Below are 72,089 nucleotides of genomic sequence, written 5' to 3'. Positions count from 1 at the left end.
GATGTTGCCACATTCAGTGCGATCTAAGATGGCCTCTGGTGTGGGAGTTGGATTTGGGTCAAAAGTGGAGCCTTGTGGCCCCAAAATGATAGAAAAAGCATTACACGGGAATTTAGAAGAGTTGAGTTTGTCCTGGTTTTTTAAGGGTCTGTCTTGGAAATGGAACTCAGGTTTTGATTTCACACCCTTTGCTCTCTGTCACACCTTTATTTCTTCTGTTTTTTTATGTTCTGATCTTTGTATAGTTTGTATATGAAATCCAATAGGCAACTACCAAGTATTGAGGGGTTTCCACCTAGAGTAAGCAGGAGAGCCCAATAGAGTGTACAATTTTCCTGGGGCAGATGGGTTTGGGTCAGTGCCGATTCAGAATATGTATTTCTTGCCCTGGCTTGGGTGGCTCAGTGGATTGAGTGCTGGCCTGTGAATCAAAGGGTCACTGGTTCAATTCCTAGTCAGGGCACATGCCCGGGTTGTGGGCCAGGTCCCCAGTTGGGGGCGTGCAAGAGGCAACCAAACATTGGGGTTTCTCTCTCTCACTTTCTCTCTCCCTTCCCCTTCTCTAAAAATACATAAATTAATAAATAAATTTTTTTTAAAGAAGCGGTTTCTGAAGCAGTTTCATCGCTAAGAGTAGCCTAGTTTGGCTTCAGAGAAGCTGGACTAACGTGACATTTGTTACCAGACTGCTTTCACGCCAGGGGTTGGCCCTGCTGGTGCATTCTGGGAAATTTCCTGTGTCAGGTGGCCTCCAGGTTCTCCACTCGCCCAGGAAAAATTTTAAGAACTAGTCGGAGTGAGAACGAAGCAAGTGTTTCAGGCAGAGAAAAAGAAAGAGGCTGGGGTACAGGCAGTGCTGTGGAAGTAGGAAAAAGTAAACATTGGCTAACTCAAGAGTGAGCAGCGCGTGTGGCCAATTAGTTCCTGGGACTTTATGTGTTTCCAAGGGGGAGTTCTCTCTAAGCTTTGTGGCACCAAATTCTGACTCTGCTGTCTGGTTGGGAGGGCAGTCTTGTTCCTAACATGGTATGTTCCAGAAGTGTCATGGTGATTGTCCCCCTTGGCCGCCCTCCTACTTGTCGTGTCAATTTTCATTATATGATGGTATAATGAGCTTTGGGGTTGTTCTCTGGTTGGTTTTCCTCCATCTTGGATTAGTCTGGATCTAACTAGTTTTTGTTATCTACCTCCCAGACCATGGTGATTTACACTATCTGCTCTTAGGCATCTTCAGTTGGGGAGGGGAGGGTCTTGTGACTTATTAGTGGCTGTTAATTGCTCAGCTGTTCCGTTTGTTCAACCACGTGTCTCAGTTTCCTCACTCTGATATAGAGAGATCTGGTCAGATCACTGGGGACAAAGAGGGAAGGGTTGGAGGAGGTTGCCCAAGGCAATGGGCAACAACCTGAGACAGAATTGGCTGAGAAGCTGAAAGCCTCCAGAGTACATGGAGTTATGGGTAAGAAGATTTGAAATAAGAGAAGTGTTCTCAGGCTCTCATTCAGGCACTGGTGGGTGCTGGTGCTCCTCTTGCTCTCTCTCCCCCCCTCCCTACTCTACCCCCCTCTGGCCCCCTCTCCTCCCCTCTCCAACTCTCCCCCCTTCCCCTTCTCTCTTTCTTCTCTCTTCCTTCTCTCTCCCCCTTATCTCTCCCCTCCCCCGCTCCTCCCTCTCTCCTCCCTCTGCTTTCCCTCCCTTCCTCTCCCTTCCCCCATCTCTCCCCCCTTATGTCTCCCTCCCCCTCGGTCTCCCTTCCCTCTCTACTCTACTCCCCCCCCTTCTCTCTCTCAGACTCTCTTCCTCAAGGATGCCTGCAGGATTATGCTGCAGCTGCCTGTGTTTACCAATGGACAGTATTTTGAATGGGAAGGAACTCCGGATGCAGCCTAGAATTGGGCTGGACTGCCAGAGGGTGGCAGGTTTATTCTTTGGGTGTTCTAGAGGGAACAGACTCTGAGACAGAAGCCTGCCATTCTTCCAAAATTGTGTAGTTCTTGTATTTTATGTTGTTTTAGTTTGTAAACTCACCCTACAGAAATAAGATAATTAAAATTAATAAGGGGAATGATAGGAGAACTCAGATGTTGAAGAGTTTAGCCTTAATTGATAGGCCTAAGTGACTAATGAACGTGAAAAGCTGTTATTTAAAAACTGTGAAGCTTTTGAATAAAGACTCCTTTCCTTTATCACCCAACCTTTCCTCTGGAATTTTGCCTAGGTGGTGACAGCATGTAGTGGGGACTCAATTGCTGTTCTGCAACAATTTGATTTCCCAGGGAATTTTCCTAGTTTCTTACTAACCTGCCTCCTAGTCTAGAGGGGAAGAGAAAGGAAAACACGTTATAATAAACAGTATGATTGGCTGGGAAGGCATTCTGGGTTGAATTGCACCCCCCTAAAAGATATGTTCAACTCCTGACCCTGGGACCTGTGAAATGTGATTTTCTGTGAAAATAAGGGTGTTTGCAGATGCAATCTAGAAAAAATGAGGTCATACTGGATTAGGGTGGGCCCACTCCAATGACTAGGGTTCATATAAAGGGAGTGAATTGTAGACACACACACACAGAGAATACCATGTGATAATGAAAGCAGAAGTTAGACCGGTGCATCTACCAGCCAAAGAGGCCAAGGGTTGCCAGCAACTATTAAAAACTAGGAAGAATAAGGAAAGATTCTCCTCCAGAGCCTGGCTGCCACCTTGATTTAGGCCTTCTGGCCTCCTTGTTGTCTGTCCAGTTTGTAGTATTTGTTACAGCTACTCTAGTTAAGTAAGACAGAGGTTTAGAAGTAGGATGAAAAAGTCCATGGAAGAATTGAATGAAACGGTTCAGAACTGTGGAAGAATGATGCTTTGTGTTGTGTTGACATTTGAATTTCTCAGACACCTTTTTTTTGGTCTAGTTTTATTGATATATAATTTACATATAGCATTGTAAATTTAAAGTGTAAAGTGTGATAATTTGATATATGTATATATTGCAAAATGATTACCCCAGTAAAGTTAACTAACATCCATCAGTTCACATAGTTACCATTTTGTGTGTGTGTGTGTGTTCAAAACTTTTAAGATTTACTCTCTTAATGACTTTCAAGTATACGATACGGTATTGTTAACTACAGTCACCGTGTGGTACATTAGGTTCCTAAGCTTGATTCATCTATAACTGGAATTTTGTACCCTTTGGCCACCTTTACTCATTTCCCCAGCCCTCTCTCACCTACCCCAGGTACATTTCTTTATTAAAATGCATTTTGCAACGATACAGAAAGAAAACACTTAGGTCAGGGATCTAAGATTTTCTGATAGCATGAAATCTTTCTTCTCAACAACTGTCTAATAAACATAGAAAGAGGATTTTTATCTACAAAAACAATAATTTTAATATTATCATTTAAACAGTTTTAAAATATTTAATAAAAAGCGTCATCATCTGCCTTATTTCTGCTCTACCCATAATCTCCACTCTTCAGAGGAAGCCATTTTCAATTCATTCTTAATGGTATTTTCACACTATAACATAAGATGCAGTAATGTTATTTCTTGACTTAGGAGATTTAGGTATCATTTATTGACCCTCTACTGTGGGAAAGGAGGCATTAGCCCTAGGAGCTCTTCTACTTTCTTACTCCACACGTCTTCTTTCTCAATTCCCAATAATATTGTTTAGTTTCTAGATTCTTTGTTGGAGGTATAGATCTCTCAATACATTCATACACATACAAGTCAATAAGAATAAAATGACTCAGTAGGAATAAAAACAAAGGTCATGAAAAGTCATTTCACAGAAAAGAAATATGAATGTGAAAATATTTATGAAAAGATGTTAAATCTTATTCATAGTTATATAAATGCAAATTAAAACTGAATATACCTTTTTAACTTCTCAGATAAGCAAAATTCTAAAAGTTTTACAATACATTCTGTTAGCAAAGCTGTGGGGAAAAAGTCACTTTAATACATTGTTGCTGTGATTCAAAAATGTTAGAATTCCTATGTCGGGCAATTTGGCAATACCTTTCAAAATTATAACTGCATTTGTTTTCTCACCTGAAACCTACTTGTGAGAGTTTATCCTAGAGATATACATATATGATGTGAGAAAAAAAAATGTATCACATTATAGAATATTAAAAGGACCTGTAAAAACTGATAAAAATAGTTATATATATGGCTGAGGGTGGTCATGTTACAGGGTGGAAGGAGGCCATCTCCAAAGTCACCAAAGCCTGTGGTTTTGGGAATGCAGGAGGAAGACAGTGTAGCCTTTGGGGTACTTTGCATATCTATGGCTGGTAGCTAGTTTCTTAGCAAAAAGCTATGGCTACACTGAAGCCCATGGGGATGGGAGGGGCTTTGACCACAGAATGGTGATGAAAAAGCTTATGGGGCCTGAGTGAGATTCTGTGAGTAGCCATGACTCATCATCATACTGACTGTGTCACAGGCCACAATCAGGGATTTAAAAATAAGGTGGCATTCATTTTTATGCAGGAGAGCCACGTGGTTTGCAAGGAGGTAGGGTGCAGAGCTATGCGGTTTTGAAAGGAAAGGAGCCAGAAAGAAAGGAGCCAAGCAGAATGAGAGGTGGTGGTGATTTCATGCGTGGGGCCATGTGGTTTGAAAAGACTGCAGAGGCACCGCACCAGCACGCCATGAGGGCTGGTGTGTGGGAAGACAGCCATGATGTAGCAGTGAGGCAGCTCTGTGGAAGAGCCGGTTCCCTATGGGAGAGGGCCATACAGCCTAGGCAAGTAAGAAAGCAGGCACGCTGCTGCTTGGGTCGTGCCAGCTCCAGCTGACTCGGAAACTACCAAGGACTCCGCCTTGCAGACCCGGGCTCTCTCAGGATTCTTGGAACTTGGGACATGTGGAGAGGACTCTCTTAGGACTTGTGCCTTTCTGGGACTTTACCATGATCCAGTGCAACATGGCACATGCTTTCCTGAACTATTCTATGGAGGCTGATGACATTGTACCCCAGATCCTGAAGGAGACAGCTGACAGATAAGGGATGGGGAACTTCTGGGCATGTTTTTGGCTTCTACCCTTTTGGGGAGCAAGGGAAGTGCTGGTTCCCATGGGAGAACAGGGCTCTGAGCTGAAGTGCTCACAGCCCTCCGAACCCCTCCCCCATGTTGGAATACTGTAGATAAAGTCCTGTTTTTCTCAGCACTAATGGTTGGGTCCTATACCAAGACACCACGTGAACAACCCCCCTTTTGCTTGGTAAGAGTCAGGGTGGATGGAGACATGAGTGAGAATGAGGTGCTCTCCTATGCTTTTTGCCTTTTCAGGTTTAGGAATCAAGCTATTTGACTATAGTCATAGACTGCATAGTGATACTTTGGTCAATGATGAACCACATATATGATGGTAGTATACCATATAGCCTAGGTATGCAGTAGGCTGTACCATCAAGGTTTGTATAAGTACATTCTGTGATTATCACACTATGACAAAATTGCCTGACGATGCATTTCTCAAACATGCCCCTGTTAAGTGGCACAACTATATTATCTTAGTGAAGTTTCTGGGTGAGCAGAGGCAAATATGTATTTGAAGGGATTCAAAACAGGCCTCTCCAGCACATGACACATAGGCATGAGGATTATTTTGAGCTAAATGCAATCAAGAGCCTGTGGGCTCAAAACTTTTACCTCTCCCCAAAATCATTCAAATTGAGGGTCTTGTACATAATAATGAATTTATATGACCTACCTGTATGACAGGGCACACATCTAATTACTGAGCGTTTACTCTTCTTATCATCCTGTGACTTACCTGCCTTCCCTCTGAAGCCCCAGGCCCCTATCTCCTAATTTGGATAAAGATGGCATATGTACCTTATTTTACCTTTCTATTTTTGAACCTCTCATGTATGTGTGGTTCCCATACATATGAAATTACATTTGTTTTTCTGCTGTTCATTTGTCTCAAGTTGATCTGATGATTAGACCAGCCAAAAGAACCTTTGCAGGGAAAAGAAAAGCCCCCCCCCCCAATATATTCAATTCACATGTTCAGCTGCAAACATTTTTGTGCTACCTAGTGTCAAAGAAAAATTTATTCATGATACTTGTGTTAAAAGATAAACTAAGGTTAATGTTTATTTTATTTTGTTATTTTATGTTATATTATGTTATGTTATGTTATGTTATTATCCTCACCTGAAGACATGCTTACTGATTTTAGAGAAAGGGGAAGGGATAGAGAGAAACATTGATGCAAAAGAGAAACATTGATTGGTTGCCTCTTGAATGCGCCCCAACTAGGGACTGAACCTGCAGCCTAGGCATGTGCCCTGACCAGTAATCAAACCCGCAGCCTTTTGGTTTAAAGGATGATGCTCCAACCAACTGAGCCATACTGGCTAGGGCAGGCTAATTAATTTTTTAAGAGTTGATCTGAACAAAAATCTGTTAGAATCAGGCAGCACCGAAACTGAAGTTGTTGGGAGTTCTACTGTCGGAATCTAGGGGGAAAACTTTTATAGGGAAGTTATGGAAGCAAAGAATGAAAATTATCTGATTGACTAAAGCTTAAGTATTTGCTTACTTGGAAAAGCCTAGTTGGCTGTGATTAGTTGTCCTTAGGATTTGATTTCTTAACATTGAGGCATTTTAGGATAAGTTCTGGTTTTCTTACATAGGCTACTAAGGAATTAAAGGCACTTCAGTCTAATGGTCTCATTGTTTAATTAATTTAACACCTGTTAAAGACAATAAGACATTATCTTCAGGACTATCCCAATAGGTATAGGGATTATAGTAATGGGGTTTTGCAGTAAAAGCGAGAGATTGGGCTCAGGTTTAAATATAAGGGGAAAACAATGGGCATGTTTAGCTGAGAAGCAGAATGGGTGGGGTTGAGGGTGTCAGTGGATAGAAAATTATAAGAGGCAGCAGGGTAATTTTTCACTAAACTGACCTAACAGGATTCTAACTAAAATTGTGCAACATAAAGATGGACATAGAAGTCCAAGGTCAACAGATGTAGTTGAGCAGAAGGCTCAGAGGAACCTCACTAAAGTTTGGTCAAGGAAAGAATCTGTTATTAGTTCTGAAACTGAACCCAACTCCCTGTGCTGCTGCAATGAAAGCCAAACCCGGGAGACAGGTGCTGGTGAGAAGGAAAGTGATTTATTCGAGTGCCGGCATCCTGAGGAGATAGGGCCACTCCTGTCCTGAAAAAATCATCTTTCCATTGCTGGTCAAACTAACAATTTTTATAGGGAGTTGGTGGAAATTCCGGAGGGGGAAACTTCCCAGGGGGAGTGCAGACATGCAGTTTCTCTTGAGAGAGGGAAGCGAGAGTACAGGGAGGAGGTTGAAGGGGGGTTGTACAGCTCCTGCTCAGGTTTACTTACTTCATTCCAATGTTGTCTTTCAATCTGCTTCAGTCAGACATCTGTGGTTTTACTGCTGGCATTAGCGTTCCTCCCTTCCATGGACACCTATGGTTTATTGCCAGTGTGAAAGTTTCTCACAACTGCAACCAGAACTTGGCCAGAGGTGAAAGCACAGGGTTGATTATATACTTTGATTTGTTACAGAATACATTACTTTGATTAATAGCTGGGAGATAGTAAACCATGGTTAAAACTTAATGTTTTAGTGTAGGCAGAGGCATTTTTGTTTTTATCCTCACTGGAGGATGTTTATTGATTTGAGAGAAAGGGGGGAGGGAGGGTCAGGAGGGGGGAGAGAGAGAAAGAGAGAGAGAACACTGATGAGAGAGAGAAACATTGATTGGTTGCCTCCCATACATGCCCTGACCTGGGATCCAACCCTCAACCTAAGTATGTGCCCTGACAGGGAATCAAACCTGCAACCTTTTGGTGTATGGGATGACACTCCAACCAACCGAGCCACCTGGCCAGGGCACAGGCAGAGAGTAGTGGAATGGGATTAAAGGGGGGTTGTGAAGGAGGAAGGAGAGGGAGAGCAGAACAAAGAGATCAGGGGGATGGGTTGTGGAGGCTGGCAGTGCCCTTACTGGTCCCGATATGGGTCTTTATGGTTAGCCTCTTTGAGTTGACCATCTGGTTTTTGTCAGCCAAGCAGGATTTCTAGGTAAGGCTATTTTTTCAGTGTACACAGAAACTGAACCTGTTAATTCTAGTAAAATTTGCTTAGAAAATAAACTTTTAACATGTAAACTCTAGTTTTGAGAAAAAAATAAAATTAGAATAACAAGCGAGGCTTAATATTTACTAAGATTAATATGGGTAGCTTTATATAAGTATAGTGTATTCATTCCTTGTTACAGTTGTTTCTTTCCTTTTTTAAATTGGTTATCACCAGAAGGTAAACAATCTTTAGCCAACCGTTTTTCATTTGTACTGAGAAAGATAATGGCCAGCTCAGCATTTTGGATTTCATCAAACTTTTTATTAACTATGACTGTAACTTACATTTCTATTCTTGCAGTTTGATGAAATCAAAGTTAACACCTCTGATTTCCACAGAACTCTGTCATTATCTGGTGTTCCATGAAGCTTAAAGCTCTTCTTTTATAATGTGTTTGATGGTGGTGGGTGAGGGAAGCAGGTAAATGAGGCTCTGGTATTAGGTGCGAGATGAAGGGGCTAAGAAACCTCATAAATTCTTCAACAGAAACCTGCAGGCTGAGTCTCTGCTGCCTTTGTGTCTGGAATTTAAAACTATTCCCAAGGTATACATGAGCCTTGCTCTCTGTTCACAGTCCCCGCCCTCACTACATGGTGATCGCTCACAATCCATTATCTGTTTTTTTTTGATAGAAACAATTTTTTTGGTGTTATAACTTAGATTTTGCTTCTGCCTCATTTGTTCTGATTTCTTTGGTAATGTCTTTTTTCCTTTGATCTTTATCATCCTTTTTACCTGTTTTATTTCAGCTGCTGTGTGTTTTGTCATATTAGTTCTCTTATGAAAATCTATTCTGATTTAAGAAAGGAAAGCAATGCTTCACCTCACTAAGAATAAACTGCATGTATTTTATTTTAAAGTGTTTGTGCTTTATGAATGAACTCAGAGGTGGGGGTTGTGTGAAATTTTCACAGGAGTCTTTGCTAGTTTGCTCTCCTATTGTTTGTAATATAGGGTTATTTTTGTTTGCAATACTAGGCTAATTTTTTTGTCTTATGTTTTTATTTGTTTATTTTGTTGAAATTATCTGGATTTTTTTTTTTTTTTTTTTGGTTTTAAGGCTGGTGACTTAAAATCTGTTTAACCATGGAAAGAGCAGAGACAACATTAGAATAAACTCGGCATTGAAAATTTGCTTTGCATTGAAAATTTGCTTTTGGGTTTCCATGCACTTTGGAGGTCTCCTTTCTCTCACACAAGGGCCTCCCCAGTGTCTTCTGTGGAGCAGTAACCATTCAGTATTTCTTAGATCCCTTTGTAGATGCAAATGATCAGTCCAAATCAGCTAAGCAAAGAAAAAAGACCTCTCCAAATCTAATCTGAGAAGAAAATCTCCATTCAGGGAACAAAGGAAGAATAGACCAGAGGCTTATTTACCTTTCATTGCTTCAGGGAGGAGGAAGCCAGCAAGTATACAGATGCAAAAAAAAAAAAAAAAAAAAAAAGAAAAGAAAAAGAAAAGAAAAAAAAAGAAAGGCTTAAGGGCTGGAAATTCTTTAGTCTACTTTTCTTTCTTCTTCTTTTGAAAATGAGATAGACAGACCTGCCCAGAGGCAAAGGAGCTAAGAGTTTCTAAAACTGGGCCAACGGCAATGTGATGGTAGAATTATAAATGCCTTTGTAACTGATGAAGGTCAAAGGGATGGTAATATATAGACTCTGGTGAGGAGTCCTGTGGGAATGCAACCTAAGAGTGCTTGGTTTGGGAAGATGAGTAGTAACTTTCCCTTTTGGCAGCATTAGAAGATTCTGATCAAACGTAGAGCAGGATTCTTTTCCAATATCTCACGTCCTCTTGAGAGTTCAAGAGTATATTCATTGGAGATTGCTGTTCATAAGACAAAGAAAACATGACTTCCTCTAGTGATCTCCAAGCCCTAACCAGATGTCCTTCTTAAAGGTGATAGTCTTATGTTCTGTAATGATGGAAATACTTGTGTTCCCTTAAGTTGGACTGGGAAATATAAAACAGAATATCCCCAAGAAATAACCATAAAAAAATGAAAGTCTGTGATTAGATTGTTTTACATTTACTATAAAATGCTTCAGCATAGATAGTGAGGTATAATGTATGTGAGTTAGTTTTATTCTCTTCTCAAAAGTAGCTACTTGACATTTGAAGAACTCTAATTGGAAAACATTTGAAATTCTCAATACAGAAGCCAAATTTCAGCCAAATTTATATTTTATATACATCAGGGATTTTGTAAATTAATAGCATAATGAGGTTAGAAATAATTTTTCATTTGGTGTGTCAACACACTGACCATCCAAACCTGTAATAATTTTTAGGAGTTTATTTGAGCTGAACTGATGATAATTTCTAGGCAGCAAAATCTCAATGGATTGAGAAATGCTCCATGGTAGTGCAGTTTTTCACCTTATTTTATACATTATAATTAAAGGAGGAGGTGTAAAGGGTTATATGAAATTCACTGGTGATAGATTAGGGATGCAGGAGAAAGCAAAGTGGGGAAATATCTGGGACTGGATAAAAAGGTAAAACAAGTAGAGACATACTTCTTTTACCTTGGTGGGTAAATGAGAGTTAACAGTCAGCAATCAACCCAATAATAACAACAATAAGGCAGTTCATGTTCTCTGCTTTGGGGCAGTAACTGTGCCCAGAGGAATCAGGAAAAAAGAAGGAAATTACCCTGACATCCCAAAGATATGTTATTATAGATGCAATAGGATAATAGCAGTGAAACTAGAAAAGTCAGTGTTCATGCTGCCTGTCACTACCAGAACCAATAAGTAGAGACAAGGATTGAATCTTTATGGGCATTTTATTCAAATGCCTGTGATTGGAGAAGATGGTGGGTTATCTGCCCTAAAATCTACTTTAATATCTCATCTTAGGCCGACCTTTTTATAAGAAGAAAAGGGTAGGTAAAGGGTTTGGAAAAAGGTTAATCAGATAAGAGTTGCAATCTGATGGTGATTTTCTTAATACTTCTTTATCTGCTGATAAATAATTTCTTATCTGCATCAGGGATGTTCCTTCCCTGAAACACGATGGCTCAGATACCATCTCAATCACTTGCAGACTCCCTGGGGCACAAAGGTTTAATTGCTTGTCTACCTCAGGAGTCATATATTCCAGTTGTTGGAATAACAGCTCTCCATATATGTTAATCACTTAAGGCTATCAACTATAACTACAGCTAAGATCTTTAACTCTTGAGTTCCCCTATCAGACAGGCTCAGTTAAGGTGAAGGTTGACTTTGTCAGGGAAGATACAGGTGTAGGACATGACTACCCCCCATGACTCGGGTTTACTTTAGGTCTCTGAGTTTATAAGTCTACCATGGAGGCCTCCTCTTTTTTTGTCTACAGGCGAAATGAGTTTCAATTTATGTGGATTGGATAAAAATGTTTCTAGGGTACTCTTGCCTTTGCATAAATGGGATTAAAAAGAAACCTAACCAGCCTAATCGTTTATACACTTTGTGTTATCTCTCCGTACTAGGGAAATGAAACTGTGTCTAGGTTGATGATGGAGGACTTTGTACCGTGACTGTGACTTGAGAGTTAGTTCATGCTTATCCCAAAGTTGGAACACTGTTCTCCCTGTCTCTAATGCCTGTAGGGTGCTGTTGCAACACCTTAAGGCCAGAGAGTTAAATTTTCATTAAGCTTCCTAAAGAGGTCATGACATTTAGTGAAGGCTGATAATGAAATATTTATACATATGATATAATGACCTCAGAATGAGGTCTAAGACTTGTTTTCATTATAAATATACCATCTGGAAGTGAGGTCCCAGTAGTTATCACCTTGTAACTGAATAAAAGAGTTCGTTCACCTGGTGCTGCAGCTGACCAATTACACTGACAACACCAGGGTGTAGTGAAAGAAAGTGGCATTTTTTTTTTTGCTGTGTTTCACAGTGGAGAACAGGCAGCTGATGCTGGAAAAATCCAAACTTCTCAATGGTTTACAGACAAGGAGTTTTGTAGAGCAAAAATCATGAGTAATTATGAGTAAGGGGTTCAGGGCTGTGGGCTGTGTTTATGGGTCAGTTCTTAATGTGTGCTTCAACAATCTGATTTATTCTGCTCCTGGTTACATCCTGTCTGTGTCTATGTTACTATGGCCAGGTGGTCTCAAGCAGAAAAAGAGGTTTGTAAGACATCTTGGGATTGTGAGTCAGTGATGTTATTTTAAGAGCGGAAAGAAGACAGCTATACATTTCATGCTGAACAGGCTACATTCTTCTATTATTGTTACAGAACTCAGCCTATGCTGTTGTGGAACAGCGGTGGGGTGCTTTTGCCTGCTGCCATGAATTGTGACTCCCAATACAGAACTTTGGTGGAAAAAGAAAGGGGGTGTATTTAAAAGTTTTACAGATTCAGAATAACGGTGGGTTCTTACCACTATGTAAAACACCCCAAAACACTTAGTACAACCTTCCCCTGCCAAACCAGGCCAGGTTCAGAACATGCCAGTCAGAGGTACTGTCTTTCAGAAAAGCAGAAGTCCATGGCTCAGTATTCCTGGTCACAGTTCAGCATTTCAGACATCTCCCACTGATCCATGTTTGGTTAGGCAGGTCCCCGCAATTCCAGCCTCATCGGCCATGCCGTCATGTTCTTCAGGCAGGTATCCCAGTGGGTCTTCTCTTTCTTAACCCAGACCTCATGGTGGACTCTCTCTCCAAACCATGTGGCTTTCCCCTTATACACCAGACCTCCTAGCCAACTCCTGTCTACCCCTTTTCAGACCATGTGGCTTCTCTTCACATCCTCATGGCTCTCCCTAATTTTAAATGCTGACCCAGAGCACCATGCCTCATTGTTATGAAAAGTATCTTAAGTCTATCACCTGCCCCTTTACCTGGGTGTTGCATAAGTTCCCTTCAGGAAAGGCTCCTATCACCTCGTCATTGTTATGAAAATGATCTTAAGCCTCTCATCTGTCCTTTTGCCCCGGGCTGCAGCACAGCTATTATCTAGCCACCAGACTATCATATAGATATGCAAAGTACCTTAAAAGCTGTGTTATCTCCTTTCCCCATCCCCAAAAGCTTGAGCTGTGGGGACTTTGGGGACTCCTCCCAAACTCTGTTACATTATCTTAAGCAGAACATACCTTCTGAAACTTGCTTTATAAACAGGCTTACAGGCTGCAGAACCTAAGTACATTCCAGTGTAGCTATGACTCTTAAGGAAGGCTAATTTAATAATTTTAACTAACAGCTAGGTTCTAATATATCTAGTCTGTTATGATTTTCTGTCAGCTTCAATCTGCCTCTAGTTATTGAAACCATGAATATCCATCAAAAGGCAGCTAATAACTGCATGATCAAATTGGCCTTGGTACATTTGAAAGAGCATTGCAGCTCCTTCCTTATGTCATTCATGGTCTTTGGCCAGAAATGCATGCAATACCAGATAAATATCTACAATGCCAACCCTGGCTGGTCTGGCTCAGTGGATTGAGCGTCGGCCTGCGAGCTAAGTGTCGCTGGTTCGATCTTCCAGTCAGGGCACATCAGAGAAGGAAAACTCTGATTCCAAAAAACCTCCGCTGCCTTGCGGCATACCTCTTCAGGGGCAAGGCTAAGGGAGTAAACCCCGACAGAAAATCTGGAGCCGGAGTCCCTAAGGCGGTTTGACGTTGTAGTCAACACCGGCAACTCCTACGGTGCACCTGAAGCCAAGCTGTATTGACTCCGTCTTTCCCTTGGATCCTTCAGCTGCGAAGAGAGGGGGGGTCTGCTGCATGGGCAACAGCAGACCCTCCATATCACCCTGCCCAGGCTCTGTAGCTTCATCGCAAGATGTCGATTCAACACGGGAGGAGACAGATACCGCGTCACTCCCGAGTCGGACTGCACAGCCATTCTCGGCGGTGCAGATAGACTCTTAAGAAGCTACACCATCGTCTCTCGAGATGGACAGCTGCCGACATCTACAATGCCAATATAATAAATATCTAAACCTATAGTGGATTTTTTATAACAGTGTATTTGAAGCAAACTGATGGCAATTTCCAGGAAGCAAAATCTCAAATGCTTTGGCAAAATGACAGTTTTTTTAGTTTCTTTCATGCATTTGAAATTAGGGAGAGAATGTAAGGAAGATTATATGAAGTTAGGGGGAAGCAAGGCAGGGATTGGAGTACAGAAAAGTTAACGAACTTATGTGCTTTCTTGAGGGCAGTCACTCTTCCAAGGGGTCTGATAGAGAGGCATTTCAAAGGTGTGTTAACCTAGATGCACCAAAACAATAAACCAGGCTTGCTTAAGGCAAAGATAAACATTTTACTTAAGAAGTTATAGGCCTGAGGCTTGACTACTCACCATGTCCTGCCCAGTTAGGAATTTATGATCAGATCACCCTGTGAGGTTACTTTTGGTTGAATTTCTTACAGTGCTCCCTTTCATCCATAATTTCTTCTCTTGGTCATAAATCAATCTGAAGGATGCATTGATGACCAAGCTTTTGGTTGGTTAATGTGGTCTCACAGCACTAGGAAGGCTTAGCTTGGCAAATTCATGAAGATATTTTAAAAATTCTAGAAATATAGCTTATAGATGTGAAAATCAACTATTAATATGGCTCTATTTTTGTTACCCAGGTAAAATATGAATATTATATTTAATATCAATAACTCAAAAAACATGTCTATTCTACTTAAACCAACAAACTTTAACTTTTATTTACCAAAGATGAATCTTAGATCATGTGAACTTCAAAAGCAATTGGTTTAGTTTTTATATTTCTGAGAAGTTTAGAATACCTAATCCTTACCAGCACTTGCCTTCAAATCAATTAAATGTTTTAAATTAATTTTAACAATAACATTGAGAGGTAGAAATTATCTCACATATACAACATACATATATGGACCCATACAGACAGACACAAACAGAGACCTTTTATCCATGAGAAAAACTCAGTAGTTCATAAAAGAACAGTTGGAACCTAAATTCTTTTTTGGAGTCATCTTTAATTTATATCCTTGACAAGTCAAGTCCCAAATTTCTTTCCTCCTCTTATAATAAGGACAGCTGTTTTTAATATCTGAAAGAATTGGATTGTCACCTAAACAACATCATATGTTGATCCATTTATCTGTATCCTCTTTTTGAAGCTTTGGGAGACCAATTAAATATGCTTTAATTAATTCTGGTTAATTTTCTAGGGGGCTTTTTCTAATTGTGCACACAAAAGATTAATTTAGAAGTATTAGAGGATCCTCATTTCGGCCATCTTCCCACAGGAGTATTAATTGATCTCTCTAAGGTTCATTTGCCCTGACAGACAGATAGGTCAAAAAAGTTACCTCTGATAATCTCATGTTATGGGCAAGAGAGGGAAGCAGAAGTTTCTCTTGAGCTGCCAAGGTCTCCACTGCCTTTAGCTTAAAATAATCCACATTATCACAGAGACACATTTTGGTGTGACTTGTTCTGAATTTCTACAGGTGTCGAAAGTTATATGCATATTTTTTTATCGCCTGGGGGTCAGCACCTCTAAACGCTTTGTTGTTTAAGGGTCAACTGTATGCCACCCTGAACTAAGGAAAGGGACAGGTATTAAGGGCTGCGGAGCGATGCAGTTCCCAGAAAGGTGAGAGGAGGGAACATGGTAAATAAAAATAACCCTGTCATTCAGGTAAGTCTCTCAGGTTAAAAAACAAACAAACAAACAACAACAACAACAAAAAAAAACCCAAAGTAAACTTATCTCTGGTAGTAGCTCTCTTCTTGGTACAAGTACTCTTTCAAATAGAAACTTTCTTTATAAATGTAGATTTCCCCTACACATGGGGAAATTTGTACTTTCTTTTAGGCAATTAAGCGGGAGTCTGATGGTTTTGTTTGCCTTCAGCTCAAGATAATCAACATATCAAAGTGGCATATTTTGGGGAGAACTGTTTTGAACCTTTTCAATAGTAATAATAGCCTTTTCCTTATTACAAACTTAACTCCACCTCTCAGCATATTAAGAAATGCATGTTACATATATTAAAGAAATAGATATCGGCACTTGAAAAATTATAGAGGAAACTGATATGTTAATAATCCGGGGGGCAGGGAAGCCTTCTGAAGTATGACACGAAACCCAGAATCAAAAAAAGGAAAGATTGAGAGATTTAATTAGATAAAAGCAAAACACTGAGAGAGGACAAAAGATATCAGGAAAAAAGTTGTTAAAAAGTAACAATCCAAGCAGAAAATATTTGCAACATGTAAAAAAGTCAGAAAACAATTGCTTCCCATTGCACTAATTAAATTATGACAGAGATAATGGTCCTTCGTCACTTAGAGGGTGTGTTTCTCTGTCATCTATCTCAATATCTTAATTTTTCCTCACTTAATGATATAATTTGAATACATTTCCATGTTCTTTAGTATGCTTCTAGAATGTAATTGTTGTAGCCCCACAGATTTCCACTGGGCTGAACGGCCTATGTAAGTTGCAGTTATTAATTAAATCTGCATTGCTTTGGAGGAAGTATGCTGAACATTTTCTCAGCGACCCTCCTCCATCCTCCCTCCAGGCTGTGACACCAGCTCCTTGAAACCAGCCTTGGACAGGTATTTATGAAGTGGGGCCAGATTGTGATCCTGTGTGGTGTACTGGTGTCTTCTGAGCCAGTACTGCCTGCCTCTCTTGGTTCAGTTTTGTCAAAACCTCTCTTCTTCCTAAGCAGAAGATGGAAAAATATACCATAATATGAAACCAGTAAATGTGTGAAAACTCCACGACTAGTTTTCTCAAATAAGCAGCTTCCACAATAAATATGTATAGATATTTTCATAAAATAACAGGAAACCGAGTTTGACATCTAATCAAATGTAATAAATCACCTCTTCTGATACCCTTAAGTAATACTTTAATTCACAGAGAACACCAGATAAAAATCATCTTAAGGAGTAGTTTCTTATTTGTAGATTTTGAAAAAGTTTGGTTTTTATTAAAGCAAATATATTAAAATTTATTTAACAATTAAAATGAATTAAATTATTTTGTTTGGGAAGTTCACCATCTCAAATAATTTATTTTTCAAATAAAATGTTAAAACTTTTGCATTTGTAACATGTTAATTGAAAAACAATGAGGTAGCTTTAATAAAATTAAAATGCATTCTAAAATATAATATTTCAACATTTTCATAAGTTTATGACATAATTCTGATTAAAGAGTAGAAAACACAATGTGGAAAGAAAAATTCATTTGAAGTCTTACAACTGTTAATATTTATTCTATTCCTTCAGTCATTTTCTCAGCAGAGGTTCCTCTTGTTTATCCTGTGTGATTATTACATTACATATTCCATGTGAATCCTTTACTTTTCATGTGATATAAAATAATGCATTTTAACAGAATTTTAATACTGTAAGAAGGATTGCTCATCTAAAGAATGTACATTTAAGACATGGCCCCACTAACAAATAGAAATAACGCAGTGCTAAAGTAGATGTGTTTGTGAGTGAGCCCGTGTTCAGAACAAAACCTTCTTTGAACTTAAGGAAGGCATTTGGATAACATTACTCATTACAGCTCTCTTCCCCATGGCAAAGAGAATGACTTTTGGCAGCTCAGTTTGTAATATACTGCCAGTCACCAGAGGCAATGCCTGACAATTTACTTAAAAAATCTCATTGCTTTGCACTCAGAAAAGGAAAGGGATACTTCCCAATTTATAAATATTTGGTTTATTATTGCATGGCAGACAAAACAAATTTTGTGAGGAGGAGATCCTGTTTATGTCAAATATATTCCTCTAGTACGTTGGCAAACAGGCATGTCTGGCTACAGCTCAGTGGTAGTTACAGCCGACAGCCCATAGGTCCAGGCAGCTCTCATTGTACCTATGCCTGATTCATGGGGCATTTACATTTGCTCTTAACCTTGGAGAGGAGTCACTCACTCCATCATGCAGTTCCCTTCAGTGAAGTCTAGCTTCCCCAGAGAAAGCCTGCAGTGGAAGGCGTGGCCTTCTCAAATAGCAGTGCAAAGACTGCTTGACGTAGATACCATCAATAATACACAGAAAATAAAATTAATGCCATGACCCAAAGAGTTCATCTTCCTGTGGCACAGGAATTCCCTTCCCAGAAGTAGAAACCCTGACTCTATGAGGAATGAAAAGTACACCATTTCAAAGCAAAATTCACAGTGTGCACAAAGCACTGCTTTGGATAAAAGATGGCAGCTGCAGAGAGGGATGGTAGCTGGTTGCCATGGTTACTAAGGCTCTGATTCAGCCACCATATGCCACCTGGTGTTCTCAGCCTGAAAAAGCAGGTCTGTGGTGCCCTGGATTGGGGATGGAGTTATGGACATAGTTCTTCGGGGGAACAGTACTGGTCTTCATGTGATGCAGTATTTACCTGATTTATCTGGGGACAGAAAGATTATGGAGCTACAGCCTTATCACTTATGGCAGGGATTCAGGTGGGGAAAGGAAATAGACATGCCCCTCCCCCCTTTAAAAATCATTCTTTTTTCTCTCATGGAAACACCGCTGTATGGACATTCATCTCAAAGATCATTCTTTATCTTGTTTTCAGGGCAAATTTGCTACCCAAATATGTTAGGTCATACAATATTGCAATAGCAACAAACTCAAAGTATTGGCTACAATGACTGCAGAATATTAGATTATACCAATTCTTAGACATCCAGAATCTTTAGTGCCCTTATCTCCTTTTAAAAGTGCTACATGGCAAATAATAGCAGTATGACTTTATTTTAATGCTGAATTGTGTCCAAATTTAAATATATATTACAAATCTGTAATATTTTTTACACTGCTCCACAACAGAAGATAGAGATCCTGGGCACTTGTCTTGGGATTCCTTGAGAATGTTCATAGTCATTTGGCTGTTGTCATTATGCAGAAGTAAGTAAATACACAGCATACCATATAATGATAATATCCTTACATTAAGTTTAGGGACTTGATATTTGATTTTTATATTAATGAAAAAGACACCAAAGAGGTTTAGATATTGACAGTGATTCAACTTTGAAATAAAACCTTCATACTATCTTTCTCTCTAGTTTTGAGAGAGATTAAAAAAGTGATGACTTATTTCATACTAATGATTTTGGCATTTGATAATATATATGTTATTTTGCTATTGTTTTTACCAGTGTTACGGAAATAATTAACCATTATAAAGAAATAAGATGATTAAAATATAAGAAAAATCATTGTTACTCTTTACAACTATTCCTTTATGTGTCCAGGAATTTTAATCCTGTGCAATTAAAAAAATTTTTGATCTAGAAATTTCTATAATATAGACTGGGGAAAAGGAGGTTTACAGTTGTATGTTAAACACGGAGGTTAATCTCCTATTATTATTAATTATTCATCATTTTCCATATAAACAACTATAAACCTACTTTTGCCCCACCCTGTATTTAGTATTTTTAATTTTGAGGTTCTCTAAAACAGCTTTATTGTCCTAATTAATTGACTTTGTAATAAGTAAATATTACAAATTTGAATTTGTAAACTGCATTATGTCAATTGGAAATAGCTTTTATTTCCCTTACATATTCTCACCTACGCAAGGCACGAAAGGAAACTCAACAGCTTCCACATGAGGTGCCTGCAACGCGTCCTGCATGTCACCTGGCAGGATAAGGTCCCCAACACCGAGGTGCTGAAGCGAGCCAATATGAGCAGTTTGCATGCAGTTCTTAGCGAGAGACGCCTCAGGTGGCTCGGCCATGTCAAAAGAATGGATGCAGGCCGTATCCCCAAAGACCTCCTCTACGGCGAGCTAGCAGGAGGCCAGAGGATGACAGGGCGCCCAAAACTGCGGTTCAAAGACATCTGCAAAAAGGACATGACACAATGCTCGATCAATCTCAACACATGGGAAGTTCAAGCAGACGACCGCCTAGCCTGGAGGCTCGCGGTCAGACAAGGTACGTCACGCGCAGAGGGTGCGCGCAACGAGGAGGCGGTCCAGAAAAGATCGAGGCGGAAGCAGCGTCAACAGCAGCAACAACGGCCACCTGCCTTCACCTGTACCAAGTGCGGCAGGGATTGTCACTCCCGAGTCGGACTGCACAGCCATTCTCGGCGGTGCAGATAGACTCTCAAGAAGCTACGCCATCGTCTCTTGAGACGGACGGCTGCCGACGACGACATATTCTCAAATGCAATTTTTTTGCAAAATGGCTTCTGCTGCTAAAAATAAGTCTGAGGATCACTAGATAATGTCAGGGTGCCAGTCAAATACCTTCTGGAAAAGAATAGACCTAGTCTCAGTGGAAAGATCAATTGAGGGACTTTCAGGTAAGTTAGCCTCCTTTCTGATCCAGGTAGAAGTGCCAGTAGATTTAGTCACTACCAAAAGAAACTCCATTAGCAGTCACTCCCTATTTTCATGAATCTCCCAACCTTAGGCAACCATTAATGTACTTTCTGTTTTCGTGGATTTGCCTATTTGCATATTTTATATAAATGGAATCATATAATAGATGGTCTTTTGTGACTAGCTTCTAAACATAATGTTTTCAAGTTTGGTCCACGTTGTAGCATGAATCAGTACCTTATTCATTTTTATGGAGGAATAATATCCTATTGTATGGATATAGCAGACGAAGTACCATTCATTTGTTGGTGGACACTGAGGTTGTGTGATGGTCAGTTGTGTGAGCTTTCTCTGAGGTAGAAGAAATTCAGCCTGGGATTGCAGAATTAGTTCCTGCCAGGGAGCCCCAGGTGTCCTTCCTATGGCCCCACCTATGATACTTCTACTTTCCAAGCCAGCCTCACAATCAATTGTCGGCAGCCGTCCGTCTCGAGAGACGATGGTGTAGCTTCTTAAGAGTCTATCTGCACCGCCGAGAATGGCTGTGCAGTCCGACTCGGGAGTGACAGGGTATCTGTCTCCTCCCGTGTTGAATCGACATCTTGCGATGACGCTGGAGTGTCCTCTCCAGTGAAGCTGAAGCTACAGAGCCTGGGCAGGGTGATATGGAGGGTCTGCTGTTGCCCATGCAGCAGACCCCCCCTCTCTTCGCAGCTGAAGGGTCCAAGGGAAAGACGGAGTCAATACAGCTTGGCTTCAGGTGCGCCGCAGGAGTTGCCGGTGTTGACTACAACGTCAAACTGCCTTAGGGACTCTGGCTCCGGATTTTCTGTCGGGGTTTACTCCCTTAGCCTTTCCCCTGAAGAGGTATGCCGCAAGGCAGCGGAGGTTTTTTGGAGTCAGAGTTTTCCTTCTCTGATGTGCCCTGACTGGAAGATCGAACCAGCGACACTTAGCTCGCAGGCCGACGCTCAATCCACTGAGCCAAACCAGCCAATCAATAAGCCAATTCTTAGTAATAAATATCATTGTAAACATCCATACATACTTACATATATACATCTGTACATACATACATACATACGTACTGGTTCTATTTCTCTGGTAGAATTCTTAACACAAATTCCTCTACTTTCTGGCTACAATAATGGTTGTTATGAGCATTTATATGTGAGTTTTTTGTAAATACATGTTTTCATTACTCTTGTGAATATACCTAGGAATAGAATTACTGGATCATATAGTAAGTCTATGTTTAATATTATTTTAAAGATTTTATTTACTTTGGGGAGGGAAAAATAGAGGGGGAGAAACCTCAGTGTTTGAGAGATACATGGATCTGTTGTCTCTCGCATGCCCCCAGCTGGAGACCTGGCCTGCAACCCAGGCATGTGCCCTGACTGGGAATCAAACTGGTGTCCTTTGGGTTCACATTCCAGTGCTCAGTCCACTGAGCCACACCAGCCAGGGTTATGCTTAATATTTTGAGAAGCTGCTAAACTGTTTCCAAAATAGCTACACCTCTTTTATTCCCTAGTGGGGATACGAATCAGTGGTTACGAATCAGTGCCCCATTCTGGGATTGATTTGCATTTCACTGATGACTAACAGACGTTGAGTATCTTTTCATGTGCTTATTGGCCATTTGTATATGTTCTTTGGAGAAATGCCTATTCAGATTATTTGCCCATTTTTGAAAAATTGGATCTTTTGTCTTTTTATGATTAACTTGTCATAGTTCTTTATATGTTCTAGATAAGAGTCCCTTTTTAGATATAGAGTTTGTAAATTTTTTCTTCCATTCTGTAGGTTATCTTTTCACTTTCTTGACAGTGTCCTGTAAAGCACAGAGTTTTTATTGTGACAATGTCTAGTTTATCAACATTTCCTTTCACTGCTTGTGCTTTAGACTTCATGTCTCCCAAACCATTGCCTTTCCCGATGGCCTGCACTTACCTGGCCAGTCTCCACAATCCAAGCCAGCTCCCTGATACAACATAGCACAAGATTGATGTGTATGTTTTCCTCTGAGTGTTTAATAATTTTAGCTCTTATGTTTAGGTCTTTGATACATGTTTATTTAATTTTTTAAATTTAATTTTTATATATGATGTGAGGTAGAGGTCCAGCTTCATTCTTTTGCGTGTGGTTAGTTAGCTGCCTTGGCACTATTTTCTGAGCAGAGTTTTTGCTCCATTGAATTGTCTTCATATCTTGTAGAAAATCGACAGGCCATAGATGTGCGGATTTTTTTTTTCTGGACTCTCATTTCTATCTCATTGATATACATGGCTATCTTTTTGTTGGAACACATTCTGTTGATTACTGTAGTTTTGTAGTAAGTTTTGAAATCAGGAATTGTGAGTCCTCCAGTTTTGTTCTTTTTTTCAAGATTATTTTGGCTATTCTGGGTCTCTTGCATTTTCGTATGAATTTTAGAACCAGCTTGTCCATTTCTTCAAAGAAGATGAAATAAAAGTTTCAAACAGAGGTTTACCGAAGCTCCATGGATTTGAGTTTTTCTTACTTGGTTTAGCACAGTTCCCCAACAGCATGGTCCACATTTCAGCTACTATAGTATGCTAACTGTGATTAGTTGCATAAAGTACAGACTTAACTGCTAGTTATTCAGTTCCCAAATCACTACTTAGGTAGCAGATGTTCATCAAAATCAGTGATCATTTTCAACTCCAGTCCCTGATTGGTCACCAGTCACTGCACATCTGTTTTTCCCGTCACTCGCCGATGGCAAAGCATGTAGTTGAGTTGCTTCCTCCCCTCCCAGTGATCAACCCCCATGACATTTTATGAAACTGAATAATTAAAATAGAGCATTGGCCAGCAAAACAGAACATGGTGATGCTAGAAATGAAGTTGGAGTCAAACACGAATGGAGTTTTAAAGGAGATCGCTGACCACGGGAATATCGACACCACTTGAGAGCCTCTGGATATGCAGCACCAAGACCAGATTATCAGCATAAACAAGGACAGTGGTTGTGAGGAAAAGAGTGATGTTCTAGAGGAAGTGACCAAAAAATCACACTAAAGGAACTCCAGGTATTTCATGACATCGAAACCATAAAGGATAAAATGTTGGTATATGATCCAGACTTAGAAATCAACACGACAATTCTCCAGAAGTTGTTTGCTCTGTATCGTAGTTTAGGTAAGAAAAAAAGCAAAAAGTGTTCAAGCTACTCTTCATAAGTTTTCTGCAAAGAAATAAAACACTTTAGTCCTCAATTTCAGTTTTCAAAGTTTAAAATTAAAGCATAGCAAATAAATATTCTATTTTTAATTTTACTATACATTTATCAGGAAGAGTAAGAACACTTTGTTTTAACAAAAATTTTAAATGTTACAATTGTAATTTTTTCTGTTAATTATTAAGGTTCCTTTGCAGTTTCAGCTTGCATGGTCCTTTTTTAAAGTTCCATGCTAACAAGCAAAGGGATGATTACCTAGTTGATCTAATATTGCTTATTGGTATAAATTTATGGCCATTTATCTTATTTTAAATAATTTAATATTATTAATGCCTTTTTACATTAAACTTTAAGCTTCTGTGTTGTGTCTGGCCTTGTGCCTGGTCCATAGAAGTTGCTTAATTTTATATATAGCTGATTTATTTTATATATACATAATTTTTCTGAATACCTCATTATTGTTGCAGCCACTCAGTGATTTACAAGCTGAGAGACCCCAACCCAGCTCCTTCCCATAGCCCCTACCTCCCCTTCTATATCATTGTGACTTGTTTATAACTCTTGTGAAGTTATGTCTTATAGGATGTCTAGACTTTTGCAGAGATAATTGGTTTACAGAGAATTTGACCCTGACTGAAGAGCTGCAGCTGCTGCAACCGGAGATAACTTTATGGCCCTGAAAAGTTTTGTCCCTGTTATGATGCTCCTGCAGCACTGTCCTGCCCCCCCACCCACCCCCACCCCCCCTTCCCAAGGCTGCTTCCCGCCAAGAAGAAGCAAAGCCCCTATATAAACCCTGCCCAAAACCCCTTTTGTGGTCGGTGCCATTTTGGAGACTTGGTCTTGGCCCAACTGCCGGCAATAAAACCCTTCTTGCTTGTTCTATACACTGCCTCAGAGTGTTCAGTCTCACATGTGAGGCCACAACATTATGTTTACATTTACTTCTGAATATAAATTTTACCTTATATATTGCTGAAATGAATTCTTTAAAATTTTTCAATTTTTAAGCATTGGAAACATTCTGCTCGTGTGTGTGAATCTAAATTCCCTTTTTTTCTTGCTTACTCTAAAAGGAAAACAATTACCAATCATCTATCTCCTGAAAATTGAAAATTCAAGATATCCAAATTGTTCAAAAACCAGTATAAAAATATATTTTTTATAATAACATCTTAGAAATGGAAATTTAAAAAAAATTTATAGTAGCAACAAATTATAAATTACCCAAGAATCAATTAAACAAGAATGGTGGAACACTTATCTGAGGAACACTGTACAATTTTACTGGAGGATATAAACTAAAACGTGAACACAGAGACACACCATGTTTCTGGGTGGGAAAATTTAATACAATAAACTTGTCAATGTTTCCCAAAATAATATATACATTTTATGCAATTCCAAACATAATTCCAATGAAGCAGTTGAGGAGATCTTGAAAAGTTTCTATATTTATCCAAAGGGGAAAAAAAGCGATAATTACCAAGATATTGTTGAAAAAGAATAATAGTGAGGGAGGGCCTAACAGATACTAAAATATGTTAAAGAGCAACACTAATTAATAGTTTTGGTCAAGGAATAAACAGAAAGGTCAGAGGAATAAAAGAGAACCCAGAAATAGACTCATGTACACATGGGAGTTAAGTGTATGATAACTGAGCATTTAAAATCCGTAAGGGAAAGGATGGCTTCTTGTATAAATTGCATCAGAACACCTTGATTTTCATTAAAAATGTAAAGTTAAGACCATATTGCATAGCGAATGAAAAAGTGTTTTCAGATGAATTAAAGACTTAAATGTAAAAACAGAACAACTAGAACTGATTAGAAAAATAAAGGTAATTTATGTAATTTTAGAATAGGGTAAAAAAATCAGACTATCTATAGGAAAATATTGACATTCAACTCTATCACATTTTACTTTACCTATGTTTTTCTTAGCTGGACTTATGTACGGGGCTGAGTTAACCATACGCCTAAGTTTCTGGCACTAATATTATTAGCTTGCATGAGGCTTTTGTTTTACATGTGAACATATGTATTTATCTATTGTCACTTACCCCTTTGATCTTTTCACTCCCCTACATATGTAAGTAACCATTCTAATATTTTAAATGCATATTCTTTTGTTTGTGTTGCTTTAAAATGAGTAATGTTGTTCAGAAGGCATGTCTCTAATTATGTAAATTGTATCATGTTATAGAGCGTATTTCACTTCTTTTTTTAAATTTTAGAGTTTCTATATATTTTTATGACTTAAAACTTAAAAATGTATTTTAAAATTATAGTTGGCATACAATATTATCTTAGTTTTCATTTCATTTCTTATTTTATTTTTTCCCTCACCATGATTTAAAAGATCCATATTGCTATGCTTATAATTAGCCTGTTGCTTCTTCTGGCTGTATTTTACTCAGCCTCTTCACTGCCTCGGTACCCAGATTGCTTCTCTCTCTCTCTCTCTCTCTCTTTAAATTTTATTTATTTATTTTTAGAGAAAGGGAAAGGGAAGGAGAAAGAGAGGGAGAGAAACATCAATGTGTAGTTGCCTCTCATAATCCCCCAACTGGGGACCTGGCCCACAACCCAGGCATGTGCCCTGACTGGGAATCAAACCGGTGACCCTTTGGGTCTTAGGCCAGAGCTCAGTCCACTGGGCCACACCAGCCAGGGGCCAGTTTGATTCTAGCACTGAGCTACAACAAGCAATGCTTCTGTGAATAGCCTTGTGCATACAATCTTACGGATGTAGGTGGGCATTTCTTTGGGATAAATCCTCAGATATGGACTAGCAGGACCAGAGGGCTGCAGAGATTTAATTGGGACAACTGTTATATTGCTATCTAGAATGACTGTACTGGTAAAATACACTTCTATCAGCAGTTCATTAAGGCCAAAATCCCCTAATTTTTCTAATTTAACAGGTGCTAAGGGATGTCATTTAAAAAAATTTTAAAGGGAGTTTTTCATAGATAGCATATAATTGGGTCATATATGTATCAAGTCCGACAATCTCTACCTTTTATTTTGAATTCTGGAACAAATTACATTAGTCATAATTATAAATTTGATTGAGTTTGGTTCTACCATCTTGTTTTTAGCTTTCTAGTCCATCTGTTTTTTGATCCTTTAATCTTCTTTCCTGCCTTCTTTTAGATTAACTAAATATTTTTAAGGTTCCCGGCATTTCCACAGTTGCCTTATTAGCTCAATTTTAAAAAAATGTTGTTCTAGCTAGAGCTTCCCTGATGCATGTTTAACTTTAAACAGGCTATTGTCAATTGACTTCATGTTCAACAGAAAAGCTTTATTACAATGTGCTTCATTTCCCACTGGACAGTTATGTAGCCACAGGTAGTTTGTTACGTAAATTCCTCCCATGTCACCTTGCACTGATAAACACCTCACGTTTTCTCCAGTGATTTTCCTTTGTCTTTCCCAGTAGAGCGGTGATGATGAACACTTTGTAAATGTATGTCCTCCTTTTAGGCAAATAGAGCTTTTCTTGTACTTGTTTCTTCTCAGTTGCCTTCCACTCAAAAGAATCCTTATGCCAAAGTGGCATGTTTTGAGATGGCAAATTCTGTTTCCCTCAGTCATAATGCACTAGTCCTTATGCAGCCAAGGGTCTTCTTTAATACTATGTTCTCCTCTCTCCTCCTTCTATTGTTACTTCTTCTCCCCCTCCCCCATGCCTTAGGTTTATCCTGGAATTAAGTGCCAGCATCCCTTTGATTTTCTTGTTTTAATCTTGTCTTTTGTGTGGTTCTTTGAAGTTATTGCAGGCTGTGATTTGTTTCTCAATCCCATTTCAATATTGCAGTTCCTGTCCTCTTCCAGAATAGTGTTCACTTTGATTAGAAAGAAGCAGTGTCTCAAATTGTTAGTTACAAAATAGTCACAGGGATGTTTTAAAGTACAGCACAGGGGATAGAGTCAATAATATGGCAGTAACTATGTGTGGTGCCAGGTGGGTACTAGACTTACCGGGGGAATTACTTTGTAAATTACATGTGTCTAACCACAATGTCTAACAACTGAAACCAACACAAAATATTATTGAATGTCAACTGTAATTGAAAAATTAATTTTTTTTTTAAAGAAAGAAGTGGTTTCATCCAGAACAGACGTGGCTCTGGCAGCCTCTCAAGACTTGAGTGTATGCAGGAGGGAAGAGCCCTGGTGGAATGTGTGGGTCATTGAAACCTCTAATTTTTTTTCTCTCAGTTTTTTGACTCTAAGTTTGAAGTGCGTCTAAAGTTGCTATTCTCTTTGCAACAGTTGTTTCCTGTGAGTACTTTGGGCTACCTTATTTTACTCTAATTTCTTCGTCAATCCATTTTGGGCTCACAAATGCACACTTTCTTTATTCTAGAGGTACTACGGTCTATTCAATTGGTTCTCTGTTTAGTTATTTCAAGAAATTTGGGGGTCGGAAGGAAAGTAGATGACCATCTTAATCTAATCTCTCAGATTGCTTCTGTCTTTCAATAGCAGTCTGTCATTATTTTCTCTTGACTTAAACTGAAGAAATAATTGATTATTTCTGTTTCCCGCATTAACTCATTTTCTCTGGGACTCATTTGCCTGTGTGCTTTAAGTTGAAATACTGACAGAATGATACCCATCATTAGTTTAATGACCTGAGAAAGGATAAAATGCATTTAAAAACATAGATCAATTCCATGGAATGGGAGGTTTACTTTAAGCACTCTAAAAATGAGCCTCAATGGGTTAGTTTTCAGTTATGCGCAACAAACTGAAATTATGCCATTAGGAATAGGCATATTTTAACATTTTCAAGAACGACTCTTGTGTTAGCAGGGTTTCTCCTCCTCAGTGCTAGTGACACGTTGGCCCACATAACTCTTTGTTGGGGGGGCTGTCCAATGTAGAATGTTTAGCAGCCTCCCCGGCCTCCACCTAGCAAATGTCGGTGTCACCTTCCTCCACTTCCCACTAGTGACGACAACCAAAAATGTCTCCAGACACTGCCAAGTGTGTCCTGGAGGAGAGTGGGACAAAAGTACCCCAGCTAAGAGCCACTGTTAGGGAGGCAAAGAGGAAAAATTGAGACAACTGTAATAGCGTGAACAATAAAATATATCTTTTAAAAAAGAACCACTGTTAAAAGAAAGAACCACTCACCGAAAATAGCTTTTCTAATATTAGATGATAAAATGTAACAGAATTGTATGTCTATTATAGCCAACTCAATACTTTACAATAGAATGTATCTTGTCACAGTCCCATGAAATATTAAAAACATTGATGCTATCTGAGTTCAGCATGGTTAAGAGTAGAATATAAAAGCTAGGGGGAAAAAAGCTCTATCACTAGAAATTAAAATAAGATGGGAATTTCAGTAAACAACTATTAACCAAAGAATAAAGCAAAACTCAAATTGAGACTGTCTGAAAAACAACAAAATTAAATTATAAAATTTTAACTAAAACAGTGCTCAAAAGAAAAATTAATGTATTCAATGTTTATATTGTAAAACAAGAAAGAAAAATAAAACAAACCACCAAACAAACAAAAATCAATGACATAGGCATCCAATCTAAAAAGTTAGTTGTTGAAAAAACAAAGAAAAATAGACAAGAAATCAGTAAAAGGAAACAAGATACTAATTAATTAGGAAACAGAAAAACAGCAGAACCAATCAATGAATTTTCTTTTCCTTTGGGAAATTTGCTCTAAGTGAAATTCAGAAACAATAAAATGACTTTATAAGCTACTAATTAATTAACAGGCAAAACAACAGATAGACATACAAAAATTAGAATAAAAAGAGGGAAAAGCCACATGTTTTGGAAAATCAAAGGAATCAAAAGAGTTCAAGCATGTAAGAGCACTCAGGGATTTTTATTTTGTTTACTGATCTGTCCCTACTGTCTGGGATAGAGCCTAGCAGAGTGGCACACACAACAAGTTAGTTGACTAAGTGAACAAATGTATATACTTTTGCTATACTATACAACATTGATCAATTTCAAGAAGATAAATTTGAAAAATTGATCTTAGATGAGATAGAAGGTGTACAGGCTCCCTACTGACAGAGATGAAATTCTCAGGTAAATTCCACCAACACTTTAGGTGGATAATTTAAATTAAATTACATTTGTTCTAGAGCGGAGAGAGTGAGAGAAAAGCTGTCTCTCCCTTTTTAATAATAGAATGAGCACAATTTGATAATAGAAACTAATGAAAGAGTCTACATAAAGAAAATGACAGAATAGTCTTATATATAAATATCAATAAAAAATGAGTAGAGCATTATCAAATCACAGTACAGTTTTTAAAAAGTATGTGCAATTGTTTCTATGAGCTCCTGGTAAGGCTGCCCCGCCCCTGACCTCCATGTGGCCCTCAGCAGGACCTAAAAGTGAGGTCTACCCAGCCCCTAGTCTCCTGGCAACTTTATATCTCCCTGACAACCTCCACATGCTCCTAAAGATTCCACATAGCTCTACATGGCCTTTGAAGGAAGTTTCAATAGCCAAATCGAAGGGGGATCCTACATAGGTCCATGTATTTGCTACTCCCTGCTAACATACTCTGCATCTCAGCTCTCAAACTGGCTAAAAGACCAGTGCCTAGAAGGAGCTTATGATTAAAAGTGGCCATCTATTCTTTTCTACCCCCAGTGCCAGCCAAGAGAAGTGAGAACGCAGGGATTTGGTACCTGCAGGTAAAAACGTGAAGTCTATAGAGTTCAGATTCAGAGAGAGTTCATATTGAAGGACCAGAGCTCCACAAAACATCCAGTTAGCTAGCCAGTCTATAAGAATCAGAGATTAAAGTCACCAGCAGAAGCCTGAAATGGTTAGGGAGTTCCAGAGAAATACCAAGTGTGGGAAATATGATTTTGTTCAACTTTATTAATTCCCAAAACTGTGGTCATAATAAAGTGTGTGCATCTCAGAAAGCTGAAGGCTACAGACACGGGACCCTTGTTTATGCCCCTCTCATGGCCTCTCGCTGCCCTCAGTGTCATTACCTATGGAACACCGAGCCCAAGGGAGGTCCTCTGGGAGAACAGTCAGGGTGGGCAGATGTAGAAACTCTGCGGCCTGGGACAGGAAGTCCTTGCGTTTTTATGGACCCGTGAGCAAGATATGTTTTGACCTCCTTTCCTTTTCTAGTCAGGTTACGTCACTATTGATGTATCTTACTCCAATAGCAGATCAGAGGCATCTGGTTAGACAGCACATTGATTTGGGTTAATAAACATCTCTGGGATCACAGAAGTCCCCAGGAGGGTCAGAATGATTGGTCATCCGTGCCCGAGCTCAACAAAGCCCTGAGCAAGTCAAACCATTTTTAAAAAATAATCATTTATTTATTTGCTTGTTTTTATTTATTTTTAGAGAGACGGGAAAGGAGACAGAGAAGGAGAGAAACATCACTGTGTGGTTGCCTCTCATGCGCCCCCAAATGGGGACCTGGTGTGCAACCTAGTCATGTGCCCTGACTGGGAATCAAACCAGTGACACTTGGCTCGCAGGCTGACGCTCAATCCGCTGAGCCACAGCAACCAGGGCTAAAGTCAGGCCATTTTTATCTTTGACGTCAACCAGAAAGGCTGGAAATCTTGACAGAGGGCTAGTATGTCAGTCTGCTCAGGCTGTGGTAACAAGGTGCCACACAGCGGGTGCTCACAGGACAGGAATTTATTATCTCATGATTCTGGAGGCCAGATCCGAGATCAGGGGGTCTGCCACAGGCTGGTTCCTTCTGAGGGCTGTGAGGGAGAATTTGGTCTACGACTCCTCCCAAGCTCCTGGGCGTTTGCTGTAAATCTTTGAGGTTCCTTTTCTTGTAAAAGTGTCACCCTGACCTCTACCTCTGTCTGCATGTGGCATTCTTCCTGTGTCAGTGCCGGGGTTCAAGTTTCCTCTTCTTACAAGGATACCAGTCGTATTGGATCAGGGCCACCCTAATGATCTCATCTTAACTAATTACACCTGCAATGACCTTATTTCCAAGTAAGGTCACCTTCTGGGGTACTGAGGGCTAAGAGTTCAATGTATACATTTTGGGAATATGATTCACTGCCAAATACATGCGAAGCTTGAGAGGATTGAGAGGGGAGAGAGAACTGACGTGCAGAAGCTCATATCAGACTGTCACTCTTTCCTGACCTTCCTGTTTTCTGTCCCCAACATCTCTGTTATGACTAAGAGAGGATTCCCCCGTCTGACCTTTAGAAAGAGATATTCTCCCCCCTGACAAATGGTGATGCTCATTTTCCAATGCTTGTTTTAAAAAACGGTTTAATAGGTGTGGTCCCTCCTCCACACCCACCCCCTCAATATACTTTGAAGGGTTTGACAACAGGGATCAGAACGCAAGTTCCTGCTCTTCATTTTCATTTCTGCTCTCCTTTTCGTTCCTTCTCTTCCTGGTGCTCAGTGTGTAGTAGGCACTTGATCAAAGGGATTTCAATTGAATCGAACTCAGATAACCAGCTCTGCCCCTCCCCACCCTCCAATCCAGTAACAAAACGGAGATCAACGTGGTGGAGCAAATCTCACAGTTTATTATTATTTTTTGAATAGAACATTTTCCAGAGGACAGCATTATAAGTATTAATATTGGGATCAGTGGAAGCAATTAGCAGAGATCAATGTTTCTAAGTGATAATTTCTCAGCAGTGTATATTTTCAGATAATTGAAGATTATCTGTTTGGACAAACATAATTTTTTTTCCACTAAGACATTTTTTTAAAAGATTTTATTTATTTATTTTTAGAGAGAGGGGAAGAGAGAGAGAAAGAGAGGAAGAGAAACATCACTGTGTGGTTGTCTCTCCCATGCCCCCAGCTGGCGACCTGGCTCTGAACCCAGGCGTGTGCCCTGACTGGGAATCGAACCGGTGACCCTATGGTTCCCCTGAGCTACACCAGCCAGAGCTGGACAAACATAATTTTTGAAGACCTCTCTTGCCCTGTGAAAGTGACCTAATGTGAATGAATAAAATACATTGCTGTAGGTGAATTGAAAATAGGTATATCTCTATTGCAAAATTCCAATAATCTTCTTACTCACTTAAAAAAATTACATACAGTAAAATTACCAGTGTTCTTTTTAACTTGCTGTCTTGAAACTTACATACTTATCTCAAAAACACTTTTAAAGTCTCAAGTATAATAATTTTATAAAGTTTCTTTTTTCAATTTTTTCCCTCTTCTTAAATGCCTCCTTTTAAAATAGTCATCTTTAGGCCATCTCACAATACAGGGTTTTATTTGTGTACTTTGATAGTCTCATGCCATTTTGCATAATGGTGGTCGTATGATGTGGGGGGGAAAGAGTAACAGGCAGTGTGAGTATGGGTCACCAGTTATGAGAGGCTCAGGCCCTTTCAAGCATACAAGAGAGAACTAGCAGTTATCCATCCCGACAGCTGGGTAAAAACGAATTAAACAACATTGGATGGAAACAACCATTACGGCTTTGTTGACCAGCAAACCATTATTTCAACAGATTTAGACATTGTTTTTCAACATAGCTAAGTTAAAGTTTTATATTACATGGAAGTTAAACCCATCACCGCTTCATCTGCAGGGAAGCACCATCCAAAGGTCCTGGCACACACGGGAGGGAAAAATCCGTTCAGGAGCCCTCTGAAGTCAGTATTCATCATTAAATGGGTATTCGGGATGATCACTCCACCTGCCACACCAAAGGGAAAAACTTCACTCCAAAGTCGCACAGCTGGATGTGTTACTAGCATCCTCTGACAATTTCACTGACCACTCCCTTGCTCTCCTAATCATTCCCTCTGTTTCTTAAGCACCCTCTTCCCAGTTTTCAGGCAGCACCTTTGCCGAAGCCCTAGACAGTGCTTGGGTTAAGTGTGTGTGTTTGGGGCGTGGTGGTGAGGGGCTGGCTGCCTCTATGCCAACATTTGCTCAGAGCACAACCACAGGAGGTGAGTGATGCCCACCATATTCCAAGTCCTTCCTCGCCTCTGCTCCCGTGATCCTCCGGTCTACCCTCCAGGCCAATGAACCACGGAGGTGGTCCTCTTCACTGCTCTGTCACCAGTCAGGGGCCCCTCTTCTCTTCATGGTCTTTCCTTGCCCTTCTCACCAGACTCCCTAAGAGTGGATCGTTTGAGATCTAGAAAGGTGATGGCCAGCAATGTAAGTTTCTGCTATAATGATGGCATTGATGATGATGAACCTACCTCTTAAATAGCATTGGTGGAATAGTCTTTAAAAGGACTGGAGTGTGCGTGTGTGTATTATTTTAAAGGACCTGTAATTGAATCTGGCAACCGTTGAAGGAGCGTAAGGAATTTTACTTGTGGAAAGTCTAATAGGTGGAGCTAAAAGCTTCAAATCTTATAGGCAAATATTCATCTAAAACTAGTTTCTTGGCTCCTGACCTGGTGCTCTTTCTACTACACTCTGTCCCAGGAATTGCTTTTTGTTGCTAACTTTGCTCTGGTTTGTGCATCACTTTGATTTTTTAGGAAGAAATACATATGGTGTTTGAATAATTGTGCCGCTATTATATTAATTTGTATTGTATTATATGTACACTATGATCAAACTCTCCTCGAAGTTGTTAACCTGCCATGCCGTAACCTGTCATGAGGTGTCAGATGAATACCAGAAATCTTCTTTTAAATAAAAACATAGATTTGCAGCAAGTTCCTAAAATGGATATAATTTACCCAGACCTACTTAATATGCAGATATGCTGCCCAGTGGCCTTTAGCCTTGTACTTCTGTGGACATAAGCCCAGGTTCATAAGAACCCTCTTGGTTGACACTTGATAGCCCAACACCACTGAGTGGTACCTGATTGATGATCCCCAGAACTCACATGAGCAGTGGGACAAGGCGGACATTTTTATCCAAGGCTTCCACGCTCTTCATTTCTTCTTCAGTGAGAGAAAAGTCAAAGACCTGAAATAACGGAAATAAAAGACAGACATTTATAATTATAGAAAATAGGCCATGCTTGGGATCAGGGAGTGGAGCCAGCAGTCGGAAAACTTCAGAGGTCTATGAACATCTCTGCAAAGTCTAAGGAGAGCTGGGCTAGTGCTGGGGGCCACCCCACCAGTGGGCTGCAGGAATGTCCTTCTGCGCTTTGTCTCTGAGACAGTTCTGTTGGGGACATCTTGTAAGAAACTCCCAATGCCATGAAACAATGTTAGCTGAAGCCATGTGAAATTCCAAGAATAAAGAATTCTTATTATTTCTGGATAAGATGCTGAACTTTTGATTCAGGACTAGAGCCTTTGTACACTTAAAAAATAACCCCTGGTCTCTACATTTGCTTCTGTACTTTTACTTAAAAATAAAAAAGATTTTATTTATTTATTTTTAGAGAGAGGGGAAGGGAGAAAGAAAGAGATGGAGAGAAACATCAATGTGTGGTTGCCTCTTGCACACCACCAACCAGGGACCTGGCCCACAACCCAGGCCTGTGCCCTGACTGGGAATCAAACCAGCAACCCTTTGGTTTGCAGGCCGGCGCTCTATCCACTGAGCCACATCAGCCAGTGCTACTTTTGTATCTTTAAAAAAACTCTAATTTGCTTTATTTTGTCCTCCTAGTCATTTCTCTCATCATTTTTAATGTCTCTTTTTCTAGCTTTTCTTATTACATTTTTAATGTTTTATTTTTCTTTTAGGCAGTACACTTTACACTCTGGTTTTTATTATTGTCTTTTATTAACATTTTTATATTTTATTTTAGCTTATTTATGTTTTTAACACTTGGTTTATCTGTTTATAATTTATCTTCTCTTATTTTATCTATCACTTAAATTTTATTTTACTACATTTAACCATTTAACATCTTTTATGTAAGTAATACATGTAACTAATATATGTTATCCATGAAATAAACAGTGAAAGTTGTCATGACCTCAGCCCTATTCCCCATCCTGAATATTCTTTCCAAACATTCAACATGTAGTAAGAGAAACATGCACTAATTGTATTATATCTTTATTATTCTGCAACTTTCTTTCATTTACAGAATATGTCTTGGTGATTTTTCCTGTCAAAATACATAGACTGACTTGATCCGTTGTTTACCACTGTATCTGCAGTATAGATGTGGCATGATTTACTTGATCATTCTACCATAGATTGTTCCCAAGTGCTTCCCCTCTCTCACCCCAGAGAACCCTTTCTTTGATTATTTATTATCCAAGTATTGGAGTTTATGGGATTGTGTAAGAAACCAAAAGTTTGCATAACCTAAAAACAGTCAGGAATGAACCAATCACATATAAAGTGAATTCTTCCTGAAACTTCCTTTTTGCTTTTCGCCCATTCTTTGCTGTGTGTGCGGGGTCTTCACACTTATGTTCCCTTAAGTAGGTATTGATTTTAGGCTTTTGTTCGGTGACCTGCTTTACTGCAATACACACTTTATTGCAATGGTCTGGAATGATACACGCAATATTTCCAAAGTATGCCTGCAATATAGAAGTAGCAGAGCCATCCCCAAAGTACTATGAATTGTCTCACATGCAGCTAAAATTAAATCCGGATACGAGCAGAGTGAATCAGGGTGCTGGTATAAAATAAAATATGAAGGCGTTACAAGTTTATTATTAATCTAAACAGAAAATTCTCTGAATTAAAAAAAAAAAATACCCTCCTTGTTACATTTCCAGAAGCAGGTGTCTTACCTGAAAGTTCTCTTTGATCCTTTCAGGGTCAGAGCTTTTAGGAATGACAACGACCCCTCGCTGGATGTTGAAACGCAAAGCAACTTGAGCTGCTGTCTTATTGTACTTTTTCCCCAATGAGTTTAGAAGCGCATCCTTTAACAATGGTGGGCAAGATATATTCACCCTTAAAAAAACAAAAAATGAAACAAAACATGCATTATATTTAGCTTGATCAATGAGAACCAATGGTTTATCAGTTCTCCTCCTCCTCTGTCTTCCCATTCACCTGGTAACCTACCCAGGTGTTTCAGATCATTGTAACAAATTTTTCTGGTTGCAGATTCCTCAACAAAGAGTTGCTCTTAGTGGGGGAAGATTTTGCAAAAAAGGCAAATTTATACATCTTCCTTTTTCAGAAAGTAAGTGATATTTTTTTTTTTGATGTGTCTTACACAGAGAATTGGCTTAAAAGCAGACTTAGCTGAGAAGGCAGGAAGACTGGCGTGGAATACATAGAGGCACAAGTCTTGGAATCATCTTAGGGTAGAAAAATTTCTACTTTGGTCTGTGGAATGTATCGCAGTAAAAGTGTCACCATTGAATACAGAGATCAAAAAATTCTAAAATTTCAGAATGTGGCCATAGAGACTCTGTCAAATAATACCTAAACTATCATGTATGGAGCATTTCTATGTTTTAGGCACTGTTAGGTAATTTCATACATATAGTATAATCAATTCTTACAACATCTAAGGGAGGAAGAGTTCATTAGCTCAGTCTGTATGTATGGGAATGATTTGAAGAGATTAAGTAACGTTCTTAAGACCACACAGTCAAAGAGAGTCATTTCAATCAAATAATTCACATTAGCTTCACACTCTACAGCAAAGGAAACAATTCCCGACGAGACATGCAGCATTACTTACCATCTTGGATCCCTACTGGTCCCCAATGGGCTATACGCAACAATGACAATGTCGTTCTGCTGACAAAATTTCAGGAGCTTTGTCTGGATGAAATAAGGGTGGCACTCCACCTGTGTGGACGCATTGAAGGGCAGAGCACAAAATCAGGGCCTTGTGGATGAGTGCAGCGTTTCATAGTTTAAAAAGAAATCCTTAAATAAAGTTCTTTTAAAAGTACTTTGGATCGTGAGATGAGTCCCAAATATTTTTCCTAACAAGGAAACTTAATGCTGTTTGTATGCTAGTGAGAGGAAGTCCAACAAGGTTAGTGAGAGCATTATATTAAACAAATAAAACCTTTGCTAATTTGATATACAACGGAAAGTCACACTTAAATCGCTGTAATTACTAGTACAATTTAACATTTTCATACATTTACTGGTCTTGCAATTTGTCTTTAGTCCATTTTTCTGTTGAGCCTTAGTATTTTTTCTCACTAATTTTTTTCATTGATTTTTTATTAGTCTTTTAATTCACAAGGATATGAACCATATGTTTCTATTATATTTTTAAAAATGTAATGACCTATTTTTGCTTGCTCTTTGTTTCTGATATTTTTAGAGTTAACATTTTTATACTACTAAATTTAACCTTTTCTTTATAATTTTTCCATGGCTTCCTTTTCTACTTATAACTCCAGAAAACTAAAATTCTCGTGTAGTATTTACAAATGACTTTTTCTTTCTCTTTAACTCTTGATCATCGGGATGTTTACTTTGGGGTATTATATAAGGCAAAATCTATATTATTTTCATATAACAAGGCATTTTCCCACATGATTTACTGAAAAGTCCATCCTTTTGCCACTAGCTTGTGCTACTTTATTTTATATCAAGTTATTGTGCTTGGGCCTGTTTCTATGATGTTTCTTATTTTCTATTTATCTGTATTATTGGTTCTTGCACTAATCTTACCTTATTATCAATATTCTATATGTCTTGATATCTGGCAGGTCTTATTCCTTCTCATTATTTTTCTTCAAGGCTTTTTGGGGGAGGTTAGTTACTTTTGTCTGGGTTTAAACTTTCAAATATATATATTTTAAAGATATGAACTTCTTATTTTTATTTTTTTAAGACTTTATTTAGTTTTAGAGAGAGTGGAAGAGAGGGAGAAAGAGAGGGAGAGAAACATCAATGAGTGGTTGCATCTTCTGTGCCACTAACTGGGGCCCTGGCCCACAACCTAGGCAAGTGCCCTGACTGGGAATTGAACCTGCAACCCTTTGGTTCGCAGGCTGGTGCTCAATTCACTGAGCCACACCAGCCAGGGCCTTATTTTCTTTTTCTTTTCTTTTCTTTTTTCATTTTTCTTTTCTTTCTTTTCTTTTCTTTTTTTTTTTAAGAAACACAAATTGAGTGAAGTTAAAGACTTGCCCAGGGTCTTATGTAGAATGACCACAGAACTTTCTGACTCTTAGCCCAAGAATCCCTGGCCCCATCCCACCTCATGTCGAACTGTACCTGGTTGCTGACTGGCTTATATTTGAGTCCTGGTTTGTTCAGGATTAGCTCCAGCTGCCTGCGGTTAAAATTGGATACGCCAAGAGATTTCACCAAGCCAGCATCTTTGCAAGCTTCCAAAGCCTGTGGAGTAAATGCCAATGAATCAAGGAAGAAGCCTTGAAATAAGCAAGAATAAATGTTTATAAAGATTAATATAAATTCTTTTTTTTTAAATAAAAAAATTTTTAGAGTGAGTGGAAGGGAGGGGAAAGAGAGAGAGAGAAACATTGAATAATTTTCTTCGTACCCACCCTGACTGGGACCAAACCCACAATCTAGGCACGTGCCCTGACCAGGAATCAAACCAGCAACCTTTCTGGTTGTGGAACGACCCCCAACAAGCTAAGCCACACCAGCCAGGGCTTAATATAAATTCTTTAAAAACAAAAGTCCCTAGGTATTTCAATAGGCATTCTGTGAAGAAAAAAAGGGAAACAAGCAGGAATTGTGTGATTGAGTTTGAGGAGTATTGTGTACCATATCTTCCCCTTGTAACATATATAATGATCCTGTTTCTTGAAATTTGTTGAGGCTTTTTTATGGCAGGTACCTAATCAATTTTTGTAAGTGTCTGATATGTGTATGTATATTCTCCTGTTTTTGGATGTAAATCTTTCCTCTCCCTGTCTCTCATTCTCATATGTATGTACACATACACACGTGCGCGCGCACACACACATACACACACACTGTATATAAAATTAGGGCCAGGAGGCTTCTCAAAAATTTAAAGGAATATGTTAGAAATCTCTCACTATAATAGTAGATTTATCAATGACTCCATGTATTCTATTTTTAAATGTTTTCCTATAATTTTTGCTTTACATATTTTGAAGATATTTTGTTGGGTACATATGTGTTTAAAATTGTTATGTCATCTTAGTAGATTTAACCTTTTATCGTAATGTGGCAACCTTTCCATCCCTGATAATGCTTTTGAATTTTAAGCTTATGTTGTCAGATATTAATATAACTATACGACTGATAAGAATTTGACTGATAAGATTTCCCCCCTGTCTTTTAAATTTTAACTTTCAGTCCTGAATGCTGTGGCTCAGTTGGTTGCATGTTGTTTTGCAAAGTGAAAGGTTGCTGGTTTGATTCCCAGTCAGGGCACGTGCCTCAGTTGCAGGGTAGGTCCCCGGTGGGGACATGGACTGGAGTCAACTGACAGATGTTTCTCTCTGCTTTCTCCCTCCCTTTCCCTCTCTCTAAAAATAAATAAAATAAAGTAATTAATTAAAAAATAAATTTTAACTTTCACATGTCTTTATACTTAAATGTGCCTAATTCTAATTGGTCACTCTTTCTCTTTTAGTAGGTGAATTTAGTTTATATTTATTACAACTGTAAATGTATTTGGACTCTTTATCCCATCTTAATTTCTTTTATCAGTTTATCCTAATTTTTCTGTTTCTTTTTGTTTTTATTTTCTTTTAACAAGTTTATACCTAGCTCGGTTTTCTTTTTGATTTTATTGATTTTATTTTTTAAGTTATTTATTTTATTTTATTTTGTAAATTATATTTTATTGATTACAATATTACAGTTGTCCTGATAGTTCCCCTTTGACCCCCTCCACCCAGCACTCCCGACTCCCTCAGGCAATCCTCTCACCATTGTTCACATCCATGGGTCATGTGTATAAGTTCTTTGGCTGCTCCATTTCCTATACTGCACTTTACATCCCCATGGCTGTTCTGTAGCTACCTATTTGTATTTCTTAATCCCCTCACCTCTTCACCCATTCTCCACACCATCCTTCCACCTACAAACTATAAAACAACTCTCCAGATTATAAAACAACAACAACAACAAAAAAAACAACTCTCCATACCCATGATTCTGCCTCTGCTCTTCTTGTTTGCTTAGTTTGTTTTTAAGATTCAATTGTTGGTAGATATGTATTTTTTTTGCCATTTTATTGTTCATAGTTTTTATCTTCTTTTTCTTAAATAAGTCCCTTTAACATTTCATATAATAATGGTTTGGTGGTGATGAGCTCCTTTAGTTTTTTCTTGTCTGGGAAGCTCTTTATATGCCCTTAGATTGTAAATGATAGCTTTGCTGGGTAGAGAGCAATCTTAACTGCAGGTCCCTGCTTTTCATGACTTTTAATATTTCTTGCCAGTCCCTTGTAACCTGCAAAGTTTCTTCTGAGAAAGTAGCTGACAGTCTTATAGAAACTCCCCTGTAGTTAACTAACTGCTTTTCTCTTGCTGCTTTTAAGATTCTCTCTTTATCTTTAATCTTTAGCATTTTAATTATGATGTATCTTAGAGTGGACCTCTTTGCATCCATCTTGTTTGGGACTCTGTGCTTCCTGGACTTGCATGTCTGTTGCCTTCACCAACATAAGGAAGTTTTCTTTCATTATATTTTCAAATAGATTTCCAATTACTTGCTCTTTTTCTCCTCCTTTTGGCAACCCTATAATGTGAAATGTTGGACCTCTTGAAGTTTCCCAGAGGCTGCTTATAGTATCCTCATTATTTTGGATTATTTTTTCTTCTTGTCGTTCTAATTGGCTGTTTTTCGCTTCCTTATGTTCCAAATCATTGATTTGATTCTTGGCTTCATTCACTCTACTGTTGTTTCCCTGTAAATTGTTCTTTATTTCAGTTAGCATATTCTTCATTTCTGACTGGATCTTTTTTATGCTGCTGAGGTCCTCACTAAGTTCCTTGAGCATCCTTATAACCAGTGTTTTGAACTTTTCATCTGATAGGTTGTTTATTTCCATTTTGTTCAGCTCTTTTTCTGGTGTTTTGATCTGTTCTTTCATTTGGGCCTTGTTTCTTTGCCTCCTCATTTTGGCAGCCTCCCTGTGTTTGTTTCCACATATTAGGTAGTACTGTTTTGATTCTGTATCTTGGTAGTGTGGCCTAATGTAGTAGGTGTCCTGTAGGGTCTAGTGGCACAGCCTCCCTCCCTTATCACTCCCGATGGTTACTTGAAGTGCACCTTCTGTGTGGGCTGAGTACACCCTACTCTTGTAGTTGAGCTTTGGTTGCTTTTGGCAGATCAATGGGAGTGATTTACCCAGGCCAGTCAGCTGCAAGGATTGGCTGTGACCACTGACCACCAACCTCTGCCCTCCATGGAGGATCAGCTGTGCAGAAACAGGGTGGTGGTGCTCTGATGTGGTCTGTAGCTGTCCACTGGGTGTGCTGGCCTTGGTATTTCCTGAGTGGTGCAGGCCAAGGTCAGCCCCCACCTGCATTTTGCCCGAGGCACTCTCCCTGAGCTATAAAACAATCTGAGATGGCTGCTACTTGTGCTGAGCTTGGAGATTCCCAGGTGAAGCCAAGCTGTGATTCTAGGTTGGCTGCTGCTAGGACCCATCCTGGGGCTCACTGAGGCCAACTGTTGCTTGTTGGAGAAGATTTAAGAAGTTGTGGAGCATGAGCCAAGACTAGCCATTCATATGGAAAAAAGCAACTTGGATGGGCCTATAAATTGGGTGGGGCAGAGTCTCTGGGAATCTCCAAGGTGGGTGGAACGGTGTTAGCATGGTTGATGGAATCTCAGTATGACACCAGCTTGGCTCTAAAGAAAAGAGACAATAAACTCTGCTTGCCTTGATGCCAGACACCTCAGTTTCTCTCTCTATGTCGCTGGTGCTTTTCAAGCTGCTACCCAGGTGCTGGAGCTCAGAGGGAGTGAGTCTCAGTAGGTGAGTCCATGTGTGGGTTCTTTAAGAGGAATTGCTTGGGGCTTCAGAAGTTTCTTCCACCCACTCAATCCTTGCTGGTTTTTGCAGCCAGAAGTTGTGGGGACTTATCTCCCTGGCATGAGAACCTTGGGCTGGGGGGCCTGGTGTGGGGCTGGAACTCCTCAGTCCTGAAACTCCTCACTCCTGAGATATTCCTCTTGAATTTTTATCCACTACACATGGGTGAGGGACCAGCCTTTCCCGTGTCCGCGCCCCTTGTACCCGTCTCAATGGATGTGGTTTCTTTAATTCTGTAGTCAGACATCCATTCAACTTGATTTCTGACAGTTCTGGCTGGTGGTTGTTCTATATTTTAGTTGTAATTTTGCTGTGGTTGTGTGAAGACATGAGCCATTTCTGCCTACACTACCATCTTGACTGGAAGTCCTTTTTAAAAAAAATAAAGTCAAGAACTTAATATGCTCACACAATTCTTGATTTACTGCTGTCCCCAACAGCTATGAGGTTAATAGTCTATGTCGAATTTAATTTCCAAATATTATAGTTACATTTTTCTCTTTATTTGATCCTAGAAAGTTTTATAGATAATAAAAACTATATCGTTCGATTTGATCACTTTCACTTGACACATTTCTTGGAGCATCTTATAGATTTTTGCTCCTCTTATTTAGCAGTAGTTTTCAATGTTGTTCTTTATATGGCAAAGCTTCTGAGCAGTGTGTAGATCAGAAAATGTTTTTATCATGTATCATTTTTGCCTTACAATTTGGATATAAACTTCAAGGTCACTGTTCTTTATCTTTCAATACTTCAAAAATACTATTCTATTATCTCTTTTTCACTCTGTGCTGCTGATAATAAAACAGAACCAATACAAATAAAACTGATACCAATCTCATTATACATGACTGACTTTTCTTTCTGGAAGTTCAAAAAATTTTTTGCAGATTTATTGAAGTATTATTGGTATGCAATAACAACATGTATAAAGTGTACATTTTGATGAATTTGACATCCTTATGCATCAGTAAAATCATGAACATATGCAATGGAAATACTGATGAATGTTTAACAGTTATCCAGGGGAAATAAAAGCGCCCCAAGTTTTAATGCTTGTCAATTTCTGTGGTGTGACTGCTCTCCCAGTGTGCACTAAGCTTTACAACATCACATCACCAAATGTGGAGTTAGGAAGAGAAATGCAGTCAGTTCTGGCAGGCCGGAATGCGCCAGCTCCAGTCAGTCCACCGCTGGGAACCCGAGCCTTTCCCGTTTCCTTGCTCGGCGCCTCTGTTGGACATCACCTGACCCATATAGAGGAATGTGTCTATTTTAGTGCTCTCTGTTTGGCTCCATTGATCTATATGACTATCTTTATGCCAGAACAGCAGTGTCTTGTTCACTGTAGTTGTGTAATATTTCCTTTAAAATTTTTTTATTTAATCTTTATTGTATTTTTTTCCATTACCACTTAGTTCTCTTAAATACCCCTGCCTGCGCCTCCCCGCCACTCCCCCCATATTATTTGAGGTTAGTGTAAGTGCTCAAAAACTTATCCTCCTTTTTCAAAGTTGTTTTGGCTATTCTGGGTCATTTGCACTTTCCTATAAATTTTAAAATCAGCTTTTCAATTTCTATTGAAATTTTCACTGGGATTACATTAACTCTATAGAGAATTAATATCTTCTGTATTGAGGGTCTGGTCAAAGCATGTGGCATATCTCTTGTACATATTTTCTTAAATTTATCTCTAAATATATAATATTGTTTTTTATTTTTTTAATATTGTTTTTAAAGGATTCATTTTCTAATTATATGTTGCTAGCATATAGATTAGATATAGATTTGATTATTTCTTCTTTGTCCTATGGGTTATTTACAGATATGCATCTTAATTTCAAAATATTTTTTCAGGCTTATTTTTGTTATTAATATCAAATTTAATTCCAATTTTAATCAGCCTACTTTGCAAAATTAGAATATTTTGAATGTATTGAGATTTACATTTTGTCTCATAAGATGACCTATTAAATGTTTCATGTGCACTTGAAAAATAGTGTTCTGTTATATTTTGGCCAAGTATCCTATAAATGTCAATTAGGTCAAGTTGAATCGTAATGTTTAAATCTCCTATAATTAATAGATTTTCTGTTTACTTTTTATCTCAATTATTGAGATGGAGGTTTAAAAGTCTCTGACTATAATTGTGGATTATTGTCTTTCCCTTTTCAATTCATTTAGTTTATGCTTCATGTATTTTTAGAGTTCTGTTATTAAGTGAATAAATGTTTAGGATTGATTTATTTTTTTATTAGAAAACAAACTTCTTTATCTCTGGTAATACTTTTTGCTCTGAAATCTTTGTTGATATTAAAATAGTGACTCCGGCTTTCTTTTGGTTACTGTGAGCCTAGTATATCTTTTTCTAGTCTCTTAATTTTTTTAACCTTTGACTTTAAACATGTTTGTGTGTTTTTATTTAAAGTGGGTTTCTTGCATACTATATAGTGGGATTTTGCTTTTTGTCCATTCTGACAACCTCTGCCTTTTAACTCGATTATTTTGACAGTGTACATATACTGTGATTATTGATATCACTGAGTTTAAATCTCCCATCTTAGTATTTCTTTTCTATTTCCCCCACTTATTATTTTTCCTTTTGTTTTTCTTTTCCTGTGTTCTCTTGGATTGGTTGCCTTTTATTAATTAATTTTGTCTCCTTTTTTTGCTTGTTTGCTATACTCTGGAAGCATTATTTTCACTTTATATTTGACATTCTGAAATTTCTCTAGGATGTATCTAGGTGTGGGTTTCCTTCTTTTTCCTCTCTGGTAATTTATGCCCTTTCAATATCTGTTTTTCCCCTTCAAATATTACCTCTTTTCCTTTTTTCTTCCTTTTTTCCTGAGATTTTTGTTATGTGAGTACTGTAAATTCTAATTTTATCCTGTACCTCTTAGCTTTCTATCATATTTAATTTTCTTGTCCTTTCCTTCTTTATATTGGAAAATTTTCTCATCCTGATCTTTCAATTTGATAATTTTTTCCTTATGTATATCCATTTCATTTTTATCTCATCTATTACATTTTTAAAATTTTTTTCCTAATTATTATTTAATGCTTTACAAAAAAGTTCTCTTGTTCTTGTTTCACATTGCTAATATCTTTTCTTATACTCTTTAATATATTAATTGGCTCATTTGAAAGTTCTTGGTCCTCTGTTCTGTTTATGTTGGGACCTCTAATGGAGATATGTTGTTTCCTTATGAAATAAATGCCTTATTATTTTGAGCTGTGAGCTCATTTTCTCCTGGGGATACTGGCTGTCCTGCCAGGCAGACTCTTAGGGGGAAACACCAGACTCCAAATCCAGTCAGCCCCAAGGAGGTCAGGAGTGAGTATGTAGTCTCTCATGTAGAGAGCCCCAGGCACCAGAAAACTGGTAACTGCCTCCTCACCCCTCAGTACGACTCTGCTCCTTAGATCTTCGGCTGTTGTCTCGGAGCAGGGGGCATCCATTGGAAAGAGATACTCTGCTCAGTGGAGTATATTCCCAGCCTTTGGAGTTTGGAATAGGAGCGCAAAGGCTGCACTTCTACATACGTCAAACAGGAATAATCCAATCGCAATAAAAAATACAGTTTTTTTAAAAAAATAAAAGGTCCACTTGAACTTACCTCCCAAGTGGCACACAGATCTGTCTTGTGGTATAACCATTTGCCATTCTCATCTCTAGGATAGATTATATTTCCAGGCTTAAAAAAAAAACCCAAAACAAAGAGACAAAAACAAGTGTCATTCATTTTATTTATATCTGGAAATCGAAATTATGGAATATGAATTGTCATTATGCCAATACACCCTAGCGCTGGGAAAGCAATTCCAGTTTAATTATTTATATGTTTATATAACTATATAATAAATTACATGTATTTTCTCACCCTTGTGGGACTGTCCAGAAATTCTTTCATTTTTCTAAAGTATGACACATATATTAATCTTATTATCTTACCCTGGCATTAATTTTCCCTTTACTTATCAACAGCTTATTATTCTTAAGTCAGGAAGTTCTCTCCTAGTGACAAAATTACTCATAAAAAAAAGAGTGGAGGTTAAGAATGAGGACTTTTAGAATCGGTGTTGTGACAGCCTGTCTAGCCTTGCCAAAGTTGGGGATGGCGTGGCTCGTGACTTCCCAGCTATGGCCAACTTGCTCACTGGCTCTTTGCCTTCTGTTTTGGGGCCCTTCAGGGGTTCAGCATCTTTTTCCTACTTCACACGTTATCTGAGTGTCAAATTTCCTACTCTGGTTTTTGCAGGATCCTTTCGCAACTAAGAAAACTGTGGGGTGGAAAGCTATCTTTCACATTTCTTATTTATGGCTATTTCTAAAAATGGAGCCCTTTTCTTATGGGCTTGGAAAATGGAATAGAAGAGAAATAAAGGAGGATTCCTAGGCTCCTTGGGTGGATGGTATAATTATTTCCTGCGGCTGGGCTAGGAATCAAGAGGTTTGTTTTGGATATTTCAGTTTGAAATGAGGAGGCAATTAAACAGAGAAGTCTCAGAAAGAGGCCCAGAAAGAGGTCATGGCTGCAGACAAAATTTGGTAGCGCTCAGCATATAAAATGGGATTTAATCCATGCAACCATATGAGATCACCTATAGAGAAGCATGGCTCAGTAAGACAAGAATATTGAGAATAGAGGTCCTGGGCCCAACAACATTTGGAAGGTGGCAGGGAAGAAGCTGCCGAAGAATCATGATAGGGTAGCACTCTAGAAGCCACAGAAAGAAAATGTATACAGGAGACAGTGGTCCACCGTGTTGAAATAGGTCAAATGATGTGAGGATAAAGTGTCTATTGGAGATGGTTGGCAGTGTGGAAGTCTTTGTTGACCTTGATAATAGAAATTTTTATTTAAAATCAAGCAGTTGGACAAAATTTATTATATTAAAAAAGTTTGTTTTTTCTGCCATCTCTCCTGAACAGAAATTTCCCCTGGTGATTATTCTTTCTTTAGCAAAGAGAGTTTGGGCTCAACTTCCTCCTGTCTCATGGAGAGCAGGAAAACGTCTCTTTATTCCTTCATGCCACATAATCATGCGTGTTAATTACCTTCTCTGTCCCTTTGACCTTCTCCACCTATGACCCGCATTTCCACTCCAGTCTCCCTCCAGATTTCTTGCCTTTTGCATTTTCCAATTTTACTTCTCTTCTGGAATAGTTTTATGCCTGTGTCATGAACTCTGATAATAATTTGCACTTCCCCAGATTTTAATTAAGTCCTTCTCACACCTGAACACATGTTAGATATTTTCTGTGATGTTCCTCTTAGCTTCCACTGTGCCTACTTTATTAATCCTTCATTGGATAATCCCATGATCTTTTTCCTCTACTCCTGTTCCTTCTGTAAGGCATTATTAAAAGAATAATTCAACCCTCCAGAAACCCATGCTATTGATTCTCATTCCCGTTCAGTAGTAATTTTATTTATGTTTTAAAAACATCATTCATCTTTTAAAAAGAATAAGGCAGAAGGGGCTTTTAGTGTAGGAGAATAAATAAGGGATTCACATAAGCGGACCCAGGATCTGGTCCCAATTCTGATGGCTTTTAAACCTGAGTTAGCTACTTCATTGCCTGGGGCCTCAAGTTTCTCTTGTGTGAAATAATATATTCTGTATATTAGGATATATATTACTTTCTTTCTTTTTAAACACCCAAGGAGGGAGGATTTTTAAAAAAAAAAATTATGTATTTAGAGAGAGTGGAAGGGAGAGAGAAAGAGAGGGAGAGAAACATTGATGTGTGAGAGAAACTGATTGGTTGCCTCTCCCATGCCCCCAACTGGGGACCTGGCCCACAACCCAGGCATGTGCCCTGACTGGGAATTGAACTGGCAACCTTTCAGTTTTCAGGCTGGCATTCAATCCACTGAGTCACACCAGCCAGGGAGGGATATATATTTCTACCTGGCCATTTAATAATATAGTCTTTTATTATCTATGAAATGTCAGTCATTGTGTCAGTAATTTCACATATATATAATTTTAATGACTCCTCACAACTCTTGGCAAGTTAGTTATTATTGTCTCCAATTGACTGATCATGAAATTGATGTTCAGAAATATCAAAGTGACTATGCTAGTAAGTAATAAAGCTGAAGATCAGTCCCTCTTCTGTGTGACTCCAAAGCCCATACTCTTTCCAATGCACCATGTTTAGGAGATATGTTATGAGATCATGTAATAACTTGACCAGTCATCTGGATCACATGTGACAGAGCTGGGATTCGAACTAGGCAGCCTGGCTCTAGAGCTCTGCTTTGTACCACTGTGCTTGCTAAGTGACCTCTAATGGGTACAGTGGGAATCTGGTATTTTGTTTTCTACAATCCTTATGCCATCCTCTACAGAGGAGCTCATTCCACATTGTTTGTGTGGGCTGACCGAGCTCCAACTCTTGGCCATAGGTGTTAATCAGTCACCCATGCCCTTGTACAAAGATTAGTCAGCAACAGGTATAATACATGACCTAAGCAAGGCTAGTCAGTATTTCTCTATGAGATTTAATGTGTAGTCTCTCTTTTTCTGAACTCTTAAGTTGTATTGAAAATGTATGCTTACTATGTCAATAGGCATTTTATCATCATACAGGAAGAGATTTTTGAGAAGGAAGCCAACTAGAACACAGGGATAGAGAAAGGGCCAGAGTGTAGATACATAATCTAAACTTCTGGACCTCATGGTGCCTGAATTAGATATTCCTTGGACTTCTTAGTTCCCTTTTTGCTAATTCCAATTTAATTTGGACTTCTGCCACTTATAACAAGTGTCCTGACTTATCCAGAGTTGTGGGGTATGGCAAGTAATGGACCAGAAGTGTGGAATTGGCTAGGTCCATGTGGGATTATGGACAATGAGGAGTTTCCCACATCCAGCTGAGAATTGGCTGTACTTCCTATTCAATAGCATGGCATCTTGTTAGATTGTTGCTTTGCTGCATCTAGAGACTCTGACAATGAGATTGAAGCTTTAGGGAACTTAGTAGAAAAATGTTGGGTGTTAAAGTCTATTGGCTATTTTTGTAGCCTTCAGTAAGGTCCTAAAGAAAGATAAGTGTGTTTATTTGCTACTCGGCTTGTAAGATGAGAGGTAAGGTCATATTTTGCTAAAACAGCTACTTTCTGCTTCTAGATGCCATCAAAATTGCAGAAGTTCAGCTCTGGGTCTTCTAGAATTAGAAAAGTCAGTGTCAGCCAAGACAGGAAGGTAAGAATCCTAGAGGGAAATAAAATTGGACTTTGGTAGAATTCTTGTCAATATCTCTGAAGGCAAGATCTCAGGCCATGGATGCCCTGTGTGACAAAGGAGCACCATTCAATAGGAAGCAGACTAGGTGCAAGGAATACATTAGCTGTGCCTCTCTGTTTTGTATTATTTCAAGCCAGATGGGGATTATTAACCTGAAGACTGAGCATATGAACAGAACAAGAAGGTTCTTTACTAAGATGCAGAAACCACGGGCTGAGCATTAGATATAAGAAATTGACCCTATACGATTTCTAGTTTTAATTATTTTTTTAATGGAGCTGACTAAATGTGAATTTGCTGAAAGCCTAATACAATTTTAAGGGATATTGTCTTCTCTATGAAATCCCAACCTGACCAATAAAAGCCTTGCATTACCAAGGCCATTGTGAAGCTTGAAACTCCATATGCATCTGCATGAAGTAGAATGCAACAGAGGAATCTTTCCCAGAGTTCATGATGGTTGTGACCACGGAGGAGGGTCACCAAGGAAAGGGCTCCCAGAAAACAGAACAGGGGTATCCAGGTGGATTGTATAAAGGAATTCTAGCTGCTACCATGGGAGAGAGTCCTTGTTTTTCCTGACTAGCAGGATCTGATTTGCCTTGTGCACACGTAACCAGATTCATTTTCAATCTCTCCTCCCCTCAATGAAATTGTAAAGCACTTACTCCTCTTCAGCAGTGTATATGAGATGTGTTGTTGGTGGTTAAATTAACACTGAGTTTACAGATTGAGGAAGTTCAAGGAAAAAGTGCAATTGAACTAGAGGAATAGCTAGCACCCTGATCTTGTTGCTAACTCCAGAAAACCTCACCACTCTGGATTATTTCCCTTTGGAGGGGATAGAAGGTGAATAACTTTTCAGCTGTATATATATTGTATTATTTTGCATTATGTAGTGCAGGGACATTTTCACAATGATGTGAATGGCAAGAAGAGTGTGTCTGGATGCCAGACAACTAAAAATATGGACTGCTGTTTGGAAACTATGTGATGGTTTTATGGAGAGAGTTTAAACTACGGGTGTAAAGATGTGATATAATAAAAAATGCATTGGGCCCTGGCTGGTGTGACTCAGTGGCTGAGCACTGGCCTGCAAACCAAAGGGTTGCCGGTTCAATTCCCAGTCAGGGCACATGCCTGGGTTATGGGCCAGGCCCCCAGTTGCGGGGGGTGGGAGAGGCAACCACACATTGTTGTTTCTCTCCCTCTCGTTCTCCCTCCTTTCCCCTCTCTCGAAATATAAATAAATAAAATCTTTTTTGAAAAGTGCATTGGGTTATGAATCAAGAAACATGGGATCCAAGCCTGAGTCTGTTATACATAATCTTCTTGCTCATTTGTTGGGCTAGATGATTGCTGTTTGATCTACAGTAACAAAACAATAACATTCTATGGTGCTAAGTAATGAACTAGGGCATGCTTGCCAAAGAGCAGAGGCCAAAACTTTAAGTTTCTGAACTCACCTTAAAAGCCATGGGTAATTCAATAATGTAAAGATCAATATAATCTAGCTGGAGACCCTTGAGTGTCCTCTCCAGGCATGGGCGGACATTCTCTGGGTCATGATCTGTACACCAAAGCTGAAAGGATAAAAGGGATAGTTAAATAATGTCCATGCTATTTTTAACAAAAATAACACAGGGGAACACTTTTTAACGTAACTCCTGTTGAGTTAGATTTTTCAGCTGTTTTAGACTTGAATAGGCATTCTGATTTCAAAACTGCAGTTAGTTTTCTTCTATCACGTCAAGTGTTTTTCTGTACAGCTTATCTTAATGCAACCACTCTAGGCTGGATTGAGCCTGGATCAAGGGAAGCACTAGTGCTCTCCTGTTGGCTGAGAGCAAACCTCCCTCAAGTGGGGAGGCGTGGGGGATGACCTTGGAGACTAGCGACAGGTTCATACTTGTCTAGGCTATTCAGTTACACATGAGACAGTGTGGTGAGAGGTTGTGTGCCGCTCTATATAGTGAATCATATTCCAAAGTAGTCCGAGTTCTTGTCTGTATACAAGAAATTTATTTTTTTTGTTTACATACATACTTATTTCCTTTCCTTCAGATCATGTCTGCCTCTGCTATTTCTCATCGTAAGTGCCTAAACAACCCTGATTCATTTTGTTATATCTGTGGCAGTTTCACCATTCCCAGTCAGAGGACAAACATTAGCACATTTGTCAGGCAAGCCTATTTTGCATATTTTAAAGTAAAACTTGGTGATCAAGGTAAGTCTTGGGCCCCTCACAAGGTGTGCAAGCAATGTGTCGAGAGGTTATGGATGTGGACGAAGGGAACACGTGATAAATTGCCATTTGGTATACGTATGGTTTGGCAAGAGCCCAGAGATCATTCAAGTGACTGTTACTTTTGTGTAGTGAAAACGTCAGGATATAACAAGAAAAATAATTGTAAAATAGAGTGTCCTAGTCTACCATCAGCTATACACCCAGTGCCTCATTCGACTGAAATCCCAGTGCCAGTTTCCACTGAACTACCCTCTTTTGAAAAACAGGAGTGTGGTGAAGAACTAAGTGACAGCAACGATGAGGATTTTGAAATTAAAGGTGACTCAGTTTGAAGGGATTTGATCAGCATGAGTTGAATGATTTGGCATGAGATTTACGACTAGCATCAAGAACTCCTAGCATTGGGGAGGGAGATGCTGGGTGGAGGGGAGCAAAGGGGAGAAAATTGGAACTATTGTAACAATATAATCAATAAAATACATTTGAAAAAAAAAAAAATAAAAGAACTCCTAGCATCAAGACTGCACGAGAAAAATTTGCTTGAAAAAGGAGCAAAGGTATCCTAATTTTGATCAAGAGAAAGTGCATTTCTGCAGTACTTCTGAAGTGATGGTGGCTCTGTGTATTGCCATAACATACATGTTTTAGTGGAGGAATTGGAAATTCCAATCTATAATGCATCTGAATGGCAACTGTTCATCGATAGCTCAAAGTAGAGCGTGAAGTGTGTCCTCCTCCACAATGGCAGTTTATCTGGTGCAGTCCCAGTTGGCCATTCAGCCAACTTCAGTTTTCATGAAGAATATGAAGACATAAAGAGAGTCATTGATCTGTTGCAATATCACAAGCACAATTGGATCATCTGTGTTGACCTTAAAATGGTCTGCTTCATTCTTGGTCAGCAATGCGGATACACCAAGTATCCCTGTTTTCTGTGCATGTGGGACAGCAGAGCTCGTGAGAAGCATTGGGTGGAATCGAATTGGCCTCCAAGATCTGACCTCAGACCTGGTGATCCAAACATTCTACTTGAGCCACTTGCTGATGAAAAAACATTATATTCCCACCTCTGCACGTAAAACTGGGTCTCATGAAGCAATCTGTGAAAGCTTTGCCACCTGAAGGAGACTGTTTCAAGTATCTCAGTTTGGCATTTCCTAGCCTGTCGTTTGAAAAGACAAAATACCTTAATATGTATGTTTGGTAGCAGAACTTTACTACTTGTACACAATTTGACTTACAGTAACAATATATAGCCTTTACATGAATAAATAACTCTAAATAAACAGTATATTCAGGTAATTTTTTCTTTATTTTCCTTTGTATGTATTTTTTTGTATGATTTCTGGGGCAAAGGGAGGGTACCCTGTACCTTAAAACGTTGACATGATCAAGAAAAACTGGGGTCATTTTTGGATTCAAATGCCAAAAGTTAGTAAAAAACAAGTGTCAGATCTAACTCAGTGAAAATTATGTTCCCCAGTGTAATAATTCAGTCCTTTTTACAGAGTCTTCATACACATTTTATTGCACAAAAACATGTTTATGTTGAAGTTTTATCTGAGTATAGACAAACTGATATTACTCTTGATACCATAGTATAACTTCATCAGAATATAGTACCAGAATATGTATCCATATGTTCATTGCAGCATAATTTGCAATAGTCAAGATATGGAAGCAACTTAAGTGACCATCAATATATGAGTGGATATAGCATTCACTGATATATCTGCTATGGGTTTTTATCCAGAATTTATAAAGAATTTATAAAATTCAACAACAGAAAACCAAACAATCCAATTAAAATATGGGCAGAGGGCCTGAATAGACACCTCTCCAAAGAGGACATACAGATGGTCAACAGGCATATGAAAGGATGCTCAGCATCACTAAGCATCGGAAAAATGCAGATTTAAACCACAATGAGATACTACATCACACCTGTCAGAGTGGCTAGCATTAATAAATCAACAAAGAGCAAGTGTTGGCAGGGATGTGGATGGAGAAAAGGGAACCCTGCACACTATTGGTGGGAATGCAGTTTGCTGCAGCCACTGTGGAAAGCAGTGTGGCATTATCTCAAAAAATTAAAAATGGAACTGCCTTATGATGCAGTGATTCCATTTCTGGGAATTTATCTGAAGAAACCCAAAATATTAATTCAGAGAATGTATGCACCCGTATGTTAATTGCAGCGTTATTTACAATAACTGAGATTTAGAAAAAGTCCAAGTGCCCATCAGCAGATGAGTGGATAAAAAAGCTGTGGTACATTTACCCAATGGAATACTACTTAGCCATAAAAAAGAAGGAAATCTTACCCTTAGTGGAAGTATGGATGGACCTGGAGAACATTATGCTGACTGAAATAAGCCAGTCAGAGAAAGACAAATAGCTTATGATTTCACTCATATGTGGAATCTAATGAACACACTGAATTAACAAGTGAAATAGAGACAGATTCACAGAGAGCAGGCTGACAGCTCTGGGAGGGGTGTTTGGGGCATGGAGGGATTGAGCAAAAAGAAAAAGGACTCATGGTCACTGACAGCAGTGTGTGATTGTGAGGGAAAGAGGGTAGCTGGAGGTGGAAGACATTGTAACGGGGATAAATGGTAACGGAAAAAGTACAATAAAAACAAACTATCAAAAATAGATAAGTGGACAAAGAAGAAGTGGCGCATATATACAATGAAGTATGGCTTAGCCTTAAAAAAAAAAAAAAAAAAAGAAATATTGCCATCTGCAACAGCATGGATGTCCCTACGGGCCATTGTGCTGAGTGACAAAAGTCAGACTAGAGAAAGGCAAATGCCATATGATTTCACTTATCAGTGGAATGTAGAAAACAAAATAAACTCAATAAGCAGAAATGGCAACAGACTCAGATGCAGAGGACATTTTGACGGTTGCCAGATGGGAGGGGGGTGGGTGGAAGAGGTGAAGGGCTTAAGGGGTACAAATTGGTTGTCATAGAACAGTCACAGGGATGTAAAGTGCAGCACAGGGAACACAGTCAATAATACGGGAATAACTGTGTGGTGCCAGATGAGTACCAGAATTATCAGGGCAATCATTTCATAAGTTATGTAAGTGTCTCGCCACTGGGTTGTACACTGAAAACCAATATAATATTGTACATCAACTGTAATTGAAAGATAAAAATTATTTTAAAAAGAGAATACAGGATCAGAGACATAAAGATCCACCTGAACTACAAGAGGGCCTCATTTGGAGCCCGGGTCTTCCTCTGCTCAGTGCTAATTTCCTAACTGGCTCTCAGCCCTTAAACTTTTCCTCATTGTGTCACCAGGGAACATGTATCTGAATGGTTCTACTGAACTGGGCAGGGCACTTGAACTTCATGTCACTCTGATAAAAGATGTGCTTCATCTGAGCAAGAAATGCGGTTGTGTGAGCAACTTCACTGTGTCCTTCACAGGTGGCAGGCAGTGCAGAAGCTGATGCAATTTTAGATTATGGCAAAGATTTAGAAACCATCTCACTGCTCCTTTGTTCTCGTTTCCCACTCACACCCCAGGGAAATTCTGCCAATTTCTCCTGAGAACTTACTGGGTGTCTGGCCGAACTGATGATGTCACCAAAATGGTGGGCTGGGAGATCCCGGCCTTAGCCCACAACAAGGCCGGCAGGTCGACAACGATGTGTGAATGAAAACGGGGAGATGTTGGCCGAAGGGCGCAAACTTCTAATTATGAGATAAATAAGTTCTGGGGGTCTAATGTACAGCATAGTGATTATCGCCAATAATGCTGCATTCTATACTTTCAAGTTGCTAGGAGAGTAGGTCTGGAATGTTCTCACTACCAACAAGGAGTGGTATTTACGTGAAGGGGTGGAGGTGTTAGCTGACACTATGGTGACAGTCATTTCACAATATATTGTACACCTTAAATTCACATGCTACATATCAATTATACTTTGAGAAGTGTGGGAAAAATAAAGTTAATAAAATAAACTTAGATTGCTTAACAAAAAAAAAAAAAAAAAGGAAAAATGAATTGCTCAATCTCTAAAGTGTTAGGGACCAAAAGATTAAGGCTTAGATTGTCAAGTTGGAGCATGTGTACCCTTGAAGTCAGTGAAACATAGGTTGCTGAGGGGTACTCAGAGTCTTGGGATAAATTAGTACATCTTCTTGAAGCATCAAGTTTGCTGAAAGATTTCTTTGGGAAAAAAGTTCTAAATCTCTGTTCCTTTTTAGTCACACGTAAGGGCAAGCAAAACTAGTAAAATTTGATTTTTTTTCTTATGTTGGGCAATTATTGTATTTGTCTTGCCTTCAAAGCACAGAGAAGAGAAAACTTCAGGTGAAGGGAATAGTGGGAAAATGGGTTTGGTTGTTACTGAGGGCCCCTTTGGTGTTATTGCTGTCATCCCATTGCACTGAAAGCTCTGCTTCGTATTATTTTAATTATTTTTACTCAACAAACCCATATAGTATCAGCTTTGTAATAGGTACCGTCTAAGTATTTTGTAAATGTTAACTCATAGCGACTTTATGAAATAGTTAATTTAATTCGGTTCAATTTTTCCAATGTGATAATGCAACAGCTTTACTGTTCACCAAAGAGATAAGAAGGAAAAATTTGGGGTCCATTTTTCTTGGTGGTATTTAAAACCTCATTCTTACGTGAAACAAACAAGAATAAATTATGGAGACAACGCAAAAGTTAAAAAGATATTTAAGATAAGTCAAAGTTTTCAGAAATATTTCTGGCTCTGGGCAGGCTATGAAGTCAAGTTGACTCTTCTACTAAAATGGCTGGAGAGCAGCTGTTTAAGGTTTCATGTTTTATTCTAATGACAGACTATGTAATAATAAAATCTATAAGAACCAGAATTGTAAAGTTTTCATAAAGTGAAAAGCTTCAGTCTGATATTTTGGGACCATGTCTCCATGTGGCCCTTGGAACCATAACCCAAAAGTGGCTGATGATTTGGGGAGTCACAAATGCCTGGAGAACATGGAAGAAGCCCAAGTGGGGAGCTGGAAGGAGGGAGGGCTGGAGGGTGGGTGAAATCAGAAGCAGTATCTTTTTCTGTTTAGAACCCTCAAGAGAATTGTGTTATATTCCTGCAGAGCTGCCTGTAAATATACATTCCATTTTCTCACTGGCTTTCATTTTAATCATGATGCTTGATCTTTCTGATTGCTCTTCAATGCATAGTGATTTCTAACACTGGAGTTTTAAGTTGTTCACAAGGTAGGGATCTAAACAAATGTGGTATATCCATACAATGGAATATTATTTGGCCATTAAAAGAAATGATATTCTGATGTATGTTACAACTTGGATGGACCTAGAAACACTGCACAGCGTGAAAGAAGCTAGACACAAAGGCCACCTACTGTATGATTTCATTTGTATGAAATGTTCAAAACAGGAAAACTAGGGAGACAGAAAGTAGGCCAGTGGTTGCCAGTGACGAGGGGAGGGTGGGGGAGGGGTCAGCGGGAAGTGACTGCTAGCGGGCATGGGTTTTCTTTTTTTTTTTTAAAGTGATGAAAATATTATGAAATTTGGTAGTGGTTATAGTTGTGCAACTTTTGTGAATTCACTAAAAACCACTGATTTTAAATGGTGAACATTATGTGTGAATTATAGCTCAATAAAAAAATTAGTGGTCTCTGAACAAATAGGCAAACACGAAAGAAAAAGAAGGCTGCCCTTTTAGAGAAAGTTTGGCAAATGTTTCTGTAACATGGGCCATTTCCTCCTCTCCCTCCACTCCCCAGATGTGCTTTGTGGATTTGTTTCTTTGCATACGTTTTAAATCCTTGCCCATGTATGAAGGAGTTTAGCCCTAAGCCCCCTTCAAGGGCCTCATCAGTCCCTAAGTTCTTGGCCTGAGTAAGGAATTTGGCATTTGAAAATTCGTTCCTCTTGGGGAGTCCAACATCCCTTGGCCGAGAAAAGTGATGTCAGGCCCACCATTAATACGAGGAGAGGGAGGGCGGAGGAAAGCTCTCACCTTTCCACAGTAGAAAATCTCCTCTCTCCGCACCTTTCCTTCCGCTATCTTCTCTCTGATGGCTTCGCCCACCTCGTGTTCGTTCTGGTAGACGTAGGCCCCATCGATGTGCCGGTACCCAATGTCTATGGCTGTCTTCACTGATGTCACACAGATCCCCTTAGGGGCCTGAAATGACAAGGAGGTTGGGGTTTGGGAGAAAAGAAATGAGTCTTCCCTTTAGTGGAATCGTTATTAATCAGGACAATTTGCTGTCCATTGTTTTCAAGTGAACAAGTGAACATGTCAGGTTCCCAATTCTTTGCTGTTGTGCTTGGAAGATGGTAACTGGAGGCTGGAAAAAAAGGCCTCCCAAGGAGTGTCCTGCCCTCAGTGGGAGACTCCATCCATCATCCCGGGACCACCCTCAGCTTTGTGCCTTCAGAAATGTGACTTCGTCAATTTTATCAGTGACAGGAGATCTCATGTTATCTGTTCTATAGGAGGGCACAAGTTTATGGGCGATTGCTCAATTATAAATCAAAGGCTTGGGTGAATGAACTGAGATATATCCATGGAATGGAATACTACCCAGTAATAGAAAAGCAATAAACTATTGATACACACAGCAACATGGATGCTATCAAATAATTATACTGAAGGAGAGAAGCCAAACCAAAAAGAATAGATATTTTATGATTCCATTTATATCAAATGCTAGAAAATGAAAACTAATTTATAGCGACAGACACAGATCAGTGATTGCCTGGGGTGGGGGTTGTGGACATGGGATTACATGTGATTGCAAAGGATCATGAAGAAGCTTGGCAGTGATGGATACATTCACCATCTCGAATGTGGTGATGGCTTCATGGGTTCGTATTTGTGTGAAGCTCATCTGATTGTATACTTTAAGTATGTGCAGTTATTTTGTACGTCAATTAGACCTCAATAAGGCTGGGAAAAAAGATTGTTGAGGGGCATGCTAGACTTTTCAAGGTATGTTCTGATCAAATTTAGTAGCCAAAATGTTGTTTATTTTATTAACCAGCATGAAGCATAAGAATGAGAATATCCTCTCCCCTGAATATTGACTGGAAAAAAAGTGACAAACTCTTAACACGAGGTATCCATTTTTCAGACTGCACATAAATTACTGTTCTTTAGTTATGATGACTTTTTAAAAATTTGCATGCCATTTGTTGATAACATTACATAAATTTCAGGTGTGCAACATTATAATTTGGTATCTTTATACTCTATTGTGTGCTCACTACCAAAAGTTTAGTTTCCTTTCACTATTATATATTTGACCCCCCCTTACTTATTTTACCCTGCCCCCCCAATCACCTTCCCTTCTGGTAACCACCATTTTGTTGTCTATATCTATGAACTTTTTTGTTTTATTTTCTTAGTTTATTACATTTTTGTTTTATATTCCACACATAAGTGGTTTTTGTCCTTTTCTGTCTTACCTATTTCATTTAGCATAGAATCCTCAAGATTCATCATGTTGTCACAAATGGCAATATTTAATCTTTTTTATAGCTGAATAATATTTTTCTATATATATTAAATTGTCTTTACCCATTTATCTGTTCGTAGACACGTAGGTTTTTACCATATCTTGGCTATTGTAAATAATACTGCATTAACATAAGGGTACGTATGTCTTTTCAAATTAGTGTTTTCATATTCTTTGGATAAATACCCAAAAGAGGAATGGCTGGATCATGTGGTAGTTGCATTCTTAATTTTTCGAGGACCCTCCTTACTGTTTTCACAGTGGTTGCACCGATTTACAATCCCTCCAACAGTGTATAAGGGTGCCTTTTTCTCCACATCCTCTTCAATACTGTCCTCGGGATAAAAGCCATTCTAATAGTTATGAGATAGTATCACATTGCAATTTTGATTTGCATTTCCTTAATAATTAGTGACGGTAAACATTTTTCTTCATATGCCCGTTGGCCATCTCTATGTTTTCCTCAGAAAAATGTCTATTCAGATCTCTGCCAGTTTTTAATCGGGTTTTTTGGTTTCATCTTTTTTGTACTTATATGAGTTATTTAATACTCAAATATATATATTTGTTTTGGGTAATATGGACATTTTAATGATGTTAATTCTTCCTATCCACGAGCATGGCATATGCGTCTATTTATTTCCATTTTCTTTAGTTTCTTTTTTCAGTGTCTTGTAATTTTCCAAGTATAAGTCTTTTACCTACTTGGTTAAATTTATTCCGAGGAATTTAATTTTATTTTTTGAGGCAGTTGAAAATGGGGTTATTTTTTTAGTTTCCCTTTCTGATAGTTCATTACTGGTGTATGAAAATGCAACCGATTTGGGGATAGTTATTTTGTATCCTACTACTATACTAAATTCATTTATCAGTGCTAGTAGTTTTTGGTGAAATCTTTAGGGTTCTCTCTCTATAGTATCGTGTCATCTGCGAACAATGACAGCTTGGCAGGCAGGGTCCACAGGGAATCTGGAGGGTGGGACAGTGGTTATCCCCAGGATGATGCCGTGTGTGTGTTGGCAGAGCATTGCCAGCTGGGCTAGTGGGTAAAAGGGCCCTTGCCCCAGAGCCACATGGCCGTCTCTTCCAGTGTGTCTCTGACACCCCCCGAGTCTAAATGAACCTCCTGGAGAGCCTTATAAGAAAAACTGCAGCAGGCCCAGGGTGCCTGCAGCTAGCTAATTTTTTCGCAAGGCAGGAGCTTGGCAGGGCTAGGCCACAGGGAGTCAGGAGGTTGGGGCCAGTGCAGCTCTCTGGGCTGACACATTATGGAGGGAAGTGCAGAAGAAACCATGTCTGTGGGTGACCTGGGAGAGGACTCAGCTCGGGGGCAATGGCGGATATCCCTCTAGCCCTCTCCCTCAAGCCACACAACCCAGTCTCACCCCGTATGACTTTAGTTTGCGCTGAGTTACCCTTCCTCCATTGGAGCCCGGGGTGAATACTTGTGAATGCAATTTTGTGCGTTGGTGCTTTGAGGGGGTGCCTGGGTTTCTAGCAGCTTCCCGGCTGTCCCTGGTAGATGGATTCTCCACTTATTTTTATACAAAGATAGTATGTGGGCTTTTCTTCTTGGCACTGGGACTCCTGGCTCAGAGCCTGGACTGGGGCTGAGACCCTTCTCTCCTCAGAGGGGTCCTCTGCAGCTGAGATATCCCTCTGCATTCCCTACCACACTGCATGTCAGTGTGGGACCTGTCATTTTCTCATCTCTACCCTTCCTCCTACTCTCCACATGGCTCTTCTGTATGTCCGTGGTTCTCAGAGTTCTGTTCAGCTAGTCTTCAGTTGGTTATTCAGGTTGATTGTATTATAATTTAGTTGTAATTCCTATTTGGTTCTGGGAGGAGGTAAGTGTGATTTCCACCAACCCTGCCACCATCTTGGATCTCCTATAGTATTCTCTTATAATCATTTATATTTCTGTGGTATCCATAATAACTTCTCCTCATTCACCTCTGATTTTATTTGACTTACCTCTTTTTTCCTCAGTGACTCTAGCTAAATTTTATCATTTAAAAAAATATTTTGAAAGAACCAATAGAAAACATTTTCTATTATCTTTTTATTCTGTTTCTTTTATTTCTGCCTGTATTTTTATTATTTTCATCCTTCTAATAATGTTGGGCTTCATATGTTCTTCTTCTAGTTCCTTAAGGTGTAAGGTTGTTTATTTGGTGTTTTTCTTGTTTTTTGAAGGAGGCCTGTATTGCTATAAAGTTCTATTTGAGCATCCTTTTGGTGCATCCCAAAGATTTTGGTGTGTTATATTTTTATTTTCATTTGTCTCTATGCATCATTCAATTTCTTCATTGACCCAATAGTTGTTGACAGCATGTTGTCTGATCTCCACATATTCATAATTTTCTAGTTCTCTTCTTGTAGTTGATTTCCTGTTTATATTATTGTGGTTGGAAAAAGTGCTGATATCATTTCAATTTTATTAAATTTATTGAGATTTTTTTTGTGTGTGTTCCAACATATTGTTTACCCTTGATAATGCTCCATGTACAATTGAGAAGAATTTGTATTCTGTCACTTTGTGGTGAAAGGCTTTCTAAATGCTTATTAAGTCCATCCGCTCTAGTATTGATTTAAGGCTGATTTTTTTGTTTGTTTGTTTACTTTCTGTCTAGATGATCTATCCATTGGTGTAAGTGGGGTGATATGGTCTCCTACTATTATTTATTGTGCTACTATTAATTTCTCCCTTTGGGTCTGTTAATGTGCTTTATATATTTTGGTGCTCCTAGGTTGGGTGTGTGTATATTAATAAATGTATGTATTCTTGGTGGATTGTCCCCTTTATTATAAAATGTTCATTATTGTCTTTTGTTTCTTTTTTGGTCTTGAAATCTGTTTTGTCTGATATCAGTATGGCTGTGCCCATTTTATTCTGGATACCATTTGCTTAGAGAATTAGCTTTCACCCCTTCCCTTTGAGCCTATGTTTGTCTTCGGAGCTGAGATTTGTCACCTGCTCTGTGCTTTTTGATTAGTAAATTCAATCTATTTACATATAGGGTGATTATTGATATATGAGGACACATTGGTAACTGCCATTATATATTTTGTTTCCTGATTGCTGTTTCTTTTTCCAATGCTCCCTGGGTTGAGCAGAGGAGGGGGATGAGATGGATCTTAAGGAGAAAGCAAGGGATATTGAAAAGATGGCATGGTTCTGAGAAGGGGTTCTGAGCCTTGTGTGCTCTACTTCCTCCAGCCCAGGGGCAGAATGGACTTGATGTTTTGTAGAGGCATCAGCTATTCTCTGTAAAAAGTCACAGAGGTTTGCTAAATATGTAAATATGTAGGAGCTTCAGATGTTCTCTGTAAGAAGTAGCAAAGACTTGCTAAAAAGCCTTAGAGAAAGGAATGTAAGGGAGGAGTGTCGCAGCCATTCGGTGATTTACAAGCTAAAAGACCCCAGCCCCTATCTTCTTCTATTTGCTTGTGTCTTGTTTATAACATTTGTGAAGTTATATTTTACAGGATATCTAGCCCTTTGAAGATAAATTGCTTTGCAGAGAATTCGTTCCTGGCTGGAGAGCTATGCTACCGCCAGAGATAACTTTATGGCCCTGAGAACTTTTGGCCCTGAGAACATTATTCCTGTTTGACACTCCTGCAGCCCTGTCCTGACCCCCTGCTTCCCAAAAGCAGCTTCTCACTAGAGGAGCCAAATCCTATATAAACCCTGCCTAAAATCCCATTCCTGTCAGTGCTTTGTTTGAGACAAGTTCTCTGCCTGACCACCGGCAAATAAATCCTTTGCTTGCTTCAATCATCTGCTCCGGTGTGTTCAATCTCACTTACGTAGCCGCAACAATTTCAGGCTCCTTTCGTGTTTCTTAAGGGCTCGGATGTCACCTCTCCTTTGCCCCATGTGCAAAGCTGTTGGCTCACTCTCCAGGTTGTAAAAACTATTTGCAGGTACAGAAATCTCATCAGAGCTACCCAGGAAGAAATACTGGATCAATTATGACCCCATCCACCTTCCTACTCCACCTCCTCCCCACAGCTTGACATTCCTTGAGCTACATCTTTGAACAAGTGTTATCTCTCTTAAGATGCTTCAGCTTTGCCTTATCCTGTGGTTATATGTGTATTTGTTTCTGCTGCCTCAGTCATCCGCTTACAGAATTTGAATTCCTTGTTTCTAGCCCATTGTTTTGATTCCTGTATTGCATACAAAAATGCCTCACATGTGGTAGGCATACAAGAAACGCTTATGGAACTGAATTATTGTTCATTTTCCAAAACAGTTGCCATCATCCTGGATTTGTGTCATTTGCACACCTGGTAGTATTCTTGAATTTTACTTGAAGTTTTTGGCTAATATTAGCTGTTAACTCTATGAGCTGATATTTGTACAAAGTGAATTAATTCCTAACAAAGCAAAGAAAAAAAAAAGGAATAAGACTCAAGTCTCTTGGCTATCAGACTTACCCAGAAGGAGCTGTGGGGAGAGAGCTAGAAATAAGGCAGATGTGTTGGGGGGCTATTATAGACTATTTCATCCCTGCATGAAAGCATTCGGGGAAGCTTCCATAGAGAAAAGTCACAGAGATGATTTGTACCCTTCAGTTTTTTCATTAGTGATCATTCGGTGAGGTAATACACAGAGTGCTTAGTGCCACTGAATGTTGGTTCGTCTCAGATTCCCTGAGTCCATAGGCACGAAGCACCTCGACAAGAAAGGTGGGCACATTGAGAGAGAAAAATGAGCCTCTGTAAGTCAGGAGCAGCTGGGTTGGTCAGCCTCACATGGCTCCATAAAACTTTTTCCAAGCCACTTCCCCACCGTTCCTGTCTCCACACGTTCCAGGGGACCCCAGACCAGGCAGATGTTGGAGGAGACGGCGTTCGTCTTCCTTATTTGAGCCTCCCATCTCTGCTCCGACCCCATCCCCCACCGAAGACATGCCTAGATCTTCACTTGGTGTCCTGCTCTGACTTCTGTAATCACAACTGAACAGGAGCCATGAGAACTATTGACTGGATTGACTATGTACACAAAACATGAATGAGTTCCAGTTAAAAGAGTTACCTCAACTGTAGCTCTTGAGGAGTGGAAGGGTTTGTTTTTTGTTTTGTTTTTGCAAAAACAGATTTATTTGTATGCACAACAAGGAAGGAAAACAGTCTTCTGTCAATTGGAGACAATTAAGATTCTTAATTAGCTGATTCTGGGACCTACTACAGTGGGAAGACTTGCTATGTTGCCTTCAGATGTTAAGACTGTTCGGCAGGCTTTTTTTTGGAGGGGGGGGTTGTCTTCTTGCTGGGCCTGCTTTTCTAATCCCTTATGATATGGATGCTGGAGTTCCAGAGAGTTTGTGTTCCTCTTCTGTCTATCCAGGTACGTTCCCATGAAACGTAAGAGATCTTTATCACTGTCTTCAGAAGCCACGGTCTTCAGGTTTGACAGAAGCTGGGTTAACTTGTTCTCCAACTCCCGAGCAGATTTGAGGGCTTTTATGCCAGTTCCCCAGTTTTCCATATCAGGCCTCTCAATCACCAGAAGGCAGATTTGATTCTCACGGCTTCTCAGATATCTTAGAAACTGTTTCCCATGCTCCCTCTTCACCTCAGCTTGGTCTTCGAAGAATGTGGCAAAGAGAGCAAAGAGAGGTGCTCCCACGTCTCCATTGTAATAACAGGACATAGATAAATAAGCATCACTGATGTGCAGCTCAGAAGCTGGCACGTGATTAAGAGCAATCCTACACTCTTCAGAGATGAGGTTCTTAACCTGGGAGGCCACTTCAGCTTTAGAGAGAACCAGGCATAAACAGTGCTACCCAGCAACCTATAGGACCTCTTAAATGAAAGGTTTTGAAGAGACTCTCAGGCATGTTAAGTGGAGAAGACTAAACATTGCCACCAGACCGCACCGCCAGGAATAAGACTGATTCTGAGGTTAAATCTAAATTAGTATTTTTATTTCAGGGTGAGCAACTGGGGACAGGTGTTCTAAGCCTCTGCCTCATCAGCCCTGGGTAGATAATAAAGGAGTTTTCAGTTTCTGGGCTCGGAGCAGAAAGCCATGAGTCTGCTTGGCATGAGATACTCCACTCTCTCCGCTCCCATCGGCCGCCTTCATCCCAGCTCTACCTCTTCTCCTAACCCAGACCGACTGGATACATGTTGTGTATCTTTCTTCACATTAGAGTTTCTGATTTTCTGAGACATACCATTAACTTCATATGTTATTGTACAACTGATAATATTTCTGATCACAAATGTGGTTTGTGCACACATGATCACTTCTAGCAGGGTTCCTCTTATTTCATATTCTTTAAGTGGTGTATGTCACTTAAGTAAGTTACAACTCTTTTTGGGAAATGGCACATGACTGCTCGTGAATGTCTCTAACCCATAGCATTTATATTTCCTAGGATATATATTTCAGAGCATGTGTTCCTAGATACTCTCACTCACAGAAATATACACAGGAAGTCATAGTCAGAAATACACAGCTTCATTAAATATAAGATACATTCATAACAGACAATAGAGTATAGGGATTAAAGCATAAGATCTGAACCCAAAGCACATTGGTTAAAATCCCTGCTCTGTTCCTTAGCAGTTTAAGTTTGGGGCAATTTATTCAACCTCTGTGTTCTCATCTATACAACTGGGTATTTCATTCAAAATGTGAGAATTAAATCAGAACATGCATTAATGTGAAGCACTTAAAAGAGTTCCTGGCACATGGTTAAGTGTTCAAAAAAATTAGGTATTATTATAGTATCCACTTGCATATCTATGCCCTCTGATATTCACATACATATGCATCCCCTTTCAAAAACTCATTCACTAGTTGGACAAACATTAGCTGAAAACCCATTACCTACTAGACACTATGCTGGGAAGATAGAGCTAAGCAAGACATAGTCCCCTTCCTAATGAATTTCACAGTCATGTGGGGAAGATTGCAGAGCAACAATGATTACAATATAGTATGGTAAGTGCAACAATAGAGGCAAGCAGAAGGGGCTACGTGAACACACAGGAGGGGCAAGTTGTGCTGGCCGGGACATGGGATTCTAAGGAGAGCTATCCTGAAGCTGAGTCCTCAAGGTTTAGTAGAAGTTAGCCACATGAACAAATCAAGAGAAAGGGGGTCCCAGGTAGAAGGCAGCATGTTCAAAGGCATGGAGATGGGAGTGATGTCTGAAGAACCTAGGTTGGTATGTTTTCCCCATAGGGAGAGGGTGGAAGAGTGGTGGTAGGAGCTGCTGGACAGATGGGTCTTGACTGAACCGTTAAGACCCAGTATGCAAGGAAAGGGATGTGAACTCTACATTATAATTGATAGGGGGCCATTGAAATGATTAAATAGAAGAGTGACATGATCAGATTTGGGCCCGAGGGAGCTCCCCATAGCTCCACTTTGGATAATTAATTGGAGGGGAACAAAACGGGAAGGATAGCCAAAAGATAAAATAAGAACCTAAACTAAGGTGGTGAGAATGGATAAAGAGCAGGCTGTAAACTGAGGAAATGTTTCTGAGATAAATTCAACACTGATTTAGCAATCATTAAGCATGGAATGCAGAAAAGGGGAGAAGTGAAGAAGAGGGCAGAACGAGCAAATGCCCTTAGATTTCTAGCTTGGATGGCTGGGGGTGGTACTATTTGCTAGGAGGAGGAGTGTTTTGGGGGGAAGGAGAGATGATGAACATATTTTGTCATGTTGACTTAGAGGTGCATACTTCATTGTATAGCAGATTTATCCAAGGAGCATGTTAAATGCATTTTCTTAGGCTCTATCCCTAGAGATCCAGATTCTATAGACCTGAGATGAAGCCTAAGGATCTGGATTAAATAAAAAAAAATGTCCCAGGTGGTTCTAATGTAGCCAGTCCACAGTTGTATAGGGAGATATAACAAACAGAATAGGAAATACAGATTTAGGAGTCCAGTGTGAGTGAATCAAAACTATACCTATTTTTTTTCTCAGATCCACAAAAAATAGAATATATTTTTTGGTGTGCTTCAGAATTTTAGTAATTAGTTTATGTGTGCCACGGGATGACAGAGTTTGAAAATCACTTATCTAGTGGCATTGGTTCTCAACCTTCCTAATGCCAAGACCCTTTAATACAGCTCCTCATGTTGTGGTGACCCCCAACCATAAAATTATTTTAGTTGCTACTTCATAACTGTAATTTTGTTACTGTTATGACTTGTAATGTAAATATCTGATATGCAGGATGTATTTTCATTGTTACAAATTGAATGTAATTAAAGCATAGTGATTAATCACAAAAGCAATATGTAATTATATATGTGTTTTCTGATGGTCTCAGGTGACCCCTGTGAAAGGGTTGTTCGACTCCCAAAGGGGTCACGACCCACAGGTTGAGAACCGCTGTCTAGAGGGTATTTATGCTAACTGAAATAAGTCAGACAGAGAAGGACAAAGAGCATATGATCTCACTTATATGTAAAATCTCAAGAACAAAATAAATGAACAAACAACACAGAAGCAGACTCATAAATACAGAGAACAAACCAACGGTTGACAGTTTGGAGTAGGGTGGGGCTTCTGGGTGAAAACAGTGAAGGGATTATGAAATACAAATTGGCAGTTACAAAATAATCACAGGGATATAAAGTACAGCAGAGGCAATACAGTAAATAATATTGTAATAACTATTTTTGGTGCCAGGATCGTATTTGAAATACTTGGAAGTCACCTTCTAAGTTCATGATTATCTAACTACTATACTATATACCAGAAGGTAATACAAAATAATATTGAATGTAAGCTGTAATTGGAAAACAAAATTTAAAATAAAAGAAAAAAAAATTAACCATTCTCTTTCCTGTGTTTTCAGAGAGATACTGTTTGTATTTCTAGGACAGCATTTACCCTCATCTTCATTTTTCATTAATTAGTTATTAGAAAGTGTGTCTCTTGTTTTAGATTTTTAATCCCTAGGTAGCAGAGACTATTCTCTTCATATTTGAGGTTTCTGGATCTTAGTGCTTCACACATGGTAGGTTTTCACTATATGTTTGTTAGACTAAACTAAAAATCCTCAAATATATGAACTTAAAATAAAAATCACAGGCCACAAATGCAGTAGTTTCATGTGCCTGAGATGAATCAGAAAACAAGCATCCAACTGAATTTTAGTAAGGGAAGCAGAAAGGTCCCATCCTCTAATCCAAAATCATTTTAAATCACAAACTGATATCATATAATGTTTGGCCCAATACTCATTCAGCCAAACATTAGCCCTTGGAGGTTGCTTTCACTATTGCAAAAAAAAATAAATCAATGAGACCCATTCAAAATGAAAAACAGATTATGCTTTAGGAAAGTTTCTTATATGAAGAAACAAATAGAAAGAGAGATAAACTTACCAACTTAGGATCTGAGTAGGTACCAAGCCCGATGATAGGAATGCTGTTTCCGTCGCTTAGAGGGATACGGTGATCTGCTGCACTGAGGTACATCTTGGAGAGAGCCCAGGACTTCAAATTTCTGGGAGTGATTCTGAACACTTTTTGAACAGGTAACCTAGGGCCTATTTAACCAAAGAAAGGAGGGCCAGAGGGAGGAGCAGTGGGAGGGGGGAGAGATTGACAGATCTATTTCTCAACCTGTTCTCTTACAGACTGTCCTGTAAATCCTAACTGAGGTTGTCCTTTGAACTTTATCAGACATCTAAATAACTCATTACGAGTTTATGCTTACTCCTCTTCAGAGAAAAGATGGAAAAAACAAACAAACAAACAAACAAGGAAACAAATCTAGCTGCGTTCTACCAGGTAGGATGCTCTTATTGCGAAGTAACAATCTATCTCAAATTCTCTTAAACTATAAAGGCAATTTATTGGTTCATATTCCTGAAAACTTCAACATTAGGGCTAACTTGAGGGGAGACTAGAGTCGTTTCCCAGGACTTCCCTGGAGATTGTGATGCAGAGGACAGAGAAGAGGTCTGGGATTTTTATCACCTGGTTAAATTTGGGAAACACTGGACTAGAGGGAAAAAATGATATGGCCAAGAACCAGTTCCTCCCTCTCCAGTTCTTCCCTTTGTCTCCTGCCTCTCTCAGCTAACTCTTCTCTTATCATTGAAAGACAGTAACCAGTCCTTGAGGTGACTCTCTTCTAGGTTCAAGTCCAACAAAAAAAGAGAGCTTCCTCCGTATCTCAACAATAATCCAGGAATGGAGTCTTTTTGTTGCCTCAACTGACCTTCTTCATTGAATGATTACTGCTTAAGTCACTCATGGGGTCAAAAGAAATAAAAGACTGATTTGACTGGCTTCAGAGAATTAGAAGCCATTTCTAAATGTGGATGTGGAGGTAATCCCTCCTGGAAAGATTCCAGATATTGTTAAGAAAAAGAAAAGAAGTAATAATTAGACAATTGTCTATTACAGTCTTCCTCTAAGGCAGCAATTTTCAACCTTCTCATCTGATGGCACACATAAATTAATTATTAAAATTCTGTGGCACACCAAAAAATATATTTTTTGCTGATCTGACCGAAAAAGGAAAAAAAGGAATAATATTGATTCATTTACACCAGATGGTTATTGTTGTGTTGGCCGTTGTAATTTTTTTACGTTTTTCCAACATGTATTTATTATTAGTTAAGCCATGATTCAGGATCCCAGGATGGGATGTATCCAGGTCATCCCTTACCTCCCTGGGAGAAGAATGGATGGCATAGGACAGGCGGGATGCAGCCAGTTCAGATCTTCCCAGGAAATAAACCTTCTGCCTGGTGGTCGTCCCAGGCCGACACCCAGGATATGGGGCAAACGGACTGGTATACATGCTGGTACCATTCACACACAGAGACAACGCCCCATTTAGCAGTGATGCCTTCTCACAGTGGTGGAAGTCCAGGTCGTTCTGCCAACAGTTCCTGGTCTGGTTCTGGTTGGGGAAGTGGCTATCAAAAGGGGCAGTCTTGTAGTTCCTGATTTTGGTCTCAATGTCTTCTGCCATGTTCCCGACTCTTAAAGATTTCCCCTAAAGCCACACACAACTCAATGGGACCCTCAGCAAAGAGGTCTTAGTCTTGCCCCGTTGTCATTTATTTTTTATTTGACAATCTAAAGAAAAAGAAGTCTGTGTCCCTGAGTAAAAGTCATGTATTGCATGTTTTAAAAAAATTCTTCTAGTGTTCTGGTCAAGATGGCAGCCTAGGTAAATACAGTACTCACCTCCTCCCACAGTCACATCAGAGTTATATCTAAACTACAGAACAACCATCATTCAGAACCGCCTGAAGTCCTACAACTATGGAATTAAAGAAGAAACCACATTGAGACAGGAAGGAGGGTGGAGACACTGAATGGGCCTGTCCCAGACCCACGGGTATGATGAATAAAAATTGGGAGGGATATCTCAGCTGGACAGGTCCCCTCTAAGGAGTGAGGGGTTCCAGCCCCACACCAGGCCCCCCTGTCCAGGGTTCCAGTGCCAGGATGAGAAGTCACCATAACTTCTTGCTGAAATACTGTCCCATAACAACAACAACAAAAAGGTTGTGGTTCAATCCCCAGTCAGGGCACATGTCTAGGTTGCAGGCTCAGTTCTCAGTCTGGGGTGTACGGGAGGCAATCATTGATGCTTAACTCTACCACCAATACTTCTCTCTCTTCCTTCCTGTTTCCTTTCCTCTCTCTCTAAAAAGCAATGAAAAAAATGTCCTTGGGTGAGGATTTTAAAAAAACAGTGAAGATTGAGGCTGAGGGAGATGGAGGGTGGCTGGAGTCCCAGGCAGTTCCTCTTAAAGGGCCTGTGCATAGACTTACTTGGACTCACTCCCTTTGAGCTCCAGTTCTGGGGCAGCAGCTTGAAAGGCACCAGAGACATATGGGGAAGAACTGAATTGTCCAGCATCAGGGTGAGAATGGGGTGGGGGCAGCTTTCTCCCAGACAGAAGCTATTGTTCCTTTGATGAGCCCTCCACCCATAGAGCTGGCAGCCAGGTGCCATATTTGAGACTCCATCAAACTGGCTCACACTGTTTGCCCCATACTAATGATTCCCTGAGGCCCCAGCCCACCCAACTTTTGGCCCCACCCAAGCTGTTTCAAGTGGCTTTTCTATATAGCTGGAAGGGCCTGTCTTGGCTCATGATTCAGATTTTTCTAAACTCTCTCAAACGAGAAGGCTCTGGCCTTAGTGTGCTCTGTGCCTCTTGCTAAGTGGGCCCAGACCCAGCACCGGCAGCAGCCATTTTGGCTCACATTTGACTTTACCCTGACACCTCCAAGCCCAGCACAAGTAGTAGCCACGTGCAAATCGCATTGTAGCTCATGCTGCGTGGTTCTTGGAAGAACCCGGCAGGGGTTGACATTGGCCTGCACCTTTCAAGAGGCCCCAGAGCCAGTACACCCAGTGGGTAGGTTCAGAACATGTTGAAGCACTGTATCCCAACCACCTTCACAAACAACCTCAAGGGGCAGACTCAGTGGCCACCAGAACCACACTGAAGTAAATCCTGCTCTGTGGGGTGGGTCCCTCTGCAGCTGATCCTCCATGGTGGTCAGCAGTTGGTGGTTAACAGTCATGGCCAGCCCTTGCAGATGATG

The 72,089-nt window shown here is 39.4% G+C and overlaps 2 protein-coding genes and 1 pseudogene across 2 annotated transcripts; all 3 read right to left on the bottom strand.

The window, feature by feature from the left end:
* Window positions 1–32,532: 32,532 nt before the first annotated feature.
* On the bottom strand, window positions 32,533–69,048 carry AKR1D1 (aldo-keto reductase family 1 member D1). The gene is made up of 9 exons (XM_090286812.1): window positions 68,892–69,048; window positions 58,007–58,174; window positions 51,225–51,341; window positions 46,119–46,196; window positions 38,724–38,846; window positions 37,222–37,331; window positions 36,314–36,479; window positions 34,486–34,568; window positions 32,533–33,324 (listed from the first exon to the last, which is right to left on the bottom strand). The coding sequence occupies exons 1-9, from the start codon at window positions 68,982–68,984 to the stop codon at window positions 33,282–33,284; spliced, it is 981 nt and encodes a 326-aa protein (XP_090142938.1). The 5' UTR covers window positions 68,985–69,048; the 3' UTR covers window positions 32,533–33,281.
* Window positions 64,690–65,616, bottom strand: LOC150002192 (ferritin, heavy subunit-like). The gene is made up of 2 exons (XM_090287760.1): window positions 65,584–65,616; window positions 64,690–65,310 (listed from the first exon to the last, which is right to left on the bottom strand). The coding sequence occupies exons 1-2, from the start codon at window positions 65,614–65,616 to the stop codon at window positions 64,690–64,692; spliced, it is 654 nt and encodes a 217-aa protein (XP_090143886.1).
* Window positions 69,049–70,234: 1,186 nt separating the features above from the next.
* Window positions 70,235–70,494, bottom strand: LOC150002190 (cytochrome c oxidase subunit 6B1 pseudogene; annotated as a pseudogene).
* Window positions 70,495–72,089: the final 1,595 nt, after the last annotated feature.

The sequence above is a fragment of the Furipterus horrens genome, unplaced genomic scaffold (assembly GCF_987537825.1).
Source record: "Furipterus horrens unplaced genomic scaffold, mFurHor1.1.pri manual_scaffold_9, whole genome shotgun sequence".
In the NCBI taxonomy this organism is placed as follows: Eukaryota; Metazoa; Chordata; class Mammalia; order Chiroptera; family Furipteridae; genus Furipterus; species Furipterus horrens.
The sequence above is the reverse complement of the archived record's forward strand: the minus strand, read 5'-3'. Positions and strand labels throughout refer to the sequence as shown.

Coding starts and splice junctions, on each gene's coding strand:
- LOC150002192 (XM_090287760.1), bottom strand. CDS start 65,616: ATGAAGGCGGCCGATGGGAGCGGAGAGAGTGGA. Junction 65,311..65,583: donor ATGGGAGCGGAGAGAGTGGA/GTATCTCATGCC, acceptor GTTGCTGGGTAG/CACTGTTTATGCCTGGTTCT.
- AKR1D1 (XM_090286812.1), bottom strand. CDS start 68,984: ATGTACCTCAGTGCAGCAGATCACCGTATCCCTCTAAGCGACGGAAAC. Junction 58,175..68,891: donor CCTACTCAGATCCTAAGTTG/GTAAGTTTATCT, acceptor TTGTCATTTCAG/GCCCCTAAGGGGATCTGTGT. Junction 38,847..46,118: donor ATCTGTGTGCCACTTGGGAG/GTAAGTTCAAGT, acceptor TTTACTCCACAG/GCTTTGGAAGCTTGCAAAGA.